The 60948-nt window shown below is 35.9% G+C and overlaps 1 protein-coding gene across 1 annotated transcript; it reads left to right on the top strand.

Moving 5' to 3' along the window:
- Positions 1–201: 201 nt before the first annotated feature.
- On the top strand, positions 202–53721 carry LTN1 (listerin E3 ubiquitin protein ligase 1). The gene is made up of 30 exons (XM_033133946.1): positions 202–334; positions 4488–4691; positions 5200–5298; positions 5773–6003; positions 8329–8381; positions 9794–9974; positions 17500–17673; positions 18623–18813; positions 20218–20353; positions 21147–21953; positions 22329–22370; positions 24857–25046; positions 25398–25637; positions 26461–26617; positions 27399–27543; positions 28031–28217; positions 29715–29874; positions 30797–30901; positions 34380–34522; positions 37352–37487; positions 37691–37835; positions 38722–38938; positions 39415–39652; positions 39978–40052; positions 41965–42151; positions 45583–45754; positions 46637–46857; positions 48939–49133; positions 49988–50155; positions 50751–53721. Exons 1-30 carry the CDS (start codon positions 293–295, stop codon positions 50811–50813), a joined length of 5304 nt encoding a protein of 1767 aa, XP_032989837.1. The 5' UTR covers positions 202–292; the 3' UTR covers positions 50814–53721.
- The last annotated feature ends 7227 nt before the right edge of the window (positions 53722–60948 follow it).

Here is a 60948-nt window from a genome sequence, read left to right as displayed (position 1 = left end):
CGGGAAAGCGAGGAAAGAAGGATTTGGCGCTAAGATCCCATGCTTGGCTTCCTATTGGAAGGAATGACGTCACGCAGGCGCGGCTCTAATTGTGACGTCTACGCCCGCGGATAGTTAAGACCGCGGCAGGAGGCGGGAGCAGAAGTGGGGCTGCGGGCAGGTGGGGTGGGTGGCGGAAGGGGAGGGCCGGGGGAAATTGTTCAGTGAGCCCACTTCCGGCGAGAAGGGCCGGAAGTTGTGGCCCGGCCGTGTCAACCGGGACTGCGGGCACAGTTCGGCTGAGATCGCCACCATGGGCGGGAAGAACAAGCAGCGGACCAAGGGGAACCTGAGGGTGAGTGCGCGGTGGCCTAGCCGACCCGGGAACCTCGCCTCCCCGCGGCTCCCCCGGCCCCGTGTGCCGCGCGGCTGTGGGAGGCGTGTGTCTGCGCGTTGAGTGTGACCTCTCTGTTGTGTGCGAACCCCCGGCGGGGTGGGTTATCTCTGAGCAGACTGGGCAGTTGTAAGAGGTGTTTCAGGCCAGAGCTGTTCCCCTATCTTACCCCTCCATCCCCCCCCCACACACTCTTTTCATTAAGAAATGGTTAAGTGTCAGTTTCAACTGGAAGGTTACGCGACCGGGGTAGAGAAGGTGGCGTTGGGTACAGGGAGTTGGGTGGGAAGCAGAGGGAGCCTGGTGTGCGTGGCCTCTCGGATCGTGTCTCCTTTGCTCACAAACCCACGGTGGCTCCCCACATCCCTTGGGGTAAAGGCCAAAGCCCTTAGGATGCTGGTATACATGACATGTGATCTGCCCCTCGCCCCTTTTCATCTCCGACCCCATCTTCATCTCCCTCCTGGGTCACTTCGTCCAACCTCACTGCCTCCTCACTGAGCCTTGACCTTGCCTGTCAGGCGCCCCCACGCTCTTCCTTAGGTGTCTCCAAGTTTTGCCGAGACACCTCAGTGAGGTCTCTCATGATCGCCCTCTTTTAAATTGCAATCCTCCCCTACTGTCTATTCTCCTGTTCTGCTTTGTTTTACTCCATCGCACTTGTGACTCCTAACATGCTGTGTAATTGACTGTCTCGCTTCATTTACTGTCTTGTTTCACTAGGATGTAATTGTTATGAAGGCAGATGTTTGTTATGAAGGCAGATGTTTTTATCTGCTACTGGTAGCCTCAGAGCCTAGATCAAGAACTGGCATATAATAGAAGCTCTCTACATACTTTTTAAAAGAAGACCCAAAAGTGGATTAAACCTACATGATTAGGGATGTTATAATAGTATTTTATATGGTACTAGGTTTTGTTATGGCACAACCCAATTTAATGAGGATTCCTTTTCCTGTTTCTGATCCAGTTCTAGTGATATCAGCCCACATTTTCTTAGATCTGTCAGTCTGTTTTGGAAGATAGTATCAACAACAATAATAGTAGCTTACCTCTTGCCAGTATTATGCTAAGTGCTTGACTTGCATTCTCATTTAAATTTGTATTTAAAAAATTTTCTCAACGTTTTGTTTTTGATATAGTCCAAACCTAAGGAAAAATTGCAAGAATAATAGAGCAACAACCCATGTATTCTGGATTCACCAATTGTTAATATTTGGTCACATTTGTTTTCTCTCTCAAAATATATGTATTTTGTTGAACCCTATGCGAATTAGTTGCAGAAGTTATAACACTTGACTCCTAAATATTTCAGCGTGTATATTCAGAAAAGAATGCCATTCTTCTACATAACCATGAGCAATTATAACACACAAAGTATTTAACTTCAGTATAATACTAGTAGCTAGTAATATACAGCATTGTGTTCAGATTTCTATAATCATCTCTATCTTCTCTATAACATTTTTTGTTCTTTTTTCTTTAGATAGAACATTTTAAAAAAACATCCACAATCCTGTCAGGGATCACTCATTCCATTTAGTTATTTAGATCCTGAGAGTTTCACAGTGGGTCCCCCGTCCCCCGAAATGGGGGTGGTACTTTTATGACATGGACAGTTTGGAAGAGTCTAGGCCAATTGTTTTGCTTAATTTAGATTTGTCTAATTGTTCCATATGATTAGATTCAGGTTACCAGTTTTTGACAGAAATGCTTCATAGGTGATGTGTCTTAGTGCGTCACAAACCAGGGGCACATGATACCTGTTTGTCCCATTATTGGTGGCATTTGTTTAATCACTTGGTGAAGGTATCTTTTTCCATTGACTATTGACAAATAATATGTCGAGTCTGGGAATACCCTGTTCTCTCCCACAGATTTTCACCTAATGGTTTTAGCATCCTTTGATGATTCTTGCTGGAATCAGTTATTAGTACGGTGGTTTAAAAACTTATGTTTAATCCTGACAACAACCCAAGTAATCATTCAGCTACAATTATCTCATTTTACAGATGATGGTACTGAGACGTAGAGAAATGAACTTGCCTAAGCTCATGTAGCCAGGAAGTTGCAGAGTTGGTATTTGAGTGGTAGTCACTGATTAACAGAGTGCCATCGCATCTTGAATGCCATGTATTCAAAAGTGATAGACAAATGTTTATCTTGATGATAGAAACAGATGAGCAAGCAAATAATTACAATATGTTAATGAAGTCTGATAGAGGTATGAGTAGAAAGAAAGTGGGAGAACAGAAAAGAACAGAGACTGACCTGAGGGAAGCAAATGTTGAAAACAAGAGTGTGGTTTGAAGGATGAGTAGGAGTTCGTCAGGCAATGAGAAGGAAGGAAGTGTTTTCAGGTGGAGAGAAAAGATAAGCAAAGACCAAATTGTGAAAGGGCACAGCATTTTCAGGGAACCTTGAATTCAATTTGGCATTGAAACAAATAGTGGCAGCAAAATTGGGAGAGGGGAGGAGGAAGTGTGGGACAAGGGAAGAAAAGAGTGGCAGAAGACTGGAAAAGGTTAAGGACAGATGGTGAAAGATCTTTAAGGGTTCCAGGTATTTAAACTGTCAACACAAGATTGCCACCTCAAATACCTCTATAAGACACGCACAAAAGAATGAAGTAGGTGTAGTATAAGAAAATTAACTGCCAGAAATAGAATCAGGGTTCTTAATTTTTGAACTGTCGGTATAAACATTTAGCACACAGTAGAGTAAGTAATGAGCAACAGTAACTATATTTTAAATTTGAAGTAGACATTGAATAAGGTGCAATTAGTATATTTAAAAATAATTTGTTACTTTTAAATTGGAAACTGATAATTCAGATCAGTTCAGAATTCAGCCTTGACTCCTTTAGCTTTTAGCAATGATTAGTTTTTTATACTATTTCGTTATTCTGTTTCATAATAAAGTTGTTTACAAATGGAATTATAGATAAAATTCTGATGTCCTAATGTCATCATATTTAGTTTTCAGAATTATATTGTAATTCACCAGCTGTCTTTGTAGCTCTTTGTTCATGTGACACTATTGAAAAAGACATACTGAATAATGTTTATTTTAATAAAGTTTTAAAATAGAGAAACTTTTTTGAAATAAGTCTTAAATGCTACTTTTGAAAGTAGCATTTGAAAAATGTGATTTTTGTAGTTTTGAAAAAATGTAATTCAGGCTATCATTTTCATTTCTGGTCATTCATAACATAGAGATACAAGAAACTGATGAGTTGAGATGGGTTGTTATGTTACCCTGGACATCGAACTGAGGCGTTTTCCTATTAGATGATGATATGTTAATTTCTTTTAACAGTTCAAATATTTTCTTTTTGGTCACAACTAATCTTTTAACTTTTAGTACTAGGAGGCTACTACTGTATTGTGTATCAGTCAAACAAACCACTGACTATGGTTCAAAATAAAAAAATATGTCTTGTATCAATTTTTATGTCCATAATACTGTATCAGTTTTTATGTCTGTAATAATGTAATTTGTAACCATTTTAGCCCAAAGAGGCCAGCCTAGGCTTTGAGTATGTGGCAATGAGTGTGTCTGCCCTCAAGGAACTTAACTCCGCCTCTAGAAGAAGCTATCATTAGACTTATCCTAATTGCATAATAAATATTTATTGAATGGATGGATGAATGAAAAGATGTAATCCATTTATGAGTTAATTATATATCGTACAGCCCACATATGAGTGAATACATACTATTTATATAAATTTTGAAATAACAATATCTATAAGACAGTGCTTAGGCTTTTCATACATGATGCACTCTCTAATCTTAAATATTTTCTTTTTTTGAAGTACACGACCCATTAAATTGATATCATGAGCCACTGATGGATTGTATCCAGTTTATAAAAACATTTTTCTGATCTTTAGGAAATAACTCCTAGGATCATTGATAAATTCTTGGTGGCAGAAACATTCATCTTTGGGGAACATTGTAGTATATGACATCTTAGGCTAAGAAGAAAAATTCCTCAAATAAAAGCTTATTCCACTGTGGGAATTATTAAGGAATTACTCTAAAGAACTCAAAGTTAAATTTTGAGCTTTTCCAGGACTCTGACTTTTTTCTCTCTACTTTCTTATTATCAGCCTTCAAACAGTGGTCGAGCTGCAGAACTTCTTGCCAAAGAACAGGGAACCGTGCCTGGATTTATTGGTTTTGGAACATTTCAGAGTGACCTGGGCTATGTTCCTGCTGTTCAAGGAGCTGAAGAAATAGACAGTCTTGTAGATTCTGATTTCCGAATGGTGCTACGGAAGCTTTCTAAGAAAGATGTCACAACAAAATTAAAAGCAAGTTTTATTGTTTTCACAAAAGTGGTCAATATAATCCTTTTTTTAAGACAAAATGTCATTGGCATATTTTATGTAAAGAAAATGAATCATCGCTAATGATTTCTTTTATAATTGTACATTTTTCTAACACAGACTTAAGCTTACTTTATGTTCTGTTAGAAATTAGTTTCTTGCTCTGCATTTTTCTGAACCACTTTGGATTTCTGGCTATATAGTTTTTTCCTATTAGGGAGTGTAATTTGACCCTATAATTTTAAATGGGACTTTTTGTTTGTATATATTTTATTTTTTAAATAACATCTGAAAAGCTTCTACCATACTAACCTGTAAAGAAAGTCCCATGTGCCCCATGGGACTAATTCTACCACATTAGTCCCATGGGGCACAAACAGAAACAATGTATTCTCTCATTCCATAAAATAGACTAAGCTTCTAGAACAGAGTAAATATAATCAATAGCCAGTGTCATGGCTGTTGATCCTTAACAATGTTAATTTACTTTTAGGCCATGCAGGAGTTTGGAACCATGTGTACAGAGAGAGACACAGAAATTGTAAAAGGAGTGCTTCCATACTGGCCAAGAATTTTCTGCAAAATTTCACTTGTAAGTATTAAGACTTTACTAACTTATTTCTTTTGGTTGAAGTCATGAGGACTATCATATTTATATGTTATTTTTGGTGAAGGTTATAAAATGTTATGTCAGTATTGCTACACAGATTGGATCATGTTGGGTTGTATAAAGTATAGAGGGAGTCTGTATTTTCTAAAATTAGGTCAGAATCACCCAGATGCTTTCCAGTCATAGTACATTTCGGCAGTTTAATTTCTTTGTATATTTGCTGCAGAAGAATACGAACAAATTGCTTAATTGTTCAAGGCCTAGCATTGACTCTATCTGGAAAAGAATTGTTCTTATAGAGAGAAGGGAAAAAGGAAAATTTAATTATTTCACATAGTTACTGATTTTAGTTTAGCTCTGCATATAGCTGAACTCTTATTAATAGGTCATCATAGAAATGTCTGTATTTGTTTTTATGGGCTAGATCTATTTTAAACCATATTATACTTTCAATAGGATCACGACCGCAGGGTTCGAGAAGCCACACAGCAAGCTTTTGAAAAACTTATCCTTAAAGTGAAGAAACACTTGGCTCCTTATTTAAAAACCGTAATGGGCTATTGGTTAATGGCTCAGTGTGATGCTTATGCACCAGCTGCATCGGCAGCAAAAGATGCCTTTGAAGCAGCATTCCCTCCCAGCAAGCAGCCCGAAGCCATAGCATTTTGTAAGGACGAAGTTATAAGTGTAAGTTCTTGGCACTGTTCTGCATCTATTGTTCGTTTTTTCTTTCTTAAGTATTTAAGGGATATAAGGCATATTACAGCTATTTTACCTGGCATTGTGAGGGAAAGAGTACATGAAATATTTCCAATGGAAGTTTGTCTTTTTAAGATAAGTGTTTAACCCAATTGCTGATTTTGGATTTTTAGTATAATTAACATGTTGGATTGGAGCTTTCTGAATTATTTAAGTTTTCCATCTTTAATTTATAAACGTTAATTTATCATATCAAAATTTTAGATATATGCTTTATAATATACAATCTAAAAAAAAAAAAAATCTCAAATTAACTCTAAATTTATTTTCCCCCCGCCCTGTATTTCCATGTATACAGATCTACTTCACTGTTTCGTTCTCTGTTATTCCTTTGTATGGGTGTACAGCAGTTTATTTTTCTTTTTAAAATATACATTTGGGATTTTGCCACAATTTTTTTTTTTTACCTTATATTTTTTTTTATTACCACAATCACTGCTTTAGTGAACATTCTTGAATAGATCTCTTCATACCTTGTGGGGGGTGATAGTTACCAGAACTTCTAGTAACCATATGTTGGACCAAAGGATAAGAGCATTTAAAAATTTTATAGATATTGATAAATGGCCCTTCCAAGCTATACGATTCTATACTTCCCTTAAGAGATATGAAAGTTTCTTCAACACTTGGTCAACACTTTTGCCAGACTGATATCAGCCATAACTTTTGTGGCTTTCATTTTTATTTGTATCTAATACTGTCTTCCTCATTTCTTCCTTCCTTTTTGCTATTCCTAATGTATGGACTGGAAAAACCAGATGACCAAGCTTCTTAGTGTTATATGAAGAAATAAAAGTAGATGGACTGTGAGTGAGGGGGGAATTGAGGACTTAAAAAACTTTATGCTTGCGTTCATTCCCTTATTTAGTACGCCTGTGTTTCCATAGCCCCTGTGTATAATCCTATCTAAGCATCCTCCCTCCTTCTCTCCGCCTCTCCCTCCTTCCCTCCCTCTTGTCAACCAGTCAACCTTCCTGTGGTTTCCCATTTTACTTACAAGTCCAGATTTTTAATCTTGGACTACAGGGATCTCCATGATATGGTTCCTGCTTACCTATCTGACCTCTTCACCCAGTACCTCTCCCACACCCCCACACATATGCATTCCAGGTCCCCATTTAGGTTCTAGGTTTCTCCATTCTTCACATCTCAGGTGTACCAAGCTTATTGTTCTAGGGAGAGGATTTGTTGCTTTAATCATATTCTCAAACAGTTTGGACACTAAGAGTTTTAGCAAATGGATTTTGAGACGACTGATTTGGCTGTTCACAGTTTTTGTTTGTTTGGTTTTTTTGTTCTTGGCTTTGTTATGGATGGATAACTGATCAATGAACATGTAGATTATTTCCTCCATGATGTTTTCCCTTTAGTTTTCTACGTCACAGTTCATTACAGATACTGGGTTTGAACTTTTCCAAGTACAAAATCAATTTACTAGAGAGGAGTTAGGCAAATGAAGATCAAAATATCAAAATTATTGACAGTATATTATACTTGTCTATAGGAACATGGGCTCTGGGTCATACCATGGAGTTCCATTCCCACTCTTCCATTAGTTAGGTGTGTGACCTTGGCAGTTCCCGTGCCTCCATTTCCTCATCTATTAAAGTGGGAATGATAAAGTACTCAATTAAGTCCCTCACTGAGTAGTTGTGAGGGTTAATTTAATGCATGAAATGTGCTCAAAGCACTAACTGGCATGTGGAAAAGCTCAAAAAATGTTAGTTATTGCTGGAAATGTTGATACTGGAACACTGGGTTCCCAAGTACTGTACTCCAGAAGTGGGCAGGCTTACCCAACATTTCAAATGGACTCTTAGATGTTCCTGAGGTAGAGCTGAATGTAGTTTGTGTTCTGTGTGAAAAGGGAGGTGCTCAAAAAGAGGGGAGAGGAAAACAGAGCCTCTTTCTCTCCCAAAGTTACTAATCGGGTATCCCATCCGCTGCTGCTTGTTGCAAGAGGAATGGAGAAGCAAGAGGCCAGGAGTATTTAGGGGGAAATTCCTCTTGATGGCGATTAGAGATGTTTTGAAAAAGTGCCCTGTCCTTCTTATCCTAACAGCAGCCAACCTTGGGGATTGATAGGAAAAGAAAAATAGGTAAAGTTCAGACTTTTTAGTTTTGCTATTTAATTTTGCTACTTTTGTGGAGAAGGGGTAAAAACTTTTAGGTAAGATGACATTTGTGCTCTGTTTGATCACCACTGACAATTCAATAAAATCTCAAGGCTATGGGATTTTTCCCTCTCCGTAGGTGCTGCAGGATCATCTTATAAGAGAAACACCCGATACACTCAGTGACCCACAGTAAGTTGTATTGTGTCTATTGTATCTATGTAACTCATGTTAAGGATTTGTTTCACTCATAGGTAATAAGGTGATAAATTCAATGAGACATTTTTAAAAAGGGGATTCTAAATGTAGAGATGAAAATATTTTATATGGTGCTGTATGCCTGGTGCTGTATGCCTGGTGCTGTTTTATCTGCTTCTACTTGCAAGCTGTCCTGCTATTTAAGTTGAATTATCTGCGAGCTACATATTTGGTTCTTCTAAAAAAAAAAAAAAAAAAAAAAGATGTTTTTAGATTTTCCCCACATTTACCTGTTGACAGGCATAGCAGGAACCATGTTAAGGTCTGATTGAAAATGGTTGAAGACCGTCACAGGCATCTCTGTATTATTCTAATGTCTCACACAGGGCTCGTAACACAGCAGGTGTGCAACAAATGTGTAAAAATGCCTTGGCTAAATGAGTATTCTAGGTAAAGACCTACCCGCGCAAACATATGCAGTTAGTCTACAGAAAAAGACACACACACACACACACACACACACACACCCCCCCCCCCCCCCAAACGTTGACAATATCCAGACTTTTCCCCAGTCTTTAAAACTTTGTCAGAAATAAGGGATAATTACAGATAATTAAGATAACATAATCTTATAATTTAGGTAACAGTATAGTCTATGCAATTAAGAACTCTACTTAATTGAGACTGAAAAATGGCAATGTCCCCATAGATATTTAAAATTTTGTGTTTCTATTTATTTATAATAAAGATATAGGTTCTCAAGGATTCATAGAGCCTTGTGTTATAAAGCAGATTTTCTAACTGGGCTCTTTACTTGGTAGGCAAGCAAACCCAAAGGCAATAAAGTCCTGAAAAATGGGATGAAACCCCAGTAGAAACTCGCTGTGACCCACAAAGCCCTTGAATAAAACATTGCCTTTGCAAATTCTATATCCAAGGATCTGCTGATGTTTATACGAAGGATGCTTCTGCCAGCTGTGATTTCTTTTCATGTAAAAAAAAAAAAAAATAGTTGAAGAACTATGATTATTTCTATTGAAAGAGTAGTAAAACATTCCATTTACTTTTCTCATGCTCTAATCAAACTCTTGAGAGTCCATGAGGGACAGTTATCTTAGATGCATTGATACTGTTCCCTACTAACTGCTATTGAGAGCAGTGCACTTGCACTTACTTCAAATTTGGCTTTTTGTCTACTTTCACCTTGTATTATGTGAAACATATGTGATTAAAATTCTGAGAATGTTTGTACTTTGAAGAGGGGGATTGGCACAGGAAGAATAGAATATAGAAATAAAGCAACTTGGGTAGGTATTTAATGGTAAACATTTAAAATAGAAGTGCCAAATAACGTAGTTTGGCTTGAACTCAATCCTTATACATGTTTATTTTCTTTTCATATCAAGAACTGTTCCAGAGGAAGAGAGAGAAGCTAAATTTTTTCGGGTTGTGACTTGTTCCTTATTGGCTTTAAAGAAATTGCTTTGCCTCTTACCTGATAATGAACTTGATTCTCTGGAGGAGAAATTTAAGTCTCTTTTATCACAGAATAAATTTTGGAAGTATGGAAAACACAGTATACCTCAGGTATCTTTATCTTTTTTATTTTAAGACATTTCTCTGATTCCTTGTCCCCCTCAGTCTTGTTAGTTTATGCTTTATGTTTATTGTTTATGTTTAAAACTCTACAAATACGTGCATCTTTGCTATAGGACTGAATTGCCTCTCTTACCAGAATATTACTGTATTTTCACTTTTTATTTAGTTCTTTGGACTTTAGAGTTGGATTATCATACTCCTCCATTCATGGCACCTTAAAATTGTTGGCGTGGACAAGGCTCTTCTCATTTGATGTATTTATTTTTTCCCTTTTTCTCTTATTCCCTCTCCACTCTCCACCTCCATCAGCTGATTATTCTAAATGTGCTTAATGCATGTCCTTTTGTATGTATGGTTGATTCTTGTTACTCCTGATAATTATGTTCCATAGAGTCCCACAAACACTGAATCAGTGAACACTGAAGCATTGCTCTCCGGAGAGGGAAAACATGGGCTTAGGTTCCTGCAAGTCTGGTCATAGCATTTTTGTCACTTGATTAATACATAACCTTGTCATTAATACATAACCTTGTTTTTTTTGGGTCTGTTTAAAGACCCAAAATATATATTGTTGATTCATTAACATTGAACTCATGGACAATACCACTAGAAGTCATGCCTGAATGAAGCTTATCTAGCACATATTTTCTCTGTTAGGCACATCACAGCTTTCTTGCATATGTTTTTAATTCACATAAGTGATACTGTGTTATATTTCACTTACTGCTTTTTTTCCAGTACTTTTATTTTAAGCTACTAAAATACTTTAAATCTGTCATGTTCCTATATGTATGCCCATGGCTTTTAACTGCTGTGTAGTATTCAGAAGTTGACATCCATTCCATTTGTACCTACCTATTCCCCCAGTGATAGACGCGCTGATGACCTCCCACTTCTGACCTCACAATTAATGCAGCAGTGAACATCTTCATTCCTGTGTCCTCAGATCCATGGGACTATCTTTTTCTGAAATTCTCTCATTTTCTGAATCGCTGAGTCAAAGAGTATATGCGTGCATACCTAATTTTCTGAAGTAGTGCCAGATTGCCTACCTGAATTTCAGGCTGTTACTCTACTCTCAGCCCTCAATGTGGGATGAATCCTCGATAGCTTTATGTTCTAGCCATGACTAGGCATCCATCATTCAGCTTTCTAATTTTTATCGGTCTAATAGGAGTTCAAATGATTCCTGGTTTTAATTTAAATTCCTCTGCTAAATGACTTTTAGCATCTCTTTATAAGCTTTTTAGATTTTTGTGTTTCTTCTGTAATCTGCTTGTTCATGTCTTTCTTTGTTTTCTATTGGAGTTGTTCTCTTTTATTTTACTAGAGTTTCTTGTATATTCTAAATATGAGTCCTTTAGTTTTTAGACATTGCAAATAATTTCCCATTTTGTTACTTTTCATGTGCCCTCTGTTACAAAGAAATCTTCACTTTGATGGAATCAAAGCCACAGATTTTTTTTTCTTATGAAGACCTTTCCCACTTTTAAGCCACAAAGATATTCTTACATTTTTTAATAGTTATATCTTTTTTTTAACAGTTATATCTTTTTGTGTAGTTTTACCTTTCACCTTTTACCTTTTAATCCATCAATAATCCACCTTTTTTATGGTGCTAACTAGAGATCTAGTTAAATTTCTCTTCATGTATAGTGAACCAGTTTTCCTTACATCACCTAGTAAACTCTTCATTCTTTCCCTGTGTACCTGTGGTCCTGCCATTTTGGCATATTAAGTTCCCATATGTTCATAAGTTTTTCTCTAAACTGTCTTCTCATTCACTGGTCTTTGTTTTATTCTTATGCCAGTGCTACTGTTAATATGACATGATATTTCCTAATAACTGCTCAGGTGAGTCACTCTTTTTAATCATCATCTTTAAGATTGATGAAGTTGTTTTAGAATTTTATTCTTCCATATAAATTTCAGTAAATTTATTGAATTCCTCAAAAAATTCTGACTGGAATTTTGATTGGGGTTGCCCTGAATGATTTGGGGAATCTTGCTGTTTTTATGTTATTGAACCTGATGTTACGATGAACCTGTCTTACCAATTTATTCAGGTATTTAAAAAATATCCTGGGGACTGCTGGGTGGCTCACTTGGTTAGAGCACGAGCTCTTAACAACAAGGTTGCCGGTTCGATTCCCACATGGGCCAGTGAACTGCGCCCTCCACAACTAGATTGAAAACAACTGCTTGAGCTTGGAGCTAAGCCGCCGGTGGGCGACCGGTTGGTTCAGTGGTTAGAGTGCAGCACTCATAAGACCAAGGTCGCCGCCGGTTCGAGTCCCGCATGGGCCAATGAGCTCTGCCCTTCACAACTAGATTGAAAACAATGACTTGATTTAGAGCTGAACTGCGTCCCCATAACTACATTGAAAAACAACGACTTGACATCCTGGAAAAACACAGTGTTCCCCAATTTAAAAAAAAAAATCCTAGAATATTTTATAAAACCAACTTTATTGAGGTATAATTTACACACATTAAAACACAGCCACTTAAGCCTACAGTTTGGTAAGTTTGATAGTTGTGTGCATTCATCTATATGTATATATCCACATAACCACTGCAATCAAGATGTATAGACTTTTTTTGCACCCAAAAGTGGGTTCCCTGCTAGTCATTCTCCCCCTTATCTCAGGCAATATTGATTTGCTTTCTGTCACTACAGATTAGATTTGTCTTTTCTAGGTTTTCATTTAAATGGAGCTGTATGTTATTCTGTGTCTGGCTTCTTTTGCTCTGCATAATATTTTTAAGATTCCTTCATTGTTGTTGCTTGTATCAGTAGTCTAGTCCTTTTTACTGCTTAGTTTCATATTGTCTTTGTATGGACATATGTTCTCATTTCCCTTCGGTAGGGAGCGGAGTTGATGGATCATATGGTAAGCATATGTTAAATTTACAGGAAGCTGCCAAAATGTTTCCCAAAGTGCTTGTACTGATTTACACTCTCATTAGCAATGTGTGAGATTTTTAGTTGCTCCATATCCTCACTTAGATATTGTCAGTTGTTTTAAGTCACCTTCATGGATGTGGAATCAGAGATTGGCAAACTACTGGTCATGGGTCAAAGTCCGGCACACCTGTCTTTATAAATTGTTTCTTGTATTGTGTGTGGCTGCTTTTGTACAAACAAAGCAGAGCTAAGTAGTTGCAACAGAGACCATATGGCTTGCAAAGCCTAAAATACATTTACTCTTACACTTTTTTTCAAAAATTTCTTTTTTTAAAAAAAAATTTCATTGGGGAATGTTGGGGAACAGTGTGTTTCTCCAGGGCGCAGCTCAGCTCCAAGTCCAGCCGCCGTTTTCAATCTCAGTTGCGTGCGGCGCAGCCCTCCATCCCATGTGGGAATTGAAGCGCAGCCTTGCTGTTGAGAGCTCCTCTTTTGCTTTTTAACCAAAATGTTTACTAACCTCTGGTATAGAGATTTTTTATTGTGGTTTTCATTTGTACATTTCCCTGATGGCTAATGATGTGGAACATCTTTTAATGTGCTTGTTGGCTATTTGTATATCCTCTTTCTTGAGGTGTCTATTCAGACCTTTTGCTCATTTTTAATTTAATATTGTATTTTTTATTTCTCAAATCTCTGCATGGATTTTTGTATTTTCTGTTTCTTTGATGAAATTTCCTATCTTTTTAAAGATTCTCTCTTTTTTTTTTTTTTGTGCAGTGTGAGGCTCTCAGCAAATTAAGAAAAAGTACGGTCCCCATATACCTCCTACCCTTCCCCCACATGCATAGATTCCCCCATTATCAATATTCCCGCAGCAGAGTGGTATATTTGTCACAACTGATGACCCTACATTGATACATCATTATCATTCAGAGTCCATAATTTACATTAGGGTTCATTTACTATCGATTTGGACAAATGTATCTGTTTCCTATTTTTTCCATTCATTTTTGTCATATTTTTCTTTACCTCACTGAGTATAGTTATAATAGCTACTTTAAAATCTGATGATAACATCTGGGTCATTTTAGGATTGGCTTAGTTAACTGCCTTATCTCTTGAAATGGGATTACATTTTCCTGGCTGTTTGTATGTTAATTTTAGATTGTATCCTGGACATAGATATGTAGATCATATTCTGGAATGTTTTGGAGACTGGATAATTTTAGACAGTATCGCTTCAAAGGGTATTGATGTTTTTATATTAGTAAGCAATTTAATGTGATTAGACTCAGACAGCAAACTGTCAGGCCTGCGCTGGGCAGTGTCTCAGATTTCAGTTGCTTTTTAAGCCTTTTCTTTAAGCTGCTTTCAGTTTACTCTGCATGTATTGTTCAAGGCTCAGCTGTAGATTTAGGTTGTTTAAACATAGAATGTGAGGGTTCCCTTCTCTGGCTCTCTGCTTTCCAGAGTTCTCCATCACTCTCTTGCAACCTGTTACCCTGGGTTCCTTACCCTGGTTCTTCCGTCTCCTCCAACCAGAAGGATGTCAGGCTTTCCGTTGGAGCTGTAGATGCCTTTGTGCCTCTGTGGGGGACACTGCAGCCACCTTCAGGGCAAAACTGCTCAAAATGGGAACTCAGTTTGGATTGCTTAGTCTAAGATTGCATCCCCTCCAAACCGTGTATATTTTAGTCTTCAGAGCCCTCAGGTAGTTGTTTGAGTTTTGTTTCTGGAGCCTATTGTTTGTGGCTGTTTGTAGGAAGATCAGTGTATCACTCTCTCACTACACTCCATATTCTTTTGCCCATTTTTATTTATTTATTTATTTATTTTCATTTTAAGGGGGGGCACAGCTCACAGTGGCCCATGCGGGGGTCCAACTGGCAACCTTGATATTATTAGCACCACACTCTAACCAACAGAACTAACTGGCCACCCCCTGCCCATTTTTAAACTGGGGTTTTGGTTTTAATTTTTGAGTTACAAATGTGCTTTATTCTGGATACAAGTATTTTTTCAGATAAAGTATCATGAACGTTTTCTTCCAGTCTGTGGCTTGCCTTTTCATTTTTGTCAACGGTTTTTGGAGAGTAGGTGTTTTAATTTTGATAAAGTTCAATTTGTCATTTTTGTTCTTTTATATATAGTTCCTGCTTTTGATGTCTTAATCTTAAGAAATCTTTGCCTACCTTAATGTTGCAAAGATCTTCTATATTTTATTCTAAAAGTTTTATAGGTTAGGTTCATTTAGAGTTAATTTTTGTGTATGGCATAACAGTGAGAGTCAAATTAAATTTTTTTAAAAATATATATGTGTCCATTTGTTGAAAGACTATCCTTTTCTTACTCTGGCACCTTTGTCAAAATTCAGTTGACCATATATGTGGGGTTTTATTCTGTTCCATTTATCTATCCCTACAGCAGTGCCACACTCTCGATTATTGTTGTTTTGTAGTAGGACTTGAAGCTCTCCAACTTTGTTCATTTTAAAAATTGTTAGGGCTATTTTAGGCACTTTGCATCATAGAATAACATTGTGTAATGTTCCATACTGAACATGTCTTTATGGTTTTTGTCACTATGAAGTGGGTTTTCTTTCAATTACCTTTTCTATTTTGTTTCTACTTTTTTATTGAGATGCTCTGCTTTTATATGTTAATTTTATATCCACCAACTCTTCCAAACTCCTGTTAGTTTTAATAGTTTGTCTTTCGATCTTTTTGAATATTTTTTTATAGTATCTTATTTTGCTACAATTATAGGCAGTTATTTGGGTACTTTCCAATTCCTTTTTCCCCCCTTGTCTCCTTGTATTAATTAGGTCATCCAGTACCGTGTTGAGTAGAAGAGGTGAGAGCAGGCATCCTTTTCTTGTTCCTGACTTAAATGGAAATACTTGTAGACTCTCAATGTTAAGTAGGATGCTTGCTGTATTTCATAAGATTCAAGATTTCCTTTTGGTCTCAGTTTGCTGAGTATTTCTGTCATAACTGAATGCTAAAGTATTTTTTTATTTTTGATTGCTTTTTTTTGAGGTTTTATATAATCATGATTTTCCAGCCTGACATTTGAGAGATACACATACATAGTCCTGCTGTATGTTTATCTTTTTAAATATTCCACTGCCTTTTATGTGGTAATATTTTATATAAAATATGTAGGAATAAAATACCTTATGGGGTTAAATATATCTATTGTCTGTTTGTTTTAGTCCCAGAAACGTTGTTATACTCTTAATCTTCACTTAGAATTACCTTCATATTCGTTGCTTTGTATACACTTTATTCCTTTCTTCATCTCTTACCTTCCATATGGGATCATTTACCTTCTGCATAGAGTGCACCCATAGCATTTCTGTTTGTGCTGATTTGTTGGTGATACAGACTTTTTCCTCTATCAGAAGTTGTTTTTATTTGACTCTTGTTCTTGAAAGCCATTTTTACTAGGTACAGGATTAAATATCAGCAGTTATTTTTGTATTGAAGATATTCACTGTATTCTGATTTGCATTATTTCTATCAAAGTCAGCTATCAGTCTTAGTGTCCTTTTTTTGAAGGTAGTTTGTTTTTTCCTCTGGCTACTTTTAAGATTTCTCTCTCCCTCTCCCTCTCCCTCTCCCTCTCTCCCTGTCTCCCTCTCTTCGTCTCTCCTGCTCTCCTGCTCTCCCTCTCTCTCCCCCTCCCTCTCTTGCACTTGCAGCATTGCACCATGTGTCTTGTTGTAGATTTATTTTTATGTATCCTGCTTGGGATTTGTTGGAATTTTTGAATCTGTAGATTGGTGTATTTCATTGGTTGTACAAAACGCTCAGTTTTATCTCTTCAGATATTTCCTTTGCCTTATTCTCTCTTTTCTCTCCCTTTGAGATTCTGATTACATCTATGTTAATCTTCACACTCTGTCTATGTCTATTATGCTCTACTTGGTGTTATTTCATCTTTTTGTCTTTTCATGCTCCTTGGTGGATAATATTTTTGCTCTATCTTCAGTTCACTGATTTTTCTCTTTGTCTGTAGCTAATCTGCTTTTAAACAATGAATTGAGCTCTTACTTATTTTTAGATTAGGAATTGTGCTTGCTTTTTTTCCCCCATCTGCTATGCTGTTTTTTTCTAGGATCCTTTTCCCTTCAAATTTCTTTAAACTTTTGTTAAATATAATGAGCATTGTTGATGCAGAGTTTGTAATCGATAATTCTGAGATTTCATGTCACAGATTTCTGTGTTATTTCTGGTTGCTGCTGATAGTGGCTCATAGTGTCTTATTTTTTGTTTGGGGGTATTTAACTCTGTGCTGCCTAGTATATTCACAGGGATAATTAGAGGCCCCGAATGCTGCCACTAGAGAGGCTTTGTATTTGCTTCAGCCAAAGAAATAGAAAGTTGAATTCTTTCTGCCTTCACTTGTGGCTTGGTAATTCCTAATGTCTTTGTAGCCATTTGATACTCTTAAGAAGATTTTAAAAAGTATTTTTGTAGCCCTTTTAGTTTATTAAAGGGAGGGTTCGTATCAATAACTTATCTGCCATTACCATAAATTAAAGCTTATCATAGTTTTACTAGGCTTTAATTTAATACAGCTTTTCATTTTTCCTTTTAGATCCGTTCAGCCTATTTTGAATTAGTTTCCGCTTTGTGCCAGCGTATTCCGCGTTTGATGAAAGATGAAGCGTCAAAAGTGAGCTCATCTGTTCTACTTAGCATTGATGACAGCGACCCCATTGTTTGCCCAGCTCTCTGGGAAGCTGTGCTTTATACACTTACAACTATTGAGGTATGTGAGAGAGATGCATTTAGTACATCCGGAATACTTGTCTTAGTTGTATTTTATAAACCTTAGAGAGTGTGTGAGAGGGAGCCTACTGGATTATAATACCTAAAATTTACTGGAAAAAATGGATTCTTAGAAATAAAATGCTTCATCCAAAACTTAGTATAAATCTCAAACTGACTATAAAATGTCATAGAGTTTTCATTTTACTTGTAATTTAGCCAGTATCAATTATTCTTTAAACTTTGTGTCCCATTGAAGTAAGCATATTTGAATCTTATATTTAAGATTAAATATTGCTGTCCCTTTTATGAAGCAGTTTTTATAGGTATACCTGGGGTGCCAAAAAAATGTATACACATTTTAAGAGATGTTAACACTTTGGTCAATGTTACTCAATAGTAGTTTGCCGTAATCAGAAGTGTCTGGGCACTGATGGTAACCACTTTGAGCACCTCTTGTAATTGCAGAAGTCAAATGTGACTTTTCATCTTTTGTTATCGATATATATTAATACAGTTTTTTCCTTTTTTAAAATGTGTACGCATTTTTTTGGCACCCTCTGTATTTATAGTTAAATAATTATTTCTGATGAATATTATCCTGGAAGCATGTGGGATACATGATTACTGTATGTAATAAATTTCTTATAATTTCAGAGTTTTAGTTTTTAATGGCAGTGAGAGATGTTAGCCACTTTAGGTAGACTACCGTATTTCCCCGAAAGTAAGACCAGGTCTTATATTAATTTTTGCTCCAAAAGACACATTAGGGCTTAATGTTCAGGGGATGTCATCCTGAAAAATCATGCTAGGGCTTATTTTCCAGTTAGGTCTTTTTTTCAGGGAAATACGGTATTGTTTGTATTTCTGAGGCCTATATGTCTTCTGTCTTAATTGGGGAAAGTATGTTTATGATCTCTAATTATTATTATAACATTTTCTTTGATTAGGACTGTTGGCTTCATGTAAATGCAAAAAAAAGTGTGTTTCCCAAGCTGTCAGCTGTGGTTCGTGAAGGTGGTCGGGGTCTGGCTACTGTCATATATCCGTATCTTCTGCCATTTATCAGTAAACTCCCTCAGTCCATTATAGCTCCAAAGTTGGACTTCTTCAAAAATTTCCTCACCTCTCTAGTTGCAGGGTAAGGAATTTAAATTCTTTTTTTTTTTTTTTTTTTAAAGATTTTATTGGGGAAGGAGAACAGGACTTTTATTGGGGAACAGTGTGTACTTCCAGGCCAATTTTCCAAGTCAAGTTGTTGTCCTTTCAATCTTAGTTGTGGAGGGTGCCGTTCAGCTTCAAGTTGTCCTTTCAGTCTTAGTTGTGGAGGGCGCAGCTCAGCTCCAGTCCAGGTCCAGTTGCCGTTGTTAGTTGCAGAGGGCACTGCCCACCATCCCTTGCGGGAGTTGAACCGGCAACCTTGTGGTTGAGAGGATGCACTCCAACCAACTAAGCCATCAGGGAGCTCAGCGGCAGCTCAGCTCAAGGTGCCATGTTCAATCTTAGTTGCAGGGGGCGGAGCCCACCATCCCTTGAGGGAGTCGAGGAATCGAACTGGCAACCTTGTGGTTGAGAGCCCGCGCTCCAACCAACTGAGCCATGCGGGAGGCAGCTCAGCTCAAGGTGCCGTGTTCAATCTTAGTTGCAGGGGGCACTGCCCACCATCCCTTGCGGGACTTGAGGATTTGAACTGGCAACCTTGTGGTTGAGAGCCCACTGGCCTATGTGGGAATCAAACCGGCAGCCTTCGGAGTTAGGAGCATGGAGCTCTAACCGCCTGAGCCACCGGGCCGGCCCCGGAATGTAAATTCTTGATCTTTAAAGCAAAAGAGATTTTTCTTGTTTTCACAAATGGGTAGAATGACATACACATTATTGTTTAATTTAAATTTCCCCACATTGTTTTTCTTTTCATTAAACACTTTTAAAGTTTTCAGAGAATGACATTGGTATTTTTTCCTTGGGTACTTTCAAGGCGTCAGTGCCAGTATACAGCAGAAAGTGAGTTAAATCTGGTAAGGCCATTAAATGGCAATAGGCCAGTTCTCAAATGAGCCATTTTTTTGTATGTTGATAAATACAAATGCAGAAAGTGAACCAGTGAAGTTTTTAAAAGTTCCATAAACTTATATATAATAGCTGTTTAAAATCATACTTAAAAAATTATTTCAGTGTATTTGTTGAACTTAATAAAAGATACCCAATTTTATTAATGATTTAAAAACATTTTTTCACACAATTTTTTATTTGATTAAGTCCTCTCTTTTAAATTTGTAGGTGGATTGGTTCATGAATAGAAAATAAATATCAGTTATCTTTTGTTTTGACACGTTTTTGAAAATATGCTTTTTTTTCTGTTCTTCAGGTTCATATTCTAATCGGGCTATATTTTGGTTTTTCTTAAGTTTTTAGTTTAAGAATTTTATTTTTAAAAAAGCCTGTCCTTTTAGTATGATGTCTTTTCCATCTCTTTATTGTGGTGTTTCTGAGTTGTTTATTTTCTTTTTCATGAAAGAGTAAGCCACGGTTATTTATTATTTCTTAGGCTATCAACAGAGAGAATCAAAACCAGCTTCTCAGAGTGCTCAGCAGTAGTATCCGCTTTTTTTGAATGCTTACGTTTTATAATGCAACAGAATTTAGGTGAGGAAGAAATTGAAGAAATGCTCATCAATGATCAGGTATTTATAACACAAAAGTCAGCAGTACCTGTCCACACTGACTACAAAGAATCAAACTCATTGCGTGTTGCTGCCATTTTAATTCGCCTTCCTTGTAAAGATTTTCATGGTTCCTAGCATAATACCATAATGCCTGAGTACTAGTCAGTCTTAGACGTATAATCCCTGATTGTTTTAGAGAGTTAAATGCAAGACAGAATTTAGAAGGTGCTATTTATGATCTTTTGTATTAAATTTAAATCATGCAATAATTATCTTATTACTTCTAAAATACTCAAGTACGTGTATCCTTTTTGAACAGTTGTACTTGGCTTTTAAAACCTGTAATGAGAGCAGGTTCTAGACTGTGGCTCCTATGGTAGAAAATTAATTAATGAAATTATATAAGCCCAGATCCTACTTGATGTCTCAGATAATTAACTTCTGTTATCTTTGTAATTTAAGTAAAAGGTTTCTGAATTGTGGGTCCTATATGTCTTTCATATTGGCTTAGGAAAAAAGAAACAAAACTTGAATAAGTTCAGCTGATGTAGAGAAAACTATATTATTTGTTAATGACCAATAATCTTTGTCAATTTTATCATGAAAAGGGTGTAATTCAGGGAGAATACAGTGAAATCATTAAGCTCTTTATATAATATGAAAATGATTTTCAAGTTAACTCTTTCCGAGTTGGGAAAAAATCCATGCTTTTCATTTATTACATATGAAAGTTTGTAATGTTTTACAAATACCTTGTTTAACTCTTATTTCTCCTGAAAACTGAACTTTTGTATTTCACCTTCTTTTTCAGTTGATTCCTTTTATTGATGAAGTTCTCAAAGACCCAAGATTGCAAGATGGGCAGCTATTTGACCATTTAGCAGAAACTTTAAGTTCTTGGGAAACCAAAGCAGATATGGAAAAAGATGATAAAATAGCTCCTAACTTGGCGAAAGTGCTACTAAGTTTCTGGGAAAGACTATCAGAGATTTGTGCCGAGAAAATTGATGAGCCAGAAGCTGATGTTAAGTCTGTTTTGGGTGTATCTAGCCTATTACAAGTCCTTCAGAAGCCGAAGAGCTCACTGAAATCAAACAAAAAATTTGTTAAGGTTAGATTTGCTGATGAGATGCCTGAAAGTAATAAAGAGAATGAAAAATGTGTCTCCTCAGAAGGAGAGAACAGTGAAGGCTCTGAACTGATGGCTGAACCTCCTGCCTCCCATCGTTGTTCAGACGTTATATCTCCTCTCCGGAGAAAGCCTTTGGAAAACTTAGTCTGCAGACTAGCAGAGATGAGTATTAATTATATCAATGACCAAAAGTCAGAGCAGCATCTAAGGTTTCTTTCCACTCTGCTCTTCTCCTTCTCTTCAACCCAAGTATTTAAAGTGCTACTAGGTGATAAAAAAGAGAGGATCATCAAATCCAAACCTCTTGAAATAGCCACACTGATACAAAGAAATCCTGCAGTACAGTTTTTATACCAGAAACTAATAGGTTGGCTAAATGAAGAGCAAAGAAAGGAGTCTAGTTTCTTGGTGGACATTTTGTACAGTGCCCTGTGTTGCTGTGACAATAATAAGGAAAGAAAAGATGTCTTGGATAACCTAACTGAGGTATGACTATTGTGTATCTTTTAAACTATGATGGTTTATACTGGCACGCTAATTATGGATGAGTAGAATGAGACCTGCACGGGGATGCTTTTTGGGATTGTTTCTTGACTGTGAATGTCAATTTAAAGCCCAACAATATTTCTTGATTACAATCTGGGAAGTGTGGGAGACTTCCGGGTAGGTGTTCAGTAAATGTGTTAAGATGACTAAAGTTTGGTAATTGAAGGGTAAGTTCTTTCAGTCCATACATTATTTAAAGTTGGACTAGCTATACAAGTTTTAGTTTTATAGTGGTTACATGGTTACTTCACCTACTTGTAAAATGTTTTACTATTCCTTCCAGCAGATTGTTTCTAACTCTTTTTCCTCTTTCAGGTGGATCTGAAATGGAATTCTGTTCTTCAGATCATTGAGAAGGTATCTTAGGGATTTTTTCTTTTTGTGTTTATGGGTAAGAAAGATTAAAACCACAGTCATAGTCACACAGTGGGATGTGGTCAGGTGTGTATGTTACAGAACTTCCTTATTATTATTACGTCCCATAATTTGGGAAGACATTTGGTGTTTGCCTTTCTGTAGTATTATTTTTCTGGTTAGGAATATCAGGGAAGAATGAACAGCCTGTGGAAAATCCAGTGTTTCTTCCCTAGCAGGTAACAAAGGAAGAGTTAAACATTTTACTGTCTTTTAAACTAAGGCTACATGTCCCTACTGTAGAAGTGGATTGAGTAGTTTTAGCTTTGGCTAGAACACATCGCCCTACTCTGGAATACTGTATTGGCAAATTAAAATCTCCTAACCTTTGTCTGATGGCCACTTGACTAGATAAGGAAATTAGTGGTAAGAATAATGAAAATAAATCAAAGAGCATAAACAATTTGGAAATTTTAACAAATGGTTTAAGTATTCTTTCCGAGTGAAGATGTAAATGATATAACTAACCACACTTTCAATCATAGAAATGTTATGACTAGCTATCTAAAATTCTTTCCTTTTTAGCATTTTTGTATTATTTAAAACTTTTACACTGATAACTCTTTAATTTACAAGTTTTTTTCTATCTTTTAAAACGGTGATATAAAACATAACGTAAAATTTACCATTTAAACCATTTCTAAGTGTACAGATCAGTAGTGTTAACGTTTATTCACATTATTATGCTATCTCCAGAAAGTTTACATCTTGCCAAACTGAAACTCTATACCAATCAAACAGTAATTCCCCATTTCTCCCAATAGTTTATTTTTAAAAATGAATATAGAATATTAACTTACTATTTTTCAATGAGAAATACAACTTATCAGGCACATGATTTGCATTAGTGTATCCAGTACCTTCTCTCCCTATAGACAGACTACCTGAAAAGCCAAATTATCAGAAAGGTGCTTGATAGGTATAGAATTAGAGTAAGGGAAGTGAAAAATTTGATAAGAGAAGACAGATACATCTATTTCCAGATGAGAAATATACCTGCTGTGTAGTTTAGATACCTGTGTTTGGAAGTCTGCCCTCTTCCTGGGTAGTGTTTGGAAGTTCATAGCCGGTATTTACCTCCTATACTTCCATGACTGACTCGCTTCCTATCTTAACGCTGGTCAGATTCTTTCCGTAGATGTGTTAAAACATTGAGAAGTTGAACTTCATGTCTTGCTAACTAACCTGAGAGACATTTTATTCAGAAGTTGATTATCTGGATTCTGTAGGATTCTATAAAATAGATTGGTTTTGTTTGGTGAACTATATTAGAAAAGGCAATTTTATAGCCATTCAAACTCTAGTTTTTCTTGTTTTTATGCCACCTCATACTTCATGAGCAGAGTCTGAGGTCACCTTTAAAAAACAAACCTGAATTTTAAGGTCCATAAAAGGACCTTAGAGATTTTCTAGGTTAATCTTTATTTTTCAAATTAGGAAATAGGCCCAGGGTGGTTAAGACATTTGTCCAAGGTCATAAAGCCAGAATACTGGTAGAACCTGAGCTAACATAAAAGTTCGGGTTACCTACAATTTTTTAAATAAAAGGATAAACAGTTTTTTAGGCACTACCCAATCCACACTTGGATTTTTTTTTTCCAGATTGCTTTGAAATGAACCAAGTTGCAAATTCCTTTCTTCTTAGCCCTTAAAGCAAAAGAAGCTCTGGGAACATGGATCAGCATGCTTTTGGGGATGGATTTACAGTATCTTTTTCTTGCTTCCCCACCACATGAAAATAAATCAGTTGCTATCAGATATCTGGCTCCAGTAACTATTTCAGAGAATTTGTAGAAATAAGTGCCATTGTTCATATTGAAATAATTTACCATCATTAAATATTAATTGTTCTTTAATTTTAGCAAAATTAATGAACAAAAATTTAGTATCTATAGAGCATTTTAAAAAATCTGTCCTCAAAGTTCAGCTATTCATTATTCTTTGAACATACCTGCAATGCTGATAAAAGGTATCAAAGAAGTATAAGACAGTCTCTGCTCTCAAGGAACTTGCAGTCCCATTGGAAACAAGACATACACAGATGAAACATTATAAATAATAATGCAATCCCGTAAGTGCTTTAGGAATTCAGAGAAAATCAGTGATGAGTATGGGCTGGAGAGGATGGGGGAGACTGCATTAAAGCAGATGGGATTTGTACTGATTCTCAAAGAATGTATGAGATTTTATTAAGTGAAGAAGAGGGGAAATAGTTACTGCCTGGAAGATAGCATGAGCAAAGCCTGGCAGTGTACATAAGCAAGGCTTAGTGGGGAGCTGGGCAGATACCCGCCTTAGAACTTGAGGGTAAGTAGAGGGGGTAGGGTTGGGGCCTTATCAGGAAGGAAGGTTGTATGGTACAAGTAATATTGTAGGCAGATACATTACTGATCTTGCTTCTAATCTTTGCTTTAATTTTATGGTTTTAGGCATGTTCTAGTTCAGATAAACATGCTTTAGTAATTCCTTGGCTAAAAGGAGATGTCCTTGGAGAGAAATTGGTAACCTTGGCAGACCATCTTTGCAATAAGGACTTGGTATCCACAGTGTCTTCTGAATCTCACTTCTCAGAAGGATGGACTCTTTTAAGCTTGGTGTTATCCCAACATGTTAAAAATGGTAGGCAAAAATAAGGCTTCTGTTTTTCAGTAGGGAATAATCCTTTCATTTTGGGGGGGGGCGGCATTTCATGCTGCTAAGTTTGCTAGTAGTTGTTGAGAATGATGAGACGTAATTCATTCAAGTATTAATTTGTAAGTACCCTAAATGTTTATTAGTCTTTGTAGCATGACTTGAGAGACATTTAAAATTTTAATTTTACATTGGTTGATGTGATTTTCTTTTGTGAATACACAAACACTTTTTTAAAAAATACACGGAAGAAATCCAGTGGTAGTTAACCCAAAATAAGGTATTCAAAATTATACTGTTAATATTTTTTATTTTTTCTCTGTATTTTTTTTCTTCTAGATTACTTGATTGGAGAAGAATATGTTGAAAGAATTATTATTAAACTCCATGAAACTTTATCCAAAGCAACCAAATTGTCAGAAGTTGAAAATAATGACTCTTCAGTGTCTTTTATCTGTGACGTGGCCTTTCACTATTTCAGCTCAGCCAAAGGATGCTTGCTGTTGCCATCATCTGAAGATTTATTATTAACTGTCTTTCAGTTATGTGCTCAGAGCAAAGAGAAAACACACTTGCCAGGTAAGAGCCTACTGCTCAGATGTTTTGTTGGGAAATCGCTGGCTCTGACCTTCAGCATGTAAGTGCCCAGGCTTTGTTAATTGAATCGTAATGTGTTTGAAACTTGAAACGATTTTGAGTAAAGGACTACAGATCTTAAACACTTTCAGCTTTAGAAACTGAGTTAAAGACATACGTAGATATTATGTCTAAAGTTCTTACTTGATATCAAGGAAACAGTTTTTGAAGAGGTCATGATAAATGAATTAGAATAGCATCTTAGCCTCTTTACTCAGCTCTGGTGAGTTACTTAATTTCTTCATGCCTCAGTTCTGTATTCATAAAGGAGGATATTAATATCTTTTTCCTTTTCTTATAGTTGAAAACATTCAGTCTTGGTGTATATCAAAATGAAATTGAGATTGCCTTTTTAAGGACTATGTTCTCGCCTGTGTGTTTGTTAATTCAGACTTATTTATGAAAGGAATATAACAAAATACTATTAAGAGAGAGCTGTCCTCTCCAACCCTTTCTTGAATACTAACTTCTCTATTTGGAAAAGCTATACTATATTTTCACATCTCCGAAAGGACAAGTCTCTTGTAACTACATTCAGAGCAGAAAAAAGCTAACTTTAAAAATCTTACCATTTTTATATTTATATGACATGAGCTAGGTTGTATTATTGCATATTTATGACATAGTTATTTTGACAATTGAATAGTAATTTTTGTTTTCTTTTTTAAATGGTACCTTAAAAATCTGAGTCCTGCAGTGAATTCTTTTGTACTGATTATAGTTACTGCAGTGGGATTAAAAATTACTGTTGACATCTTGATTTTAGACTTTCTTATCTGTAAACTGAAAAATACTTGGCTCTCTGGTGTGAATTTACTAGTCCATCATACTGGCAGTACAACAGATAAGCAGAGTACCTTCCTACATTTGTCTGCTCTGTGGCTGAAGAACCAAGTTCAGTCCTCATCTTTGGACATCAAAAGGTAACCATTTTTTGTGCTCAGTTGCATAGTATCTCTTAATACTTGATCACTGTCCTTAAATAAGAGTCTATAATTAGTGTGAGTACCTATGAAAAATGACTTGTTATGTAAGAAATCTATAGGATTCTTTAGGGAAGATCCAGATTTTTCCAAAAGGATTTGTTTTAATGCTCATCCATTTAAACTCACTTAATTGAACAATATCTGCTTAAGTCCTAATTTATGGTCCGTGATGGAATGCTGGTGGTGCTACTCTCTATCTTAGGCTGGTATGGATTGTGACCATAACCTCTCCTGGCCAGCACACATGGTGATTATTCTTTGTTGTTTATTTTTTGGGGGTCTGGCAGCCACTGCTTCAAGGTGTTGAGTTGTAAATATATTTCACACCTCATACCTAAATCCATATGTAAAAGTGAAAAGTAGCAGAATGCATTCAGAGGCTACTGGGGTTGAGTGAGATCTTTCTCTGATCATCATGCTCTCTGTTCATGGAATAAGGGAGCTGTGTTTCAGAAATCTCTGATCTGAAGTAGATCAGGTCCCCTTTATTCTGAGATAGAAGCAGCACTCGATTTCAAATCATAAATGGTGAATTAACCACCAATTTGACTGTGTGTGTGTGTGTGTGTGTGTGTTGAGAGGGGTGGCTTACATTTATTTTTGTTTGTTTTTTTGTTCAGGTGAGCTGTTTTCTGCCATAGGGTGTTTCGTGCGTACCGGGGTGTTCAAATCAGTCACAACACAACTACAACAATTAAGTTCTTTACATTATTTTCAGTCTTCAATGCCTCTTGTCTGCTGTTGACGATTTGCTAAATAAACTTCTAGAAAGTGAAGATACTTCCCTTCTGGGAGTTTATATAGGAAATGTAATGCCGAACAACAATGAATGGGAAAAGATGAGACAGTCTCTTCCTATACAGGTATGTTTGAAATCGGAGAGCACATATCTCATTCTGAAGTTTGGATTCCATGCAAGCTTAAATATTTTTATTTATTTCTGGTGAAGAAAAATAAGTAAATGAAATGACTGTCTTTTGTTTTATTCTGGGGAACAAACAAAGTAAATGAAGTGAGTATCTTCTTTGCATGTATGCCTCTGAATGCTCAGATATTGTATGTCTGCTATTTGCAAGACTCCAGTTGACATTGGCAGTAGCCATGGTACAAGATGAATAAGACCTAGTTCTGTCCTGAGGAGTCTTAAATATACATGTCTGTAATTTTCTTTAGAAGAAACCAGACTTCTAGACTTCTGTGGTTTTACTAATAAAACTAGTGATGAATTCAGTTTTGAAGTTATTTCATGACATTTTGAAGATATTCTAATTACTTTTGTTCCTTGTCTTAATTGTTTAGTTAGCAAATAGAATATCTGTTGATTTTGTATATAACTTATTCTTTCTACAGTGGTTGCATAGACCTCTTTTAGAAGGGAGACTGAGTTTGAATTATGAGTGTTTCAAAATAGATTTTAAAGAAGAAGATACAAAGAAACTTCCCAGCCATCTGTGCACTTCAGCATTATTGAGTAAAATGATACTAGTTGCACTGAAAAAGGAAACAGTCCTAGAAAACAATGAGCTTGAGAAAATAAGTAAGTATATATGAGCATTCAGATATAATATAAATACAATTTTGAAATAATTATATAATTTTGAAATAATTTTGATCATACTGCAATTTAAATTCTTAAAGAATCAAGAATCTTCAGCTCCTATAACTATCCTACTGATGAGAAACTTGAGGTTACTTAAGTAATGAATGTTAAATTGCAAATTGGATGGAAATATACTAAAATTTCGATACAGCCTTGTTAGCCGTAGAGCAGAGTTTGGTGTAAGAGGAGTTACTCAAGCTGGCATGACATTGGTATAAGCAGGTCCTGTGGCACACAACCCTAAAGAAAATGGTCAAGGGAATCTGGTGTTTCATCAGGGATTCTGAATTTTTAGTTAATTTCTGAACCACTATTCCTTTGTATTTATTGGGCTATAATTTATTTCTGGGCAAGTGGAGATTCAAATGTTGAAATCTAGAAGGATTTAGGAAATGGTATAGAATTCTAGGCAGCAGTGTCACCTGTGCATGATGGTATGAGAAGTAGAGGATTTGCACAGTTCTGCCTCAGTCTTGTTTGTAAGGCCATCAGCTGTGACATAGTTCCTGCAGAGGAGAGTGTGTGTCCTGTGGGAGGTAGCTGGGACACCTCTGTTGATTAGTCAGCTGCACAAGCAGCTGAGTGCAAGGACATGGGCTTTGCTCACAGAGGGACTCTGTCCAGAAACAAAACTGGAAATTAGGGTAATCAGTTTGGTAATAATTTATTTTTGTTAATTGTATTACTAATTACAAACTGACAACATTATGTATTTAATCTTCTCATCAATCTTCTCTTTTAGATATTATTGTCTTGACTTGATTAGAATTACTTAGGTTGTAAGGGAGAGGATTAAATTTTTAAACCAGGTCTCAAGTCTTCAGACTCCCAAATTAATACCATACATGGCTTCTTAAAAGAGAGTAGTGACTAAATATATATTAAACACATACAACATGCCAGGTTTTGTGATAGATACTTGCTCATTTAATTCTCACAGTAGTCCCGAGAGGTAGATTGTAGTATCCACTTCATAACAATGTATACAGCTCATTTGAATACAGACCACTCTATGAGGATGGCTCATGCCGTTTACTGTATCATGCTGGCTCCCATTTCTTATCACACCGGCTTGAACTTCTCACTTCAGATCTCAGATTCCTTAGTTGTTTATTTTGAATGCAAATTTTCACCACTTGTTGCATAAGTAATAGGAAGATTCTTTCAGTATCTCTGGTAATTAAGGTCCCTGTCATATTCTTAACTAATCAGAAAAGGGACCAAGTAAGATGTGGGAGAAGAAAGGCATTTTGTATCCGACAAATGTTCTCAGTTTTCATTATCTTGAATATCTCAAAGCAGATTTGAAAATCAGTTCATAGATATTTTGAGATTAGTGGACATTGCAGTGTTAGAAAATAGGGCAGAGAAGTGAAAATTATTGAAAGGTCTATTCACAAAGTACACTTAATAATGCGTCATCCATTCTGTTAGTTGCAGAACTGCTCTATTCATTGCACTGGTGTGAAGAATTAGACAATCCACCTATTTTTCTAACTGGATTTTGTGAGATGCTTCAAAAGATGAATATTACATATGATAACTTATGTGGCCTTGGTAATACTTCTGGCCTTTTACAGCTGCTATTTAACAGGTAAAAATCCCTTTCAATTCCCATTTTTTAATGACTATTTTACTAGTGTATAATTTTTTTCTGTGAAATGTAAGCCCTCCTTATGCTAAATTTTCAGTCAGAGGGTTGATCTAAATTAATCCCAAGTCTTAGTGATAAATACTTTGTGGATACTAAGTACTTGATTTACTTTTCTGGAGAGGTATTTCAACTTTGCCTGTGTTATTAGATCCAGAAACATGTTCAAGGGACAGATGATGGAAAAAATAGAAGCCTCTGGAGTTGTTTTAACTTGTCATCTGTGACCCATCCTCTCACTGCTCTCAAATTCAATCTTTTATCTTGCATGTTGTTACAGATGTGTCTTAATATTACAACTACAAACGCTCTCCCCTAGATGAGGAAATAGGTATGAAAACAAGTCGTTGTATAGGTTATAGCAGTTAGATGTTTAGCTTGTTGAAATTACTCTGTTGAACGGCTTTCTCTTTAAGAGTTTTTCAGTTGCCTGTAGTATTTGGAGTTTGCTTTCCAGTGTCGGAGGCCTCAGGCTGAGCAGGTCTTCCTCTCCAGCCCCACTCCACATACTTGACCCCCAGAGCTTTCCTCAGTGGATAATAATACTTCCTTAATTCCGTAACTTCAGTTAGCCTAGGTGTCCTCCGGGATGTGTCCTTTTCCCAGCTGCAGCCTCTGGCAACCTCAGGCCTAATCTTGAAGGTCTTCTCCTCTATCGGGACTTGAGGGGCTTTGGGGTTGCCTTGGATGAGAGCTTGGTACCAGTGTGAAGCTCAGGCTCCTACGCCTGTCAGTAATGGCAGTTGTTTGTGTGCAAAAGTCCTGTGTGAATTGATATCCTCACAAGGTGATTTGTTTAATTCCTGTAACCAATCCTAAGTACATTTTCAAAATGGGTTTGTTTGGTTTTTTTCCCCTTTTTTAGATCCAGGGAACATGGCACTCTGTGGTCTCTTATTATTGCGAAATTGATCCTTTCCCGAAGCGTTTCATCTGAAGAAGTAAAACGGCATTATAGGAGAAAAGAAGGGTATTCTTATTTAAAATGTTTTTACTTTGTAATTTATTGTGATTGGTCACCTTGGCAACCCCCAACTAATGAACAATCTTTAATGAATCAAGAAAACAAGGTATAGGAGATGAAATTAAAGGAAATGAGAATTAAAGACTTTAAAAATATTTCAGTTGTTTTAGGTTCGGGACACACCTTTTTGTAATAAGTATTTTTAACTTGGTAACATTTTGTTGTGGAATTTTATACTTGTTTTAAACAACTAACACTTTTTAAACTTGTTCTCTTTTTCCCAAAAAATCTTTCTGGTAGAAATCTTTCTTTTTCCCCTCCCTAATATCTTTCTTCCATCACTTTATTTGCTATATGGAAGTGCTAAGGAAAGTTACTTACTCCTCTTAAATAAGGATCATCTAATATACTCTGCAAATGCAATAAATGTGTTCTTAAGACAAAGAAATACATTTTGTGGTTGAACATACTAGAGATCTACTAGAGTTGATCATACTAGAGAAGCTGAGCAATCAGATTAAACACTTAGCTGAAATTTACCCAGAGGCATTTTGAATTTACTGATTTACCAAGAAGAATTCTGGAATGATACGTATAGGTTCTGCTACAGCAGAATTGTAAACTAAATTTTAATTTTTTTAAATCTTATTTTAAAATGTATAAAACATTATTTTGAGATAATTATAGATTTGTTATTTTGAGATAACTGTAGATCCACATGCAGTTGTAAGAAATAATACGAAGAAATTCCATATACCTTTTATTCAGTTTTCCCCATCAGTCCCATTTTGCATGACTTTAATATAATTTCAGAACCAAGAAAATTGATACGATTGACCAGGTTTACGTGCACTCATCTGTTTGTGTGTGTGTTCTGTGTAGATCACATGTGTGGCTACCACCAAAATTTAAGATACATAACAGTTTTAATCATAAAGATCCCTTGTGATACCCTTTTATAGCCACAGTCACCTCCCTTTGTCTTCTTTCCTCATCTCTGGCAACCAATAATCTGTTCTCCCTCTGTATAATTATATCACATAGGAATGTTACATACATGGAATTATACGGTATGTGATCTTTTGATATTGGCTGTTTTAATCAGCATAATCTTTTAATTTTTTTCTGATTATAAAAATAATAGGTAATTAACTAAGGAGCTAGTAGAACTAACTATTGCAGAGATGGATATATACTTGACATTCAAAAATCAGTAACTTTCTTATTCACCAGCGCCAATCAATTAAAAATGGCATAGGAAAAAAGATTCCATTCACAATGTTAACAAATATAAATACCTACAATTAAATTTAACAAAATATTACAATTATAAAACTCTAGTTAACATCACAAAAAAAGGTAGGAAGATAAATCGTAAAAATGGTCCTCTCAATCGACAATGGTCCTTTCAATGCTATCTCAATCAAAATTTTCAGCAACATTTTTTTGACAATCTTGACAAACTTCTAAATGTAGTATACGTTTGAAGGAAACATGCTCAAGAATAGGTAGGAAATTTCTGATAGAGAAAAGTGAAAAGGGTTTGACCTACTAAATATAGTAATTAAGCTGTATGAAATTGGTGAATAGACAAATCAGTGAATCAAAATATAGAGTCCAGAAACCAATCCACACATACATGAGAATTTAGTTTTGGATACAGGTGGCCTTTCAAGTCAGTGAGCAGAATCAATAATAATGTTGTTAGGAAAATTGAACATGTATGTGTTTGAAAAACATAGTAAGACTCCTCCCTTACATTATACATAAAAGTAATGTCCGGATGAAAGCTAGTATAAAGGACAGATCGATAAAAGTATTCAGGGGAAATAAGAGGCTGGATAATCTTGGCATGGAGAAGATCTTCTTGAGCGAAGCGCAAAACCCTAAATCCGTAAAAGAAATAATAGATGTTTGATTTTGTAAAAATGAAAACTAGCAACCTATATGCATCAACAGATGCATGGGCAAACGAAAATATGGTATATACATACGATGGAATACTATTTTGCCTTAAAAAGGAAGGAAATTCTAACATATGCTACAACATGAACCTTGTCGGACATTATGCTAAGTGAAATAAACCAGTCACAAAGAGACAAATACTATATGATTCCACTTATTTGAGCTACCTAGCACAGTTACATTCATAGGGACAAAAAGTAGAAGGGTGGGTGCCAGGGGTTGGAGGTAGTTTCTTTTTGGTGAAGCAAAAAGAGTTCTGAAGTTTGGTTGCACAACAATGTGAATATATGTAACACTACTGAAGTGTACATTTAAAAATAGTTAATATGATAAATTTTATGTATATTTTACTACAATTATTTTCTTAAAAAGAAAACTTCTGTATGACAAAAATACAGTAAACAAAGGTTAAAGGACAAGTGACAAAATAGGTGAAAACATTTGCAAATTAACAAAGAGTTAATGTCCATAGTATATAAATAGCTTCTATTAATCAGTAAAACAATCCAAATTGAAAAATGTGCCAAAGACTTGAACAAGTAATTCACAAATGAAATAGTCAAAGGTAATTCATTTATGAAATGTGAAATATGAAAGAATTTACCTTATTACAATGACAGTAGTACAAATTAAAAGAAGCATATTTTATCTACTATATTGCCAGTAATTTAAAAGATTCATTACGTGTGTAACAAAACAGTCACATATACATTTCTGGTGAAAGTGTGTAAATTGATTACGCTTTTTGGAAACAATTTGAAATGACCAAACTATAATACTTCAAGTCCTTTAATCTTGCAATTCTAGGAATCTAGCATATAGGGGTATTTACACATATGCCAAATAATATCTGCTCAAGGACGTTTATTGCATCATTATTCATACAGGCAAAAATTAGGGGAATAAACCTAAATGTTCACTAACGGGAATAAATTATGATACATACATTGTATGGAATATTTTTGTTTCTGATGTGTTATATCGCTTTAAAATAGAGTAGTTTATACCTGTATGTTCTGACATAGAAAAATCTGCAAAGTATGTAAGTGACAGGTAATACAACTTACATACATTGTATTAAAATATAAAGCATTGTGTTTAGTGCGATCTCATTAAGTAAATCCAACTATATACATACACATATGTGAATATCAGTTCATAGAAAGGACATGCAGATGGTACTGTTTAAATTGAATTATTTTACTCCTAAAGAGATCATAATTGTATTGGTTGTAATTCCAAAAAAATCATACATGGGGAAAAGTTATATATGCTCATTTTAAAAATTAGAAACATGTGAAAAAGAGAAAGAAGCAGCAAAAAAAAAATATTTACAATTTCATCATCCAGAGTCAGCAATTATCAATCTCTTTTCATAGTTTCTTTTATTATTTTTTTCTATACAATTATTTTTGGAATGGAATTATTAGTCCTTTTGAATAGTCTGAATAAGAGGAATTTTCTGAAATAACGGCATATTTAGGATAAATAAAATTCACACTTTTTCTTTTCTTTACAGTTTTTTCCCACTAACAGAAGGTAACATGCATACCATTCAGAGTCTCTGTCCATTTTTGTCAAAAGAAGACAAGAAAGAATTCATTGCTCAGTGTATACCTGCGCTTTTGGCCTGGACTAAGGAAGATCTTTGCAGTACTAACGGTTAGTTTCTTGATAATAAATATTTTATTAATTTATTGCTTGAGATGAAAGATGTGTTCTTAATGTCTAAACCCAAATCTAGCGGAGATAAGTTGAATTGTAGCTGATATATTCCTAGTTTGTACTTAGCTACCTAACGAGTTGACAGTCAGAGGATGAGTGTCATTGGAGAATGACTGTTATATTCTGCGGTATAAAAATGCTACAGCCTTAGGGAAGATTTACAACTGTAAATACCCTCTAATCATTTCTTTTCCATCTGTAGCTTTTTTAGCCATGCCTCATTTCTCCCTAGTCAACCAGTGATTGAACATATAAAAGCAAAAGAAGGAATAGCTTTTGTTGTATTCTAAATGTTTTTAGACACTGACATCTATTAGTTCATTTGTTTGTTTATGTAATAAACACTTATTGAGCACTAGTTTTGTGTCAGTTTGTAGAGACTATATATATAAAGTTATATCATGTGATAACTGATATAGCAAAAAGATGTCCTATGTGTGAAGTGGCAGAGAAGGAGTTTTCCATTCTGTTATGAGTTGTCAGTGGCAGTTTCACAAAGAGAAATATTTCAACTGAGAGTTGAAGGATGGTTTTCGATAGCCACAGTTTGGGAAGTTCATTCCAGTTAAACAAAAACATAAAAGAGTATAGGTAGTTCAGTTTAGCTGGTATTTTAGGTAGAAGGTTTGGGACAAAGGATGTTAGGATGCTCAGGAAGATAGATTTTGAGAAATGGAAGGGAATAGATCATAAAGACCTAGTGTTGTGGGTTAAGGAGTATGGACTATAAGCTATAGACAGTAAAGAGCTATTGGCCCAAATTAGGTAGGAGAATAGTCGACTGTCACATCTACATTAGAAAGCTTATTTTGACAACATATGTGAGAGAAGAGAGGTTGGAAGTAGAAGATCAGATAGGGAGCTATTAGAATAGTCTTAGTGAGAGGTACAGAGAGCTTAAGTCAAGGCATAGATGGAAGAGAGGAAATGGGAATGACAAGGAATTCGGGAAATAGAATTGAAGGCGCTCTGTGATTATATCTCTGAATTTGGTAGATGGAAGTACCAATTACCCTTATAGAAAATCCTATAGCGGACGTGAGGGTTAGGGGGAGTATGGGGAAGGGAGTATACAGGAGCTGATGTTTAGTTTTAAACATAGTAGATTAGGATGCCTATGGAATAAATATTCAAATGGAGAGTTTCAGTAAGCAATACCTATTCACTGGACAGAGATGCTGCTTTTGAAGTCCACGTCATGTAGGTGGTAGTATAATCAATCTGTACATAGGATGAGCTTCCGGTAGAGTGAAGAGTGAAAAGAATACCAAGGGAACACGAGTACTTAATTTAAGGGATACATGGGTGGAGGGAGACTTGAGAATAAGGACTGAAAAAGCAAAGGAGAACTTTTAAGTGATATTCTTCACCTTTGTTAAATACCACAGAACATCAAATGAAATTAGGGACTGAAAGTTGTCCATTGGCTTTGTCAGTGTTGGAATGACTAGTGGTGAGAAAGGGCAGGCAGATAGTCTGTTAAGTGGCGAAAAGGGATGTAGAAAAAAAAGTGAAGGCTGGAGATGAATATAAAGTCAAAGGGAAAATACATGTTGTAGGGAGAAAATAGAGACCAAATGATTGTTGAAAGTTCCCACTGAGAAGATGAGAGGGGAGGGCAAGTAGGATGGGATCTAGACCATAGTTGGGAGACATCAGCCTTGTGTAGGTGGAATGACTTTCTTCTGAGACAAGTTATGAGAGGCATGGGATAAACACAGATGCAGACAGAGGGGGTTGGGAACTTCACGTGTTCCTGACTAATAAGCTTCATGTCTCTGATGAGTGGAAACTGCATTGAAGACTTTAAGAAGCATAGTGAAAGTCTGAAATAATGGAAGAAGAATATGGCTAATCACACACTAAAAGAATTGCCATAATGGCACTCAGGACTGGCAGATGTCAAGAATCAATTTTTCTGGTATTAAACTTTACTGTTGAATTCACTTACGGAGTTAGACTGTGGATTAGGTTGGGATTTGCAATTCGGAAAGGGGATAGGCTGAACTGACTGCATAGAGGAGAGGAGTACTGGAGGTGGTTTCTCCAGCACAGGCTGTAACCGAAGGATGGCAGAGAGGAGGTGGGAGACACAGGGCTGCTGTGTCACACAGCTGTGTGCTGGTCACAGACCGGAAGGGGCACAGCTGTGCCGATGCCCAACAGGAGGGCACCTGAAGGAAGACAGATCACTCTGAGATTTGTCAACCAGTGCTACTCTTTTTAGCCAAAGTGATGAAACACAATTAGCTAACAAATACACTTTAACTGATAGAAAATCCGTTGTTTCTGATTACACTTGAGTCTCTTCTATTTTGCTGGGAAGATTTAAAAAACAAATCTTCCCCTGCCTTTAAAGGAAGATTAAATGCATTATACAGTTAACCCGTGAACAACACGGGATTGAGCTACGTAGGTCTACTTATACACGGATTTTTTTCAATAAATATACGGTTTCCCCTCCGTATCCCTGGGTTTCTCATCAGTATCTTTACCCCGCTCGGTTGGGAATTGCCATTTTATAAGGGACTTGGGTGTCCATGGAGTGGGAGTGTCCTGGAACCAATTCCACACAGATACAGAGAGACAGCTGAAGTTTTGGGAGAGTCAAAAGTTACATGCAGATTTTCGACTGCGTGGTCGGTGCCCCTAACACTCCCCACCCCTGGTACATCTCAAGAAAGTTTTGCTGTATCTCAAAGTAGACTTTTTTATAGTAGCAAATCAGTTAAAATTTTTTAATTTTCATTTTGAAATTTACTTTAGGAGGTTTTGGGCATCTTGCCATTTTCAATTCTTGTCTGCAAACCGGAAGCATAGATGATGGAGAGCTGTTACATGGTATATTAAAAATTCTAATATGCTGGAAGAAAGAGCATGAAGATATTTTTCTTTTCAGTTGGTAAGTGATACATTATACTCTGTTTTTCACCCCTATATACAGTGTGGACCCAGATTATGTATTTTATAGAGGAACAACGTGGTAGACGTTTAGGTCAATCTTTTATAAGTACATAAGATTTAAAATAGAATATTTTCTAACTAAATGTCTGTAATTCTTTAATGCTCTTGTTTTGTTTTGCTTTTGTTTTGTCTCTATCACAGTAATCTATCAGAAGTAAGTCCAGAGATACTGGGAGTAAATATAGAAATAATCCGGTTCCTTTCCCTGTTTCTCAAATACTGCTCATCTCCTTTGGCAGAGAGCGAGTGGGACTTCATCATGTGCTCCATGCTGGCTTGGCTGGAGGTAAATGATCCTGATGTGTCATGCCCTGTGATGGGTCTTCGGGCATATCTGTGTACCAGAACTATTTACTAATCTCATTATTTAAGTAAAGATGGTAGTTAGCACCTTTGCAAACATTTAAACACTTTATAGATGTACTCCTTACCTACTATTTCACAGACTAGTCAAATGATAGAGGTTTCACATTTGCCACTATCATTCAGTGACCAAACCTAACTGCTATTAAAGTGTTCTCTCCATTAGCTCATTTTAATATATTCGCCACACAGCCCTTTTGGGTTTTGTCTTTTCATGGCAAGTTTTTTAGACGTTTTGGTTCTAATTAAATTACTCTTAAAATGTGCTGTGTCACTATTGCTAGAGTAATGCATTAGAGAGTAAGCAGATTCAAAGGGAATTAGTGTTCTTTTTATGACCCAAAGCGACCAGATGTATAATAGTTGTGGGCTCCAACGCAGCAAGTCCATCAGGGTTGAATTGGTCTGAGTCTCTGCTTTGCCTGCTAGTGGCTGTGTGGCTTGGGATTTTAAATTTAGTTGACCCTCAGTTTCTTTATTTTAAAATAACTTAATAACCAATTAGTAGGGCTCCTGAGAAAATGATAAGGGTGTCTGTCATGTATTTCACTTGGTAAATGGTAATTGATATTTTTCTTTTGTAGTTTTAGAAATAAAACAGAACATTTCAGAATAAAAGCATTGATTGTAATTCCAGAATTTAATTTTGAAAAAAGGTGCTTTGATGAGGAATATATAAATGTCTCTTGAAACAATACATTTCAACTGCTTTTTATTTGAAAATTTAGAAAAATGAAAGGGATTTTACTACCTTGATTTGTGATGTTCTTGTAGAAGTCTGCTTACCTATTTCATTTTTGTTTCTACAGACAACAAGTGAGAATCATGCCTTGTATTCTGTTCCACTCGTACAATTGTTTGCCTGTGTCAGCTGTGATTTGGCCTGCGAACTCAGTGCTTTCTTTGATTCCACAACTCGGGATACCATTGGTGCTCTCCCTGTAAATCTAATCAGTGAATGGAAGGAATTTTTCTCCCAGGGCATCCACAGTTTGCTTTTACCTCTTTTGGTGACTGTTACAGCAGGCAAGTGAAAAAGAGAATAATAGTGAGATTCATTAAAAATGGCTTGTTGAAAAATTCCAAACAAAATCTTTGGATGTGTAAGTCAAAAGGTACAGAATAGTAAAAGAAAAGAGCCAGAGAGAAAGCTAGGTATCTCAGGAGCATCATATATACTCAGTTCATGACAAGAATTGAAAAATGGCAAGGTATCAAAAGACCATCATTGCAAAGTGAAGTAATAGGGTTTCAGACAACGTGAATAGGTCATTTGTAACTTGAACCTTTTCTTTTTAAGGATGAGATAATGGAAGTCATTGAACAGTTGAGATTATCTGAAATACATACTCAATTCATGTTTCTAGTTAGGACTAGTGTAATGTTTGTCAAGTTTTCATTTAATTTTTTAAAAAATAACATTTGATTATCTGTTAATCAGTCAAGCTGTATTTACTCATTTTGTTTTGGGATGTGCACTTTTTTCTCCTTTTTGTCATCAGGAGAAAGCAAAGATACATCTGAAACATCCTTTCAGAATGAAATGCTGAAGCCCATGTGTGAAACATTAACGTATATCCCAAAGGATCAGCTCTTGAGTTACAAACTCCCTGCAAGATTGGTTGCTGGCCAAAAAACAAACTTGCCGGAACATCTCCAGACTTTGTTGAATACCTTGGTCCCGTTACTCCTCTTCAGAGCTCGGCCTGTGCAAATTGCTGTTTATCATATGCTATACAAGTAAGAATTCTGAATCGGGTTATGATGGTCTTAAAAAAAATAGAATATATATTTAGTTTTAGCTCTTAGTCATTAAAAGAGGTCAAAGTTGAAAAAGCAAAAAAACAAAGTAAACTTGACCATATATTTTAATGACAGGGATGCCAAGTTTTTGATCTTTTGGTTCTCCATATACAATTTACATTTAGATAGTCTTGGCCATAGGTAGTTATTTCAGAAAAAAAATAAAAATATACCCCTTACAAAATAAGTATTGGTCTTTCTGCTCTGAAGCATGATTTTTAACACTGGACAATTTAATATAAAATAATGTTCTGATTTCCAGGTTGATGCCTGAATTACCACAATATGATCAGGATAATCTAAAGTCATACGGAGATGAAGAAGAAGAACCAGCCCTGTAAGTTTCTTTTTTTCTCTCAATAATTTGTTTATTCACTTTTCATAACCCATTTCACTTATAATGACTTCAGAAGACTGAGGCAGCACAAAAGCTTTAAATACAGAGTGTATATTCATTCAAAAGATCTTTTAAAGTTATCTGTAAGATATCAATGAAATCTAGAGTTCACCCAGAAAGGATTGTTTCTTGCTCATTTTAATTGTTCCTAAATCATATTTTCAGTTTGCTACTATTTAGTAAAACTTTCTTTGGCCACATGGTAGTTTTTGTGGAAAGAGTAAATCTACTCTATTCAAATATCTGTTGAGCACCCATTTTGTGAAAAGTATTAATGAAATGCTGAGGGAAGAATACAGTGTTAGTAAACGTTCTTTTTCTTAAGCAGCTTGCTATCTGACAGACAATATTATCCTATAATAGAAGACAAGTGCTAGGAAAAAGGATAGATGACATATTATGGGGGCACCACTGCTGTATGCCAGGAAGGGAAGACTTTCTCTTGTGGAAGAGACATTTATGCAGACCTTCCAGGTTAGGTAGCATTTTGGCAGGCGGGAAAGACAATGTACCATGTACAGAGGCTTGGAGGCACAACCTTTCCGAAAGTGCTTGGGGAACAGGAAGCAGTCACCACTTGACATATTTCTTTTTATTGTATGTGTCTTCTTTCACTACAACATAAGCTCTGTGCAGGCAGGGATTTTTTTTGTTTCTGGTTCCCGACTATGTCCATAGCACCCAGAATCAATCCCCGGCCTAAAACAGACTCATGAATAGTTGAATGGAACAATAAATGAACGAATATGTGTGGAGTAAGCAGAAAGGGCATAGTAGAAGATAAAGCTGGAAGGTTACTTAAGTTAATGGAGGCCTTACAAATGACATGGTTTAGGATTTGGGCCATTATTTGGTAGAAGATGGGATATTACTAGCTGATTGTGACAATAGTGTGAAGCATAAGTTGTACAGAGAAGCAAGCAGAAGTAGAGACCATTCCAGAAATCATAAACTTGGAGGCAGTGGAGGAAAGTGGAGAGATATCTGAGCTGGTATTTATAAGATCTAGTGACTACTGGTATGGAATAGAGAAGGGTTGGTACATGCGATGGTGGTGTTGAAGGTAAAAAAACCTAGGGGCAGAAGCTTGTAGACCTATGTTTATGGGCTGGGAGAAGGAAATCACAGTGAAAAAAGGATCACAGAAGTGAAAATAAAAAACTAAGCTAAAATATCATAGAGAACAGAATTTGACAGGATTTACTCAAGTATTTCACTTTTTGAGAATCTCTTACGTTCACCTGTAAGTGTTAGTAAGTGCAGTAAAGAAATTTCACTAACATTGTCATGACTTAATGTGAATGTTAAATCTACTTTCCTGAAAAGACTTACAGTCTTGTGATCTCTGTACCCATTACAGGATGATAAAGGGCCTGGTAGCCCTCATCATTCCCCTGATTATCTGAGGGACTTGAATCATTTTAAGCTTCTCTGGATGTGTGATTTTTTTCCATCTATAAAACAGAAAGTTGAAATACATGTTTTATAAAAGGGTCTTTAAGTGCTAACTTCTAGAGTCTACATAAAATTTATATTTAAAAATATATTATTTGTAATATGTTATATTTATATGTATTATATATTTACATATTTATAAATGTAAAAATATATAATACATATTTTCACATATATCAGATCGTATATATTTATATATTTTTATGTCTTTCAGATTCTATCATTGCCATTATGTGAAATTAGGAGTCCAAGTTGAATACATAAAGAGGGACTTTTAAAATGGTTTTTGGAAAATAGAGAAAGATACTTCTAAAATGCTTGAGGTTTATACATGCTGTCAATTTGTTAAGGAGATGAGTTATGAAGAAAATTGTGGTGTTTCATCATTGATTCTTAGGTCACCGCCAGCCGCGCTGATGTCTCTTCTTAGCACTCAAGAGGACTTACTAGAAAATGTGTTGGGGTGTGTTCCTGTTGGGCAGATAGTTACTATTAAGCCACTGAGTGAAGACTTCTGTTATGTTCTGGGATACCTCCTCACTTGGAAATTAATACTTACTTTCTTCAAAGCTTCTTCATCTCAGGTAAATAAGTATGTGACAACTTTTGACAGTTCTGTCCTGTATGTGTTTTTCTGTTAGTATCCTAAACCCTTTCTTCCCCTCCTTTTGACAAAAAAGGGGGAGTGACTCACGTTTTAATATGTTATCAGGTTAATGTCAACCATTCTGCTAAATTGATTTCTGTCCTTCCTCACTTTCCCACAGTTTTTACACACACACACACACACACACACACAGAGTTTTTGCAAATGTAATTAGTCTCTGGAATGTTCCTGAATCAATTTCTTTCTAACTGAATATAGCCACCAAGTCCTTTTATTGCAGTACATAAGATGTGTATGATTTAATTTTGTAGTACCACAGTAATAATTTCAAAAGAATTGTTACTTTGCTGTTTTTTTTCGTTGGTCAATTTCTGATGACTCTCGTGTAGATTTCAATTATTTTTGGAAATTTACCTTATTTGAAAATTAGTGTTTAGAAAAAGATCTATGAAACATTACCTATGTAATTCAAACTATTACTCTCTCTAAATGGTGAAAATACCTTGTAGTAATAATTTTGCCCAAATTATTCTGCAGCCACTAGATGTCTCTGTTGTCTCATGTTTAGGAAGACCTCATTGTCCAGGAGGGAAGCTGGAAAAATCTACTCCAGTGTTGTTTTTAAATTTTTTTATTCTTTCAGGCAGATCCCCTCCTTAAAAATTTCTGTCAGACTTTGTATCAGTTTAATAAAGTATAGCTTCTTTGACAGGTCAACACAAAAAGATTCCGTTCATCACTTCATATTTAAAGTGTGACTTAGTATCATGGCCTTCATTTCCAGTGGGATTTTTCAGAACGCTGACATTGCAGTTACGTTGTTGCACATTTCCCATGTCTTGGTCAAATATATCAACATGCATCTTTGCATTGGTATATACCAGGGGAAAATCAAGTCATAGAGGCAGCATTAATCTAGATGTTTAAATCATTTTATTTCTCTTCAGGCCTGCAACCTGTGTGACTTGAGCTGGTTTCATTTGCTGATGATATACTTCAAGAGTTCATTGTTGGGCTTTTGCATTCATTCTGACACTATTGTTGATCTCTAAAAAAATTGTAGCAAATTAAGGCCTCTATATGTAAGAATTCTGTTCTTGTCCTCTTATGTTTAGAAATTTGGAAAATGGCTATGTGTCATCTTTTTCATTAAGCCAGAGTGTGGGACGGAGTGGAAAAACTATGCAGTAGCATGCGTAGAGCCAGGAACTTGAACTGAATTAAGGACAGATAAACCAGAATAATCCACTAAATAATGATTAGATGAATCCTGAAACAGAATTTTTGAAAAAAACCTTCATCAGTCCAAAATCTGGGTTGTTTTTAACATTCTTCTCAAAAACAACAACAACGAAACTAGTGAATCAGATTGGACTAAAACCAAACCGTATGTGTATGTATGTGTGTATTAAACTGTTGGCCACTGTCTAATTTTAGAACATTTCCATCACTTCGGAAAGAAACCCTTCTCGATTTGTAATCACTTCCCATTTCCTCTCAATCCCTGACAATCACTAATCTATGTTCTGTCTCTGTAGATTTGCCTATTGTAGACATTACATATGTGGTCTTTTGTGTCTGGCTTATTTCACTTAGTATAATGTTTTCAAGTTTCATCCATGCCATACCATGTATCAGTGCTGTATTCCTTTCTATGGCTGAATAATATTCCATTTTATGAATATACCACATTGTGTTTATCCATTCATCTGTTGATGGATATTTAGGTTATTTCCTCTTTTTAGATATTGTAAATAAAGCTGCTTGTATAAAGTTTTATGTGGACGTACGTTTTCATTTCTCTTCTATTGTATACCTAAGAGTGGGATTACTGGGTAATATGTATGTGTTTTTAAAAGTCTATTTATATGTATGATTACTTTTTTAAATTCTACTTTTCTTCCTGCTTTAAAAAAAAAATCAAATTTTACAGAGAAGTTAGAAGACTAATTCAATGAAAAGTCATATATCCTTTTCCTAGAATCACAAATTTTTAACATGTTGCTACATTTTTACATGCTTTCTCTATATTTACTTTTTTTCCTGCTGATCTATTTGAAAGTAAGTTGCAGACATCATGATGCTTTTCCAAAAATTTTTCAAAATATATCTCCTAAGAACAAAGACATGTTTATACATTAGTGTAATTATTAGACTCAAATTTAATGTTGATGCAATTTGTATTCATATTTCCCCAGTTGTCCCAGTAATGTCCTTTATAGTTTGATTTCCTTTCTGTTGAGGATTTAATCAAGGATCATGTTTACATTTGCCTGTTATATGTTGGTACCTATAATTTCCCTACCCTTCTTTTCTTTCTTGTCACTCACCAGGTCATTTATTACTTTGTAGACAGTCTTACAATTTGGATGTGTCTTATTGCTTCCTCATGATTAGATTCTGGTTAATTTTCAGCGAGAGTACTTACTGCACCGTGGTGATGTGTCCTCACTGTATTACCACACGAGGCACACAATGTCCCTGTGTCCTTTTATTGGTGATGTTAAGTCTGGTTACTCAGTAAAGGTAGTGTTCTCCAGATGTCTCCATTGTAAAGGTACTTTGATCAACATATTTTAAGAATCAATTCCAAATCCTATGGCTTGATCCTTGTACTGAGTATTCATAGTATTTGCAAAACGGTGTCTTTGGACTGTGAGGAGATGTATGGTATAGTGGAATAAATCATTTTAAAACAGGTACAACTACCAAAGAGCTGCAAAGTAAGTGTGAATAAATGGAAACTACTCCGTCATTGAGGGTCAAGGAGTTCTAAAGTGCAGGTCCCACACAGATACCTGTAGTGCACCCAGTGGCGCTAAAGTTTCCTATTTTTTTCAAAAAAGAAACCAGAAATCCAAATTTTTATGTGAAATATCCTGATTTAGAAAACAACTGTGAAAAGACCCCAAGACATTTTGGAGTACTGGTTTGTGCTCTCTGTCCTAACGGGATGCTGGAGTGTTTTATATAGGTGGTGTCAGCCATGAAAATCGAATTCATTTTAAGCAGGATTTTGAAAGATTAAGGACTATGCATGCTCTGGAAGGAACGTGTGGAAGACTTGGGAGGAGAGTGTGTACATCGTCCATGGGGAATGGTGAATAGATTTCCATGGTTCAGAGACTCCAAGTGGAGGTGAACTTAAACAGAGAGACAGTTTCCAAAAGATGTTAGAAGCACATGTCAAATAATGAGGGGGTAGTGAAAACATCTGTAGTTTATGAAGAAAGGGAGCAGTGCCATCATATGGCACATTTGGAAAGTAAAAATGTGGCATCTATTTTGTAGGACTCTCATGTAATTCTAAATGTTCAAATTTATGCAATTTTTTGTGTGTTCTTGTGCAGTCTTTTGATTCTCTAGGTTTAATTGGGTCTACTAACAATTTTTTTTGCTTTCCACCAGCTTCGGGCTCTGTATTCGATGTACCTTCGGAAAACAAAGAGTTTGAATAAATTGCTATATCACCTGTTCAGGCTTATGCCAGAAAATCCAACCTATGCAGAGACAACTATTGAGCTCTCAAATAAGGAACCTAAAACCTTCTTTACGGAAGAGCTGCAGTTGAGTATTAGAGGTCAGTGAGATGTGCGTTTATGTTCCCTCTTGGAGACGAGGTTCAGACTAGGTTGTGTTATGCTTTACCCCGAGGGTGTGGAGAACAGCCCTAAAGGGGGGCCCCAGCTTTGAGAATGCTGAAGGGCAGGATTTTCCGCATTTCTCTAACTAGGATATAGAATGAGATCTTGTGGATAAGGATGTTAAGAATTTAATATGTTTTTGAAGCCTAGTTTGCTGAGACTGTTTCTTTTACTTTGTAAACAAATATTTGTTATGTGATAATGTTTTATAGGGCTATGAATTAAGTAGCTTTCAGTTGGGGAAACAAAAATAGTAAAATTTCTTTCCTTCACTGCGGGAGCTCAGATTTTAGCTGAGGGGATAGACATCTGGCTGTACTACAGTATTGAAAGTGATTTCCTAAGAATAACTCTTTAAGTGCCTAGAGCTGTGAGGATGGGACTGTCTTGTGAGTACTGAGGGGGTTCTGACTTCTGCATAATACGTCAGTGAACACTGGGGAAAGGAAAGGAAGCCAAGCCCTTTTTAATTATTTATGTGAAAGAGAATCTTTCATTTTCCCTCAGTTTAAAAATATGTGTGTTCCATTTTATTTGTCATCTTTAATGTGAAGTATAGGTAGAATGCTATTTCTAGGCAGATTTTTCAGTGTCAACTGAGATCTTTTTACTTCTTTTTGCCATTTTAATGGTTCCTTTTGAATATGTGGGAGAAAGCCAATACTCTAGAATTCTGGTTTCTTTGGTATGCTTGTTTTGTGAGCTCTAGCACTAATGTTGAGGAATTAAAATTCATTTTCTAAGGAAAATACTAATATTAGTCTGTTATTCTATGTACGAAATACATGTTACTAACTAAGAATTTGCTTTTCCCTCAGAAACAACGACTCTTCCATACCATGTCCCCCACTTGGCTTGTTCCGTCTATCATATGACATTAAAAGACTTGCCTGCCATGGTTAGGCTGTGGTGGAACAGTAGTGAGAAACGTGTTTTCAATATTGTAGATAGATTTACAAGCAAGTATGTCAGCAATGTTCTTTCTTTTCAAGAAATATCTTCTGTGCAAACAAGTACACAACTATTTAATGGCATGACGGTTAGTATAACCTTGAATTTTTTCTAGAAAAGTGGTTTAAATATTGGTTATGTCTGACATTTGCATGTGTCATCCCACTTGTGGCCCTTGGTTCAGAATTTACAGAAATTACCTACTGTATTTTATGATTCTTGTGTATCAAATCTCAATATTCATGCATAGATTGAAACAGTGGTATAATTTTATTTACCCTCACCAAATAGTTTGTCAACATTCATTAATTCATTTAAAGTATACATTGGAATACCGGCTGATGCCAGGCTCTGTGTGCCAATCACCGTGGAAATGAATAGGGCAGATTCCTGTACTATATAACATACAATCTAATAAAGGGAAGAGAACGATACTGGCAATATTTGTTTTTTTGTTTTTTGTTTTTTAATGGCACTTTTTAATTTTATTTTTGGGGGGAATATTGGGGAACAGTGTGTTTCTCAAGGGCCCATCAGCTGTCCTTCATTCTAGTTGTGGAGGGCACAGCTCAGCTCCAAGTCCAGTCTCTGTTTTCAGTTTTTAGTTGCAGGGGGCGCAGCCCACCATCCCATGCGGGAATTGAACCGGCATCCTTGTTGTTGAGAGCTCACCCTCTAATGAGCTGAACCATCCGGCTGCCCCTCCAGAAGCTCAGCGGCAGCTCGTTGTCTTCAATCTAATTGTGGAGGGTGCAGCTCAATGGCCCATGTAGGAATTGAACTGACAACCCTGTTAAGAGCTCGCACTCTAACCAACTGAGCCATCCGCCCGCCCCGGCAATGTTTTTTGCATTCGAAACTGGCATCTGAAGAGGCAGAGTGCTCTGTCATCAGAGTGGGAAGGGTTCATCTGGCCGAGGGGATTAGGTGAGACTTCAGGGAGGAAGATTACTTTGAGGTGGGCAGGATTTTGTTGTGGGGAAAGGTATTTGCTACAGAGAAAACAATATGGTAAAAGCAAAAGGCATGGAATAAGAATTTCTGTGATTGCCCAAGAAATGATGACTAACCCAGTATTCGTAAAGAATAGGATTCCTGAAGGTGAATAGTCAGAGAACAAGCAGCTTCTATGATGAATTAAGACCATACTCGAAAAGGTCTCAAATAACAGTCTGAAATATTCGGTCCTATTTATCCACTGAAAATTCTCCTTTGAGGTAGTGGCACGATAGGAATTATAATCTGTGAAATTCTCTGGCTGCAATAAGTAGCATGGAGTTTGGGTTCAGAGGAATAGTTAGGCGAGACTTTGGAATAGAATTATGGGCACTGGGGAGGGCCCGAATGGGGCCGCATTAAGGGAGATGTAAAAGGGGGTGTGTGTGAGAAATTTTGTGGAGATTTATCCAAACTTGCAGCTGGTGAATATCTGGGATAAGGCAGAAGGAGAAATTGAAGATATGCTCTGGTTTTTAGCCTGGAAATTGGAAAGTCAAAAGAATAAATTTGTAAAGGATGGTAATTTGTGTTTTATATTGAGTTTGCAACGCAAGTATGAAAACCACAACCAGGTTTAAATATTCTGGCTGTTGATGGTTGGCTCTAAAGCTCAGGAGAATTCTGTGGTAGAGAAAGACTTGGGAGACATCCAAATAGAAGTGATTTTGATACTCTGGACATGGATAACAAGGAATAATTAATAACCCATTCTGTCATTTGTCTATTAAAAACTATAACTTACGTAGTAAGCCTCATATAATAAAACATACTTTTGTATGAGAGTGTGTTTCTTTTAAGACAAACTTTTATGTCATAAAATCACTATAATATATAACCGGCCCTCTCTATCTGTGGGTTCTACATCCATGGATACAACCAACCTCAGATTGAGCATCACAGTTGGATGCAGGGATATAGAACCCACAGGTAGGCAGACTTGAGCATCCACACATTTTGATACCCGAGGGGGTCCTGGAACCAGTCCCTCGTGGATACGGAGAGATAACTGTATGTCAGATATTTATTAAATATATCAAATAAATGAATGTGTTTACTTGCATTTTCTTTGAATGAAAACTTTGGCTGCTGTAGTCACCCTATTGAGATGTTCTTTCAAGGAAAGAAAGGAAAACTTCAGCAAAAAAAAAATTACGTTTTCATGTGTTGCAGGTCAAAGCTCGAGCTACTACTCGAGAAGTAATGGCTACCTATAGTATTGAGGACATCGTTATTGAACTTATAATACAACTGCCTTCAAACTACCCATTGGGTTCCATAACAGTGGAAAGTGGGAAAAGAGTCGGGGTGGCTGTTCAGCAGTGGAGGAACTGGATGCTGCAGCTAAGCACTTACCTCACCCACCAGGTAAGGGTCTGCATACACAGGCGTCCACACCGGGGGTCCTGCTGACCCGCTGTTTGAAGGGCAGTAACGCGTAAAAGTCATCTCTTCTGCTTAAGGTCGAAATAGAGGTTATATTTGCTTGGATGAACACAGATGTATGCCTAAATGTCTTGAACCTGCCAAGCTGTTTTAATTTTTAAGGCTCTACAAATTTTTTTTCCTGATGTTTGAGAGGAATTGACTTCATTGACATAGACGGTACAGAACAATACACGGAACTAAGGAAATTGTTTGAGAGGGAATCTTTTTGTAAGATACTGGACAGGTGACTGTCTTCTGAGCTACTTTTACATTTCAACTCTCCTTCTGTGGTTACAGAAATCCCAGTACTTTCAAAGACTGACTTTATAAACAGCTTGTAAGTCTTTAGTTTTGTTTGCACATTGTGAACATTGCACAGCGAGGGAAAATTATTTTAAAACAAATGTATTCACCAGTTTGTAGAGCTGGAACAAATTTAACAGTTGAGAAGCTGCAATGACTAATTTAATCATTTTAGTTGAAAATTGGGAGAACTAACCTAAATGATTTAATTATTGAAGAGTTTCATCAAGCAACAGGCTGAGACTATAAACCTTGAAGCATTGATGCAGAAGTCTTTCTTTCAAGTCTGTTTTTACTGGAGAAAAACCATATCTGGTTCCTAAAACTTGAGTGGTCATTTAAAAAACCAACATTCAGAAAACTTAGATGTGAATACAGCAAAGCAGAGTGTCTTCTCTCCAAAGTATAACTCAACTTTAAAATTTGTGAAATTGAGTAAAAATAGCTAATTGGTAGTCTTCAATATATATGTTTTTTTTCCTTGTTAACAGAATGGCAGCATTATGGAAGGCTTAGCCTTGTGGAAAAATAATGTAGACAAACGTTTTGAGGGTGTTGAAGATTGCATGATCTGTTTCTCGGTCATTCATGGTTTCAACTATTCTCTTCCCAAAAAAGCCTGTAGAACATGCAAGAAAAAGTTCCATTCAGCCTGCTTGGTAAGTCTAAAGAGAAATTAACTTTCTTATGTTTTATATATATTATCTGAATGATATCTAACTTTGGAAAAGAAAACAATGTTAAACTCTTAATTGTAGTTAATGGGAAACAGATTAAAAATGATTTTTCACAATCTGTAAATGATAATTAGTAATTTACTGAAAATGGTAGCATCAAAGCACTTTAACAATTGGACGTTGCTAATATATTTCTCAGCCCTCAAAAAATAGATGGTCTTATAAGATTTAGACCACAAAGGAGACTGAGAAATTTGGAACTGGGGGCCATCTGGCCTCAGAACTCTTGGCTCTTTTTAAACATCATACTGAAAAGAAAGTCACCCTCTGTGTAGTTGCTTTGCAGGAGATCTTCCTTATATATCTTAGTGGTTGTGTGCCTGAGCCAAGGTGGAAAGGATCAGATTGTAGCCTTTGGAAGTAATACCGAGTTGTGTTGATTTTGGAGATGAATGGAGGGAGCAAAATTTCAGTATTCTCCCTTTTTCACTTTATCATTTTAAGGTTACTTTAGATGTATATGTAAAATGACAGCTTTAAAAAGTTCTTTTAACGTTTAAAACCTTTTCTTTTTCAGTACAAATGGTTTACATCCAGCAACAAATCCACTTGTCCACTCTGTCGTGAGACCTTTTTCTGAGATTTTTTTTGTCCCATTGGAAATAATCCCTGAAGTAAGTCACGCAAAGGCAGTGGATTTGAATCCATCTTTAAGTGTTGATGTGAGGAGGCCAGTGAGCTTTGCGTTTAAATAGGACCTTCTCTGGAAAATTATTTTGGTTAATGTAATGATCCTAAAGTCAGGTTTACGTATCTTTAGATTGCTTTGTAAATGTTTGGAAGCCTTTTCTTTTACATAAAACGATTAACATATTTGAGAGAAAATATTTATATTAATAGTTCAATCTCTTTGTATAGTTAAAAATAAATATGGAATAACCCTAAATTACAGATTTGGAATTTGTGAAAGTGTTGTACAAACTGTATTATATTGATAAACCCATTCAGTTTATTGATCAATGTTCTGAACAGTCCAAGTGAGGCAAATGAATTGAGAGGGTTGATTTATATCTCCAGGTATTTTAAGACTTATTAATTATGACAATGAAATTAGTATTCTCATATTTATATATTATTTTAATGATAAAAATGACACTAAAGCTATTAAGATAACTTACTTTAAGCTATTTGAAGTATGCTGTGAAATCCTATATAAGAGAGTGTAAACAACTTTAAGGTGCCTCCATTTATCAAGGATTATGAAATTCAGAGAATTAAATTAATGACACTGACCTTTTGTTGTGGAAGGAGAATTTCCACGTGTTAGTGAAACTGAATTGCAGACTTGTCAGTGAATTTATTTGTCAGTTTGAGTGAGTCTCCAGAGGATGAGAATTTGAGAGAAACAGAAATTAGATTATGTCATTCATGAAGCAGAGTGGTACTTAGCCCTCTATGGAAAGGGAAGAAATAAAATGGGTATTTCTGAAACTTAAGATTGGTGGGGGAAAAAATGTAAATGCTGTAGATGGCTTTCAATTTTGTAAGCGAAATTTGCTATTCTTACTGTCCAAAGTTACAGTGAATTAAAGATTTGGGGGAGCTAATTTTTCTAGCCAAGTAAAGAATTTTAGTAGTAAGTAAAAGGTAGACTAACAGGCTGAAGTGGAGTAGGTGAAACCTGCCTTTTGCCACAGCATTATTACCCTTAAAAATTGTGCCCAAAGCATAAGTGTGAAAATTCGGAACTTGGAGTAATTTTATTGTCGTCTTATATTACATGCAAAATAATAGCATATCTAACAGCAAGGTTACTTGAAAGATTAGCTAATCATCTCTGTTGCAAATGTTTAATTGGCAAAAAGCAACTCATATTGAATAAAATGACTGCTTACCATCAAATGGGTAAAATGGTTATTATTGAAATAGTATGAATGTGGCCAGAATATTATAGTCGAGAGTGAAGTATTACATGTGAGTTACAAATCTCCTGAGTTATATTTGTAGATGCAGTGTCATACCCAGTTCTGTCTGTCTCCTGAATTTATTTCTGTAGTATTACCTTACAGCCTTGAAACTCAGAGTCAGTAAGTGAAGTGCAGATAGCAAAATTCTACTACCTCTTCTTAACCCCTTTCTTAAAATAGTCTCTCTTTCTATGTCTCTCTCTGACATGATAATCCCAAAGGATTGTGTTACTCCTCTGTGAAAGTTACCTACTTTTTCTTTAAAAACTGTTTTGTAATAAGAGTTTGTTTATAACTTTTCCAGTATTGGTACTACTTGGCTTCTGACCCAAACCCCAAGTAGAAAAGAAAAGGGAATAATGGAGCATTGTTTTTCCACAGTAGTATTTAGGCATCAGGTTCTTGGTGAAACACTATAATTAAGTAGGATACCAGCTCTTCATACTTAGGACTCTTAACACATTTCTTTGAGACTTGTAAATATAAATGTACTGTTTACATGCTGAAGAAAAAGCTTTCCAAAATAAGACTAAAATTCAGAATACCACGTTAATTGAAGTTTTATTGATACAGCTTTGACAATTCTAGAGAGCATTCTTTAAAATTTTAGCATAAGGACATTTTGAAAGTGCATGAGATTCAAAGCCTATTAGCAAAATTATTAACTTAAAACCCTAATGTACATTGCAAATTTTAGAATTTATTTTTAGCTCTAATTTATCACATGCTCTAATGTATGTACATAAGTTTCTGTGGCTTACATAATTAATGTTATTACTAGGTAAGTTTTTGTGTTGTGAATATTGTTATTATTTGATTGTTGTACCATATGTGCCCATTAAATTTGTTTTAATTACAAAATATTTCAAATATACAGAATAATATAAATGCCCTTGTACTCTTCACAATCTATTTTGCCATATTTGCTTCTGATTTAAAAAATAAAATAAAATGTTACTCTTTTGTATTCCTCCCTGATCCCATTTCCTCTTTCCCTTCCTAGAGCTAATCTATTCCGAAGTTGGTGTGACTTCTTTCTATTTAAGATTTTATACTTTACCCTATGTTTGTATCCATGAATAATATATAGCAGTTTTTTTTTTACTTTATATTTCTGATATCCTATTGTACGTAATCTTTTGTAACTTGCTTTTTCACTCAACATAATTGCTGTGTAATATCACTTTATTATCAGTTTACTTACCAATTCCCCCACTAATGGTCATTTCAATTGTTATTTTTTGCCATTTTGAACAGTGCTCAAATGGGCGTTCTTGATAATGCTTTCTCATGCAAATGTGCAGATATTCTGGACATATGCCCTAAGATGGAATTTCAGGTAGTAGATAGCTATACTCCGTGATTTTAGATGGTGTCAAATTGCTCTCCAAAGTGGTGTGCAAGTTTGCACTCCCTGTGGCAGCAGAGTAAGAGAATCTGGGTTTCCTGTCTCATCGCCAACACTTAGTCATATCAGACTTTTTAAGTTTTACAGTCAGAGCTGTGAGATAGTAGGTCTTTGTTTTAATTTATATTTACCTGGCTACCAAGAATCTTCACTTCATTTCATATATTTATTGGTCATTATTTTGTGAATTTATTTCCTATATGCCTATTTTTCTCTTGGATTACTTAAATTCTTACTGATCATAATGCTTTATCTGTTACAGGGCTTCTGGTATGTGGCTTGACTTTAATGTGGTCTGTGGCTGTCTTTAATTATACAGAATTTTCCAGATAATTAAATTCAGTCAAATTCATCATTTTCCTTCAATTTTTTTTCCTTCTATTTTTTTTCCTTCCCTAAGGTTTAAAAAATTGTATAATTAATTTTGTCTGAAGTTATAAATTTCAAAATATGCCTGATTCATCTGAAATTAAATGTTGTGACTGTTGTAAGGTGAAAATCTTAACCCACATTGATAGCCAGTTCTTAGAGCATCGTTGATTAAATAGTAAGCCCATTCCCCGTTGACTTTGTAGTGCCTCCCGTGTGTGTGGATTGGTTTTGGGGCTTTCATTCTATTCCATTGATCTATTTATCTGTGTTAATTCTACACAGTTTTTTTGTTTTTCTTGAAAAAATAGCTTTATACTTAATCTTGAAGAGTAGATGACTAGTCCTCCTGTCTTGTTCTTCTCAAGACTTTCCTTGCATAGCACATCCTCTGCTACCTAGCAACTCCCTTTCCCCTGCTTGTTCACTGGCACGGCCAATTTATCCTTACTGGAATGAGTTGTCTTATGGAAGAATTTGGCCAGTGTCCATCTTAGGTTCTATCTCGTGTGACCAGGGCCTCTTCTGGCTTTGCCAGATCTTATCCTTAGGTTGTTACAACCCAGTTATCCTCAGTTTATTAAACTGATGATTGTGGAAATCAAATTGCTATACTATTTAGATTCTGTTGGGTACATTAAAAGAACAGTTTCTGTTGTTTTCTTTTTTTTTTTTAAATATAAGTATTTATAGTATGCCAGTGGAAATTATCTTTTTTACATTTACTTAAATTTATCATGATAAATGTCAGTTATCAGTTTAAAAATGTGTGAAGTGTTACATATGAGTACTTTCCCAAAATTTGTTTAGGAGGTATGCAAACAATAAAGTTTGAAGACACTGTTCTGGCAGATGGTAAGTGAAAAGGTGGCTGGCAGGTTTCCAGACCAGAGTTAAACAGACCCACACGGACAGATCTTTACCGATAGTTTTATAGAGATTTAAAAGTATTTCTTAACTTTAGATTTGGTGCTAGAGGGTCTGTCGTGAATAGTATGCCACACTCTCTCTTCTAGTGAGCCAGCCAAGTCATGGTGCTACAGATGTTGAAGAAACCGCTTTACTGCTTAGGTCAGATCTTCCAAAGGCTGTGATTCGGATTCTAGCCATTTCCGAAAAAGAGAATTAAACAAAACTCTATGTAGTCAAAGCCTGATTCTTCCCTCATAATAGAACTGACAGCTTTTACAAAGTGGAAAGGTTACATTTTCTATTAACAAATGAATATGTACTTTGACATCTTACTAGAAACGGTTTTGTAGTTAATTGTCACAAGATTACAATTAAAGTAGTTACATTTTTTTGGAAAGCACTTTCTTAATTTAATACCCTCCGCTGTGAACTTGGTTATAGCCTGCTGGACAATAGTTCTGAGGACAGTGCCCATGGAATTTCACATTTTGTTTTCTCAGTTTACCATGCTGACCAGACTTCTCAATAAGCAGTCTTGCTTGTTTTTGATTGACTTTAAAATGGAATATTTTAAGTGCTAAATGTGATATATTTTTATAGATTTGGGGTATATACTCTGTATTAAGAAGTTGCTTTCTATTATTTGCTTATATTTTAAAGTCAAATGCTTCTCTCCGTCTATTTAAATGACAGGTATTTTCCCCTCTCTTTATCCTCATGGTGGATTACATAGATTTTCTAATGTTTAATCATTCTTGAATTCTTGTGATAAACCCTACTCAGTCATGATCAATACTATTATTACTAATAATGTATTTAGGGATTTCAAAAATATTTTTTCAAGTTTTGCATCTTTGTTCACAAATGAAATCAACCTATGATAATATTGTATGGTATATTCATAAATGAGATTAACCTATAATTTTTTTGTATTGTTTCTGTTTGGTTTTAGTATCAATGATATGCTAGTATTATAAAGTGAGTTAGGGTTCTTGAATGTTTGGTAAAACTCAACTGTAAAATCACCTGGACCTGGTGCTTTTATTTTGTGGGGTGAGGATGGAATGAGCAGATACCCAGCTAATTCAGTTTCTTTCTTTTCTTTTTTAACATTATTTTTTACTTTTTATTTTTATTTTTTAAGATTTTTTTTTTTCTTTATTGGGTAAGGGGAGCAGGACTTATTGGGGAACAGTATGCACCTCCAGGACTTTTTTCCAAGTCAAGTTGCTGTCCTTTCAATCTTAGCCATGGAGGGTGCTGCCCAGCCTCAAGTTGTTGTCCCTTTAGTCCTAGTTGTGGAGGGTGCAGCCCAGCTCCAGGTCCAGCCACCATCCCTTGCAGAAGTCGAACTGGCCACCTTGTGGTTGAGAGGATGCGCTACAACCAACTGAGCCATCCGGGAGCTCAGTGGTAGCTCAGCTCAAGGTGCTGTGTTCAATCTTAGTTGCAGGGGGCGCTGCCCACCATCCCTTGTGAGAATTGAATCGAACCGGCAACCTTGTGGTTGAGAGCCCACTGGCCCATGTGGGAATCGAACCGGCAGCCTTCGGAGTTAGGAGCACGGAGCTCCAACCGCCTGAGCCACCGGGCCAGCCCTTCAGTTTCTTTAATGGTCATAGACTCTTTAAGTTCTACTTTTTTCATGAGTTGGCAAGTTTTATTTTCTTAGGCAATTATCCATTTCATTTTTTTCCCAAATTTATTGGTATAAAGTTATTTATGGTATTTTCTTACAATTTTTAATATTTATACTCCATTTGAATATGATCTTTTCGTCTCTAATATTGTTTGTGCGATATTTCTCTTTTTTTATCAACCTTGCTAGAGGTTTATCTAATTAATCTTTTCAGATAACAGGTTTTTATTTCATTAACTACTCAGATTCTTCAGCTTTATGTTTCATTAATTTCTTGTATTATTTCTTTATACTTTCTAATAGTTTATTCTTATTCTTATTACAACTTCTTGAGTTGAATGTTTACTAATTAATTTTCCTTTTTTTGTTTTCTAGGCATCTAATAGATGCCTTTGAGGAATGTATTTCTCTATATTTCTTGAACCATTTTCCACAAGTGTTGATATGTGGTGCTTTTTCATTTCCTAATTTTTAATGATTGTCAGTTTGACCCAGTTATCTAAAAGTGAGGGTTTTTTTTTATCATTTGTTTCACAAAATAGACGAAGCATTTTGGCTATCATTTTTATTTTCACTTTCGGAAATACTTTTCTACCTGTACGGCACTGTGGGTATGATTTCTGCTTCACTGTGGTTGCTTTTCCCCTTGCATGCCCTAATCCTCAGACGTGAAACCCTTAGTCCAGCTCATAGTCAGGTGGAGAAGGAGGCTCTACCTTTGAAAGGAGGAGCGTCAGAGAGTTTGGACACACTTCAAATCCCCACAATGGAGATAATGTGCATATAGGTTTTAGTGGAGCGCAGTGTTGTGCTAAAAACAATGTTCTTTCTAATAGAAGAAGAGTATGAAGTGCACATGGATTTGAAACTGTAACTGTGATACTCTACCAAATAGTCCTGTAGTTCACTTACACACACCCACTTTATACTAACTGATATACTTAAGCTGATATTAAAACAAAATTACACTTCAGCAAAGCAATGCATTCTTCTCCTCTTGCTGCCTATCATAAATGGAGTTCAGCTACACTGAGCCTTTGGAGCCTATTGTGTAATTTAACAGTGTCCTGCAACAGCATCAAACCTTTTCCAACAAGTTCTCTACATTTTGGTTGTATTCTGCTTAAACTCAGTCGGAAAAATTTAATGAAAGAAAGTAACATTTACTCTACACCATAGGAACAAGGGAGGGATCAGCACATACGAGGTGGGACAATTAAGTTTGCAAACTCATCCTGAAAAAGTGTTTCATACCTCATCGCTGAATATCACTACGGGCACCTTCCAAGTACTCCCCTTGGGAAGCTATGCTCTGACGCCAGGGCCTAGTCCCCCCTTCAAAGCAATTTTGGAACTCTTTTTTCTGGAATGGCCATCAGAGCTGTCGTATTACCCTTGATGTCCTGAATGTCATCAAAATGTCTTCCTTTCGGTAGTTCCTTTATTTTCAGGTAAAGAAAGATGTCATTGGGGGCCAGATCAGGTGAGTAGGGAGGGTGTTTCAATACAGTTATTTGTTTACTGGCTAAAAAACGCCCTCACGGACAGTTCCGTGTGAGCTGGTGCATTGTCTTGATGCAAGAGCCATGAATTGTTGGCAAAAAGTTCAGGTTGTCTAACTTTTATGCAGCCTTTTCAGCACTTCAAATAATAAACTTGGTTCACTGTTTGTCCAGTTGGTACAAATTCATAGTGAATAATCCCTCTGATATCAAAAAAGGTTAGCAAGCAATATTGTTGCAACAAGTTCATGAACTTAATTGTCAGACCTCGTAGCCAGGTCAGCTAAACAAGCAGCCCCGTCTGCTTCCAGAATTCGTAATTATTTTAGATATCTGTGCTCAAAGACAGTGGTTTTACCACATGCCACTGCAAAGAGTGCATTTATGTGCACTCTGAAGCTTTGACTTTAAATCAGTGATTATTGTGAAATAATTTCATTCATTTCCTGCTCGAATATTTTACTTCACATGTAAAAAGCAAAGAAATAATTACTGATGCATTTCATTAGCAGAACGTTGCAATTAATTGATGCCAGTTTTATATCAGTGTCATCAGATACTTCAAAAGAAATCAGTGAAGTCACTGCCACAATTGATACAAAATTTTTAATATTCAAGGAACTAAATAAACCTTTTGGAAATTCAGTCTGTTGAAGACACATCTCACAATATTGTACATGGTACAAATTAAGTTTAAACTTAACACTTAGTAGAAAGCTGTTAGGATTTATGGTTTTATTAGTTATCACCCCAAAGCTTAGCAGTTTAAAACAACAAACATGTATTGTCTAACAGTTTCTGTGGGCTGGGAATTTGAGGAGGGCTTATCTGGTGGTTCTGTACTGGGGTCTGTCGTGAAGGTGAGGTCAGGATGCTGGCTGTGCCTGCACTCATTGTAGGCTTGATGGGGGCTAGAGAATCCTCTTCCAGATGGTTCTCGCGCATGGCTTTGGGCAGGAGACTGCTATCCCTCCCCACGTGGTTGTGTCCGTGGACCTGCTTAAGTGTCCTTAGACGTGGCATCTGGATTCCTCAGTGAGTGTTTCAAGACAGTAAGACAGAGCTCTAATTCCTTTTATGACCCTGTCTCAAAAGTACATCGTCACTTTTGAGTTCTCTATTGTTAGCACTCCTAGCTGTGGTATAGCCCCCCACTCTGTGATATAGCCCCCCACTCTGCACCAGGGCCATGTTACAGCCAGTCGCTGCATCTTGCACCTTTTGTGAGCGTACATCACTCTGATCACTTGCACCTTAATAGGTCCAGCGGGTGCTCAAGGACTGACTTGGCCCATCAACACCGGGCACACCTGTGAGTAGAGGCTGGCACCACCCCTCAGCTCTCTGACTGCTGTGAACTGTAGTGACATGCTCAGCAGCATATCTTCACCAGTGCTTGGGATTGTCAGACTTCATTTTTGCCAATTTAGTGGGTCTAAAATGCTATCTCATTTAGTCTTGATTTGCATTTTCCTAATTAACAATATGGTTGGGATTTCCATGTATTTATTAGACATTCGGATTTCTTTCTCGTCATTTAAGCATTTTTATATTGGATTTCTAATGTTTGTTTTTGTACTTGGTAATTAACAAGAATTCTTTATTTGTTCTGGCTATTAATCTCTCCACATGTTGAAAACCTCTACTTTGTGAATGCCTTCATTTTCTTGATTGTGCTTTTTAATGAACAGGACTCTTTAATGTAGCTGAATTTATCAGTCTTTTCCTTTAGGATATGTGTTCTAATCATTTTATGAATACTTTTTCTGCCCTGATGTCATAAAGATATTCATCTATATTTTCCTAAAACTTAAAAAAATTCAGCCTTTCATGTTAATTCCTTAATCCATTTAGTGGACTTTTGTATATGGTGTGAGATTAGATATCCAAATTATATATATATATATATATATATATATATATATATACACACACACACACACATATTCATATTCATACAGTCACTTATAACAGTACTAGTTACAGAATATGCCATTTGATCTGCAGTGTCATCTCCATCATACATAAGTTTCTATATATGTACACGTTTCTTTATGGGTGTTCTGTTCTGTGTCAATTTGTCTATCTTTGGGCCAATGCAAAACCGTCTTTATTGTTTAATGATAAATATTTGACATCTGGGTAGTTCAATCTCTATGCTCCTCTAATTATTTGGGTGTGTATTGGCTGTTCTTGGCCATTTGTTCAAGTTTCATTAAAAACTATTGGGATTTTGACTGGAATTATACTGTATAGGAAAAATTGTTAACTTTATAATAACAAGTCTTCCTATTCTTGAACATGAAGTAACTCTTCATTTATTTAGGTCTCTAAAATGTTTTTAATCAAATTCTAAAACTTGAAGCATGCCAGTCTTCTTCATATGTTAGAATCATTCCAGTGACTTATTGCTTGTTATTATTGTAAATGGTATTAAAGTACATTTTTCTCATTTTGGGGGAGTGGTGCATAGAAATAATAAATTTTGAATATTGATCTTATAGCTGTCACTATAGCGTCTTTTGGGTGTTCCTAGTAAATGATCATATCATCTGTTAATCTCAATTTTGTTCATCCTTCCTATACTTTTATTTTTCTTAATTGCTGGCCAGATCTTCCACTGAAAAGGTTAAAAAGGAGTGGTGATAGGTGGTATCTTGTTTCTGATTTGTAAAGAGACTGCTTCCAGAGTTTCTCCTTTGAGAATATTTGCCATAGTTTTTGGTACATAGGCCACCATCAGGTTAAGGAAGTTCTTCCTCATCCAACTTTTCTAAGTATATTGAATTTTCACAAATGTTTTTCCCACATCTGTTGAGGTGATAATGTGTTTTTCTACTTTATTAGAATGATAAATGGAATTTATAGATTTTTGTATTAAATCATGTTTACATTCCTGAGATAAATTCAACTTGGTCATGGTGTATCATGATTTATACAGACTGCTAGATTTAGTTTGTTGAAGCTTTTATTTTTTT

This window comes from Rhinolophus ferrumequinum, chromosome 2 (assembly GCF_004115265.2).
Source record: "Rhinolophus ferrumequinum isolate MPI-CBG mRhiFer1 chromosome 2, mRhiFer1_v1.p, whole genome shotgun sequence".
Taxonomy (NCBI): Eukaryota; Metazoa; Chordata; class Mammalia; order Chiroptera; family Rhinolophidae; genus Rhinolophus; species Rhinolophus ferrumequinum.
This window is presented reverse-complemented; position numbering and strand designations above follow the sequence as displayed.

Bases quoted from the DNA above. Each gene is read 5' to 3' on its own strand.
- LTN1 (XM_033133946.1), top strand. From the start codon at position 293: ATGGGCGGGAAGAACAAGCAGCGGACCAAGGGGAACCTGAGG. The intron at 6,004-8,328 runs GTAAGTTCTTGG...CCCTCTCCGTAG, and splicing joins GTAAGGACGAAGTTATAAGT to GTGCTGCAGGATCATCTTAT. The intron at 9,975-17,499 runs GTATCTTTATCT...TTTTCCTTTTAG, and splicing joins GAAAACACAGTATACCTCAG to ATCCGTTCAGCCTATTTTGA.